We start from the raw sequence: 72,089 nt of genomic DNA on the forward strand, positions 1-72,089 counted from the left end.
AATATTTATCCCTTGTGATGGAAAAATCAATACAGTCAAGCAGGACATGCTTGAGACATGGACCCGAACTGTACGTCATAGGCAGCGACGTGACTGGCAGAGGGTCGTCTTCAGTGACGAGAGCAGGTTCGCTTTGCTCAGGGCTGATAGAAGACAACATGTTTACCGCCGAAGAGAGAACAGAGTTAGAACAACTTTTCATTCCAATTATTTCATTTATATATTTGTAAAGTTTCTTTTGGCCGTTAGTATATATTCTGTAATCTTATTGTCGATTATAAGATGAAGTTGTGAATGTGATGGTTGGGGTGGGGTATAAAATTGAATAAATATAATAGAAATATAACGGAATTGTGACGTCTTCAATTCCAAATTGTATTACCTTTCTTAAAGTTCTCAATCTGTTCTTTGTCCCCGATCCAGTCTCTCCACAGTTCAGCTGTAGCGTTATACAGGAACGCCTGCTGTACCGGGAATTGGTCAGAGGGGTACCAGTCATGGTTGCCCATCGTGCCGTAAACTGGGACACCTGGAAACTCGGACTTTAAGGCGTCTGTTATCTTCTCGATGATCTTCAAGTTTAGGCTTTGGTTGAGAAACTGGTTCTGTATGTGGGCCACGTTATCCCTGATGTAACGTAGCAGAAGAGTATATATATTCTTAACTACCGCACTGACCTTAAAGACCGGGGTTCAAACCTATACACAGGTGGGGTGTGGCCTCCTTGCCTTGTCAAAGCTGTCTTTCAATGCAAAGCAATGCAGTATTCATGTACATTCCATGAAATACCACAATATTCACACACCGGTTCATGATGAAATTAAACTATGGTGTAAAGAAGCATGTCATGAACGCTGACTGTAAAATATACGCTTACAAAACATCCATTTTGAAAATGTATTTCTCTTAGTTAAATCTAGATTTGAATTTCCCACATATCAGTCAGGTCAGGAAGAGGTTTCCACAGAAACTAACCAGTGAGTGGGTTCAAAGTTTCAATCAGGGTTTCATATTTCAGGCAGGCTGTGAAAATGACCCCTCCTCACTCCCCTGACCCCATGTTGTGCAGGGTTAGGGCTGTGCACGTATTTGATGCTGATATAACCAATTTATGTTCAGTAAATATGTAAAATTTGAAATTTTATATTTGCTAATCAAATGAATAATATGTAGCGAAAGGGTTGTTGGACATGGACACATATTAATTCAAGTCGTACATTCCAAGGTTAACTTTTGACATCGCCAGGCTCTTGCCAGGCACCCATAGCCGTTACAGTCCTGTCACTCATGGCCAGATAATATCTACACTGCTGAGGAGTAGCCAATGGGAGAGTAACGGAAACCCGTGGGGTTGCTCTCCTGCCTCTACAGTATTCAACTTAAAGGCCGGAGTGAAAACCTAAACAAAACTCCATGGGTTTCCAATTACTCTCCCATTGGCTACTCCTCAGCAGTGTAGATATTATCTGCCCAAGAGTGAAACTTATATCCCACTCACAGGTTTGTTTCTATGGAAAAGCACCTCCTCTGGCCACCTGACTGATACAGTGTGGATATTTTCCGCCCATGAGTGACAGGATTTTTTTGGACTCTCGTCATAGCATAACTTTTTTACACTATGGCTTAATATCATCATGAACCGGTAAGTCGGTTTTGTGATATTTCATGGAATGTACATGAATACTGCTTTGTTTTGCACCGAAAGACAGCTTTGACTACGCGTGATAGTTTGCAAGTATTGAGACTACATTTGTACCAAATACACAATCACGTGTTTTCTTCTGACGTAAATGGACAGAATAGGATACGAGAGTTACAAGTTTGTCACGCTGATATACTCCATATCTCCAATAGCCACACAGACATGGTTTCAACGTGTAAGGATTGTGTTTCTTATTTTCGACTAATACGAAGTTAACAGCCGACTTAAAGTTTCACAAGACCGCCAACCCGTGGTGTCCAGTGGATTCACACATTCACGCGCACACACGCACATGTACATGCACATACACATGCATGTTCAAAGAGCTTGATTGATCTGGGGGCGTATAAATTGAAATTTCAGTTTCCCATTGCATATTTGTGTACATCCTTCGGGAGCAATCTGAATTTGAACCTCCTATCAAATTAAATGTGTTTATACAATCATGTACTGTTTCGGTGTCTTCCCAATGCTTTTTCAAACATCTATATTACGCTGAAAATATCAAGATTGCACACCGGAATTTACCGAGGGAAGGCGTCTTTCAATAAATCATGCCTACATGCATGAATGGCAATCTTTTTTAAACGTCAATATTCAAAGTTGCACGAATGTTATGGAAATCAAGAAATGTAGTATTCGACTGTTTGACCAGCCAGACAAGATCGTCTCCTTATGTTCACATGCACGATATTAGCACATGCGTTTCAGTAGTTTGAAGTATGATCCTCATGCAATTCATCTGCATAAGGTTTGCAGTTGTTATGTTTGTTCTGCCTCATAGAACATGTCCCAATCCGTACACGCAAAACATCCTTGTAGGGTATCAATACATTCTTTGTTCCATGATTTGACAGTCTTAACAAGATCCACTGTCACAATGTCACTTTGTGTGTTTGCACTGAAAAATGAACGATGTCAAAGCGTCGTTCAAACTCGTGTGAACGAGCGAGTTTACGAGCGAGTTAACACGAGAGTTTGGACAACGCTTTGACATCGTCTGACCCGGGTTTAAGAACTGGGTACTCCGCATAGACAAATTCATAGCATGTTTCATAGAAGATGCAGATGCTGCTATATCCGGGAAGAGACAGTTCTGCTTGCATCGTCTCCATGGCACAGATGGCCGACTATGTACTACTTCCCATTATGATCGTACAAGTTATTGCACTTAAGTAAAATATCAGAGCATGACTTGAAGCATGTTATGTTTTTTTTCTAAAATGGCATTTTCTTCAGAAATCGATAGAAACTTTAAGAAAAACATGTTCTTAGAAAAAGAAAGAGGATATTTTTTGTGTTTAATCTTTTTTTATTGACATTTTGATGTTTTTGGTCCACCCTCTAGATCTTATTTTTCATCTAACGTCTTAAATATCATTCACACAAATTTCAGTTATATATCATTGTAAAGCTCGTTTTATTGTCTTTCATTTGATATATAATATGATTATGTACAATTTATGACTAAAGATTTTCTTAAATCGTGTTGGCGGCCATTTTGTTTTTTGTCCAATATGGCGGCCACAGGGGGCGGTCATCTTGGCGCCCATCAGAAATCAACTAAGTATGTCTTAAGCTTCCTCTGTTCCAAATTGGGGGGGTTTGGAAGAATCTGAACCAAAATATCCCTTTGCCCCCCTGACGTTTGTAATAGTTATGCTAATGTATAAATGCTAGAATATACATATTGTACTAAAAGTAGTATGAGACCATTTTAGATGATAAATTATTATTCAACAACCCAAATAAACATCAGGTTCCAGATCGCCTGATAGTTAGACCACGATACTGGATAAATAGGGACAATGAAATCACAAATACACTACAACTAAAGTGATTTGAATGATGTGGTCTTACATATCCTCTCAGAGTAATATAGCTATTCTGCAAGAGAGACCCGTGAAGGTCCGGGTTAGAATACAGAATATTGATCTTCAGTAACCCATGCTTGTCGGAAGAGGCGACTAACGGGATCGTATGGTCAGGCTCGCTGACTTGGTTGACACGTCATCGGTTCCCACTTGCGCAGATCGATGCTCATGCTGTTGATCACTGGATTTTCTGGTCCAGACTCGATTATTTACAGACCGTCTGCGTATAGCTGGAATATTGCAGAGTGCAGCGTAAAACTAAACTCACTCACTCACTCTGCAAGAGGACACACTTGTGAAGAAGTTCCCTAGTGGACAAGAAATGATAGCAGACAACTTGCAAATGTATTAGCGCAAGTCAGTAAATAAATTGTTGAGAAATATGCATACCAAATAAGAACTATGTTTGAAATATGAATGTGTGTTGTCTTGGCATCGTATTTACTTAAACAGTCATTTAGTATGCACAGAATGTATATATTGTACTTGCACATGACTGTCAGTGATAGATATAGTAAGTATATTACTTAGCTACTGTCAGTATTTGTGCATCCTCCTTCGCAGGGGCAGAGGACTGTACATTGTATACCAGCACAGTTGAATTTACACCTTCCTACACGGCCCTTTTTGCAACCACAGCGTAGGAAAATGGAACATGCTGCTGAAGCATCACTGATGGTGGTCCATAGGGGTTGCGAGTTATTGCTGTCGTCTTTCTGCCAACCCCAATCACTGAAGTCTGGGATTTCCTGGTAGGCAATGGTTGCCTGCTCCAAACAGAAACTCGTCTGCAGAATAGATCGTTTCACATGTTGAAACAACGCAGCTTGAGTAGGCGGGAGTGTTTCCAAGGACCTGCTTCAAGTAGTGAAAAGGCGATGGCTTGCTTCATTCACGCGCCCTACTCCACAACTTCTGCTGCACATCAGTACAACAAATCTTTCAGTCTGTTGCATGTGTCTCAACTCAATCACGAAGTGTTCAGGATCCTGTGTGAGAGCCACTAGTGTGTCTGTCAGGTCAGGTAGGCTTGTCCAGGTTGTCCATGCAGTCTTCATTCCACATCCAAGAATATGTGAAGTTGTGTCACAGCCAGTAAGACTATGGAAGAGGGGTAATGCTAAGGACTTTGATGGACCAAGATAAGAGTACATATCATTGATTGGCATGTCTCTGTACTTTTACCAGTACCAAATCCGATCCAGAGCTCTGTTAGACCTGAGGTCTCAAAAAACCTTATTGCCAAAATCACAACATCGCTGTCAACAATGCGAACATAGGCTGATGTGTGGACGTGCTCTGCAGCATGTCGGAGATGTAGATTGATTCTTGTGTCAGCCTCAGTGTGGTTGCATGGCTGCAGTGTACCCAGGTCACACTGTTGATTTGAAAGAACACTTTCACAGTGGGTACTCAGAAGAAGCTTTCCATCCATGTCAGTTTTAGAGATCTGACCGCTGATGAATGAGAACAATTCCCTTTTGTTCTCCTCATTCTTGAGGAAACCACTGTTCCATTCATGTTTTGGCATCAGGGTGCTGCCATCACCAACTCTTGTTCTTGAACCAATCCCACGGCGGTGATGAGTGAGGCCTTTAAGATTATTACTGTCTAGGTAGTTATCCCAAACCGCATCAATCCGTTGGACTCCATTCTTCATCTGGGCCTCAAGATATGGAATGACTTGAAGAGACACATAGTCAGAGAACGTTTTTGCTACTGTTGGGCGCAGCATGTGGATGACTGCTGCCATGTCCAAAACCATGAATGTTGCTAGTTTTGGAGCAGTTGTACGGCCAGTTGATGCCTTGATACAGCTCAGTATGTCTGACTTTGTTCTAAATCTCAATGATCCTCTGTCAGCTAGGCTTGGTGGTTCCTTTTGATTTTTATACTTGAAAAAGTCGACTAAGTCTGCATCTGGGCGGGACTGCAAAGAAAGGAAGAGCTGTGTCACCAATATCATGTTTTGTTTCCTGGAGGGATTTGTTGGACTGTTCATGGGCTTGGTCCTTGGCCATAAGACTGAACTTCTTGGATGATTTCTGAACGACGAAATTGGCCTTCATTAATTCATCATGTATCTCAGGCAAGCATGGGTTGCTGAAGACCTATTCTACCCCGGATCTTTACGGGTCGTGCAAAAGGTAGCTTGACAGAACAAAACATCAGGTGCAAAATGGTACAAGGGCGGGAGATTTTATGATACAGTAAGCTACGGTTATAACAAACTCGAAGGAACCAGCGATTTAAGTTCGTTATAATCTTAGTTTATCAGTGCATTTCGGCTACATTCTGCAAGTGGCGGGACCCAATAAGAGTTTGTTTTTCCGAGAGTTTGTTGTATTCGTGTTCCTTATAAAGGTATGGGCGGTGGGGTAGCCTAGTGGTGAAAGAGTTCGCTCGTCACGCTGAAGGTCCGGTTTCGATTTCCCACATTGGTACTAATGTGTGATGCCAATTGTTCGTGTCCCCCGCCGTGATATCGCTAAAAGCGGCGTTAAAACCATATTCACTCACTCCTAATAAAGGTAATTTGTGTTCCAATGTTCATCGCGTCATCGGTGACACCCTTGCGCTACAAGAGTAGAACAGAGTCGGGTGCCCCACACAACCCAGCCATCAGACTGGTGAAATACAATCAGCAAACTGGCGAGGCCCTACACTATATTCAGTATTACATGAATCTAACAGAGAGCAACGAGGTCAACGCGTCGACGTGGAAGGTTGCATACGACGCCAGCACAACCTACCGCGTCAGCGACCTCGCCTCTGCATCTGTCAGCAGGGTTGTGAAGCAAATGAGCACAGACAGAAACCTTCTGTACAATTACATCCGATTCAATACCGTCCTTGCTAATGGTAATTCAACAGTCGATGAATGTGATACAACTTGTAGAGCTGAGTATATTTGAGATTATATTCTAGAATGTGTGTAAACATTTCCTAAAGACTACATCTATGTCTGTTCAAGGGGCAATCTTTGGGTGTTTTTAGGAAAGCAGATGCAACGGAAACAACAAATGCCATATTTTAACGTGTTTAGGTATGATGCCACCGAGGACTGAACCACGAAATTTCAATCAAATGTATCTAAGGAATGAAGGCAACGTGTTTGTTGAACAACACGGCGACAGTCCCAGAGACAGTTAACATTCAATAACACGCGTGGCTTTGGTTTCTGGGCAGTACGAATTAGTCCCCTTATCCATTCCCTATGCACGGTAGGTTTAGTGTTATTCCACGACGGGGTCACACGTGGGAACTCAAATAGATAGAAGCCAAACAAAACTTTCCACATCCATAAGAAATCTCAGAGTCGATTGTATACTCCCCATCAAACGTTTAGACTCACTAGTGTAAATGTAGCCTTTTACTTCAGTCAACTGTCCTGAACTAGATTTTATAAAATAATCCATCCAGTTTCAAGCTACTGTTTTTACATGAGCTGATGTACTGTAAAACAAAGTCGAGACGTTGAACAGTTTATTGTCATGTGTTCAATAAATGATGAAACTCGGTGAAAAATGGCGATTTTTTAATCAAAACTTTACACCCAAACGCAGCTGTTCACATGCACGATATTTGTACATGCTTTCCAGCAATTTGATGCAGGATCCTCGTGCAATTAATCTGCATAAGGTTTGTAAACAATAGAATCTGGCACAGACAATCCAGTGATGGTCACCAGAGCATGCGTGTTTGTGATTCACTATCACGTTAGTGATGTTACCAGCTGTTCGCAAACCCTGTCTTCAACCTGACGAGCGAACGCTTTAACCACTGAGCCATCCCACCACCAAGAGTTAAGAGAATTCTCTTGAAGCAGAACACTACGTTTGTGTGAAGAAACTTGTGCACCAATGCTGTCGAGGAGTAACTTATCTTCCACGCAGGTACTAGTTTGTCGTTTGATAAAGACTAGTACCAATTATCGACGCTATCAGCACTGGATGTGGAACAGTTCTGTTCCAAGAGGACAGTAACGGCTGAGTTGCTATCCTCAATCCGTCACAAAAGACAACCCTGATATCACACATTTCTGAGGGCGATGGGGTAGCCTAGTTGTTAAAGCGTTCACTCGTTACGCCGAATATCCGGGTCCGATTCTAAAGCATACGATACAGTTTGCGATACCATTATGGTGTCCCCCGCAGTTTAAATCAGCGTAAAACAATACATACACAAAGTTTGCAGATCATCCTTGAATTTTCTCAAAAAAGGTTAATATTTATTCAATAATTTTATAACAACACAGTTTCACATTATATCTGCAGTGGGTTACAAAGAACCTCTTTCATGAAACACCCGAAACCGTGCTTCATGATTGGATGGCTGCTTTGTTGTGCAGAGATATTCCAGTTATATGGAGAACGCCTGTAAATAATCGAATCTGGACCAGAAAATCCAGTGATCAACACCATGAGCATCGACCTACTCAATTAGGATACGATGACATGTATCAGCGAGCCTGACGAGACTAACATGGGGTGCTGCTGAAGATCAATTCTAACCCGGATTTTCAGGGGTCATGTTCTTTATGAAAGGATGTTATTGTGCGTATAATCTGATTAACTAATCATTGAAAGAATTGTTCTTAAAACAGTCAATAATCCACATCATACGTTGATCCCAGTGTTTGAGATCTTTCTCCCAACCATGCCGAAGAAGACATCAACGTCATGATATTCCTTTTCGGGTCGCGAACACTCTTCCCAGGAAATGACCTCAATTCCAACCTTCTTCCATGTGGACATTAAATCATCTTTCGACATCCCAAAACTGCTGAATCGCTTTGATCCCACTGTGTAGAAAGTTCCTCCCAAACATCCAAATATGACCAAGTGACCACCAGGATTCAACATACCGACCATATTCCCAGCACATTGTTCATAGGAGGCCAGATTCGTTGCAACTGCTTCCAGACACAGGGATGATGTGATGATGTCGACCTTCGGAAGGAAGTTGTTCGAAAAGGGGTTCTTGTCCCTAATGTCGCAGTGTAGAATCCCAACTATCTTGTCTCTTATACTTGCCTCTCTCTCGGGGATATCAGTTTTGCTGTTCATTAAAAAATGTCACACAAAAGTATTATTTGACATGATACCGGGTGTTCCCAAGTACATGTACGTGTTCTTCATGTAGCAGTTATTAAAAGAGATGCCAGTTTGTTCATGTTAATGTACATTCCGTAATTCCTAATAACACATGGGTGCCTAATGTAGTTAGATGTACAAGCACCATGGTTTTTAACTGAAACAAACACTGCAATATTGGGTGTACGTTAAGTGGGAAATTGCATGGGACATAATTTATATTATTGATATGCAAGTGAGGGATATGCTTACCATCAAACTTAGTCACTGGTTGTTGTTACCCTTATCACACTAAGATAACACGCGATTATAACTCACAAAAACCTCAGTCTTTAGCCAAATATTCTGCGCCTTCAGGGCGGTTCTGCTGTGTATAAACAGAGGAACCCTCGGCTAAATTGTATTGGGAATAATACCATTCTTTCCCGTTTAATGGGGTCTTATTGTGCACGTGTCATTCAAATATAGTGTCAGCGAGTACGAGTTGGTATCACATGTGTCCTAATTAAACTGTTACACATATGAATCTGAATACATCCATGCCTCTCACTCGCATAAATACAGGCAGTTGAGCTGCTCTGATCCTTATTGACATCGACGGACATAGTCAACCGATACACTATGTTTCATGTTAATGTACATTCCCTAATTCCTAATAAAACATGGGTGCCTAATGTAATTAGATCTACAAGCACCATGGTTTTAAACTCGTCTACAACGAGAACAACCGAACTTGCAATAATATCTTCAGTCACTGAAGATTTTGATTTGCCTGTTTTTCCACAGATATTATACAGATTTACATTCACCTTTTTTTCATCCTAGTGTTATTTTAATAAAGTGCCATGGTTACAATGTGTGCAGCCCATTTCTGTCCCCCACCGTGATATTGCTGGAATATTGCTAGAAGCGGCGTAAAACTCAACTCACTCATTGATATAATAAAATAAATATTATTTAGTTCTTGAGCTAAACATGTAACAGCAAAATATCCCCAGATTCCAAATCAATAAAAACAAATTATGTACTTGCCTTTTCCCTTCTAGTTTGAGTACAATTTCAAAGACTTCATCAAAACTGGACTTCAAAGATCCGTCGTACCATTGCTTTAAGAAGTCCCTGTTACTCTGGCAGAACTCTGCCAAGAAGATGTTGTCACAGTGTTGAGCTGCGCTGATAATGGTATGTATTGTGGGGCCTGTCCCAATATCCAAGAGCGTCTTTCCTTTGATAGTACCTGCAATTCAGTATTCCAATAGGTAATTGTGACCTTAAATGATCCATGATCCCCTACACGTTCCTGTCACCACCAATAACGATTCTCAGCTCATATTGTGGCGGTGGGGTAGCCAAGTGGTTAAAGAGTTCGCTCGTCACGCCGAAGATCTGGGTTCAATTCCCCACATGGCTACAACGTGTGAACCCCGTTTATGGTGTCCCGATAACACACACACACACACACCGCTGAACTAACGGATTATGTTCTGTCATTGCTTGAGCAGGGGCGGAAGATACAGCTTTTGAGAAAGAGGGGGGGTCAACATTTAACAAATTGAGAAAGGAGGGGTGCACACTTCATTTTTACCTGAGTTGCAATGGTCATTTAACAAACTTTCAGACATATGAAGGGGATTGGGGGTCTTTTCTAGGGACATTGGGTTGTGGTAATCTGCAAGCCTATAAACTTTGGATCCAACGTGTATGTCCTGCCTATGTTGAGACATTGGTTTGGTAATCTGACAAGCATATAAACTGTATACATATCATCATAAACGTGTATGTCCTGTCTTGAGACATTTGTTTCGTAATTGACAAGCATACATTGGTTATGGTAATCTGATGCATATAAACTGTTTGGTAATATATCACAAGCATAAATGTGTATGTATCGGTCATTGTATGTTGAGGCATTGAGGCATTGGTGGTTAAACTGACAAGCATACAAACTGTACATAGATGACAAAACTTTATGGATATTTAACTTCTTTATTTTAACAAAACCGGCGTTTCGGTATAGGTTCTTATACCGTTTTCAAGCATATGGTAAAAGAACCTATAACGAAACGTCGCTATTGTTAAAATAAAGAAGTTGAATATCCATAAGGTTTTGTCATCTCTATACCAGCAACTTCTAGAATGCCACTCAAACAAAAAAACTGTACATATATCATCATAAACGTATATCTCATGTTATTGCTTGAGGTGTTGTTATGGTATTCTGACAAGCGTATTTATAAAGTGTATATCCCCATAAACATTTTTACCTGAGTCAAATGCGTTGTGACATTTGGTCAACATGGAAGACAATGGGCTCTCAAAGCCGGGCTGGGGCTTTATAGCTACCATTTGATGTAGGTACGAGAGTGGCTCGAAATGTGTAGTGTAGTCGTCGCAGCTGAACATTTCTATATCTGCCATTTTTCGATCTTCTTACTTGTTTGCAGGTACTTCTAACTGAAATATCAAGGCAAATTAGTACTAGACGTTGACGTATAAAATGTCCATTAATGACTGTTGAAGTAAATCAGATGCCAAGACAACACAAATTCATATTTCAAACATAGTTTTTATTTTGCATGAATATTTCTCAACAATTTGGTTATTTACTGACTTGCGCTAATACATTTGCAAGTTGTCTGCTATCATTTCCTGTCCACCAGGGAACTCATACACAAGTGTGTTCTCTTGCAGAGTGAGTGAGTTTCGTCTTACGCTGCACTCAGCAATATTCCAGCTAGATCTGTCTGGCGGCGGTCTGTAAATAATCGAGTCTGGACCAGAAAATCCAGTGATCAACAGCATGAGCATCGATCTGCGCAAGTGGGAACCGATGACGCGTCAACCAAGTCAGTGAGCCTGACCACCCGATCCCGTTAGTCGCCTCTTACGACAAGCATGGGTTACTGAAGATCAGTATTCTGTATCCTAACCCGGACCTTCACGGGTCTCTCTTGCAGAATAGCTATATTACTCTGAGAGGATATGTAAGACCACATCATTCAAATCACTTTAGTTGTAGTGTATTTGTGATTTCATTGTCTCTTTTTATCCAGTATCGTGGTCTAACTATCAGGCGATCTGGAGCCTTATTTTTAATTGTTTTGTTGAATAGCAATTTATCATCTAAAATGGTTTCATACTACGTTTAGTACAATATGTATATTCTAGCATTTATACATTGGCATAACTATTACAAACGTGACGTCAAATTTCAACTCACTCATTCCCGCAAACTATCGTTCAAATCGCGAGGTATTGAGAAGTACGTGAGTTGAACTACTCCGTTTTGTATGTTGTTGGCGAATAAAGTTTGTCAATGTATAGACTGTCTGCATAGGCCTCACCTATACCATACGAAAATAATTCAAAAGCTTTTTGTACAATTTACGTGCGTTCAACGTGAAATAAACTTTATAAGATACCGTTTAACCATTTGTCCAGTCAAAAAATGTATATTCTTTCAGTCAGCAGATTCTCATTTCAAATATCGACTTGACGTCATCAATACATTATTTTCATTTCTACAAATCGAATAAGTGATTTGAATAAAATACTTACCAAGAATTCAAGCAAAGATATTCAACCAGAACCCTTGATATACGGCTGTATCAATACTATTCACAATGCCTCACCTCTCGGGACCCTGAAAGTAAATTGCATACACGATATCCTTCAATATATATATATCACAAAAATATCCAAATTAATGAATTTCAAATAGCCAGTCTGCAACATGACTCGATATTTACTCCATTTTATGAGTGACAAATTAAACACGAGCAACCATTACCGTAGAATGGGCTATGTTTACGTACATTAATAAAACCATCTTTGTACGGTCTAGTGAACTTAAGTCCACACCTACTGGTCAATGTCCAGCGGTCTGCTTCTGAGTTTTAACCTTTCGACCTTGTTTTTAGGTATGAAGCATTTGGTGATAGTTGGTAGCAAGGTAAGCGATATTGTAAATGGCTGTTCAAGCATTTAAATTAGGAAACAGCCGGTGACCCGACCCTTGTTTGAGTCGAGAACCTGGGTCGCCTATTTTCTGGACATATATTTCACAATAAATAAATAAACAAACAAATAAATAAATAAATAAATAAATAAACAGTTGCAGATTTAATTTAATACATGTTGTTGCTGTGGTTTAAAAAGGACTCCCAAACAACACTTGAAACTTGATATTTAATTACATCACAGGTGAATTCACCGGTTTGTCTCAAACCAGAGAACTTGTGAGTAGAAAATGAAGAGTAGCCTTCCTTGCATCACCTGGCACGACAAGCCGCATTTACATATAAATGTACATTGTACAAGATATTTACAACTCTTTGTCTCTCCCTATGTGTATATTGATATATGCTAGTGAGTATAGAGTAATACAGAAATAAATGCAATATTCGTAAACTTCTGGTTAACGACAACCTTTGAGTCTTCTTCAGATAGAAACATCTCAGCACGTGTATTTCATCACAGAATGAACTCAAATCCCGAACACTTGTAGCTGTGGTATAATATAACCGTCCAAGATGCAACATGATGACGTAAGGATAGTTTATGTTCATATACAGTTTCTTTTTAAGAAATAATTTCAAAACAGCTGTCCAAAAGAAAGAGCATACATTATCTGTGACAGCGAGTTAAACGTAAACGTAAAGCATTGAACCTACCCAATTTAAAATATTCCAGAGGGACTGAAAAAAACTATGTTCCGATACTAAGGAACTATTTGCTAAGTTGTTTCAGTCATTGTTTCATATCTATTTCATTATATCAATGAGTGAGTCGAGTTTTACGCCGCTTCTAGCAATATTCTAGCAATATCACGGCGGGGGACACCAGAAATGGGCTTCACACATTGTAACCATGGCACTTTATTAAAATAACACTAGTGTGAAAACTAGGTGACTGTAAATCTGTATAATATCTATGGAAAAACAGGCAAATCAATATTTTCAGTGACTGGAGATATTATTGCAAGTTCGGTTGTTCTCGTTGCACACGAGTTTAAAACCATGGTGCTTGTAGATATAACTACAATAGGCACCCATGTTTTATTAGGAATTACGGAATGTAACATGATCAAATTGGCATCTCTTTTAATAACTGCTACATGAAGAACACGTACTTGGGAACACCCGGTATCATGTCAAATTATACTTTTGTGTGACATTTTTTAACGAACAGCAAAACTGATATCCCCGAGAGAGAGGCAAGTATAAGAGACAAGATAGTTGGGATTCTACACTGCGACATTAGGGACAAGAACCCCTTTTCAACCAACTTCCTTCCGAAGGTCGACATCATCACATCATCCCTGTGTCTGGAAGCAGTTGCCACGGATCTGGCCTCCTATGAAGAATGTGCCGGGAATATGGTCGGGATGCTGAATCCTTGTGGTCACTTGGTCATCTTTGGATGTTTGGGAGGAACTATCTACACAGTGGGGTCAAAGCGGTTCAGCAGTTTTGGGATGTCGAAAGATGATTTGATGTCCACATGGAAGAAGGTTGGTATTGAGATCATGTCCTGGAACGAGTGTTCGCAACCCAAGCAGGATTATAATGACATTGATGTCTTCTTCGGCATGGTTGGGAGGAAGATGCCAAACACTGGGATCAACGTGTGATGTGGATTTTTGACTGTTTTAAGAACAATTCTTTCAATGATTAGTTAATCAGATTATACGCACAATTACATCCTTTCATAAAGAACAGGACCCCTGAAACTCCGGGATAGAATTGATCCTCAGCAGCACCCCACGTTAGTCGCAAAATGCGACTAACTGGATCGGCTCGTCAGGCTCGCTGATACATGTCATCGTATCCTAATTGAGTAGGTCGATGCTCATGGTGTTGATCACTGGATTCTCTGGTCCAGATTCGATTATTTACATGCGTTCTCCATATAACTGGAATATCTCTGCACAACAAAGCAACCAACCAGTCATGAAGCACGGTTTCGGGTGTTTAATTGAAAGAGGTTCTATGTAACTCACTGCAAATATAATGTGAAACTGTGTTGTTATAAAATTACTGAATAAATATTAACTTTTTTGAGAAAATTCAAGGATGATCTGCAAACTTTGTGTCTGTATGGTTTTACGCTGATTTAAACTGCCGGGGACACCATAACGGATTCGCAAACTGCATCGTATGCTTTAGAATCGGACCCGGGTATTCGGCGTTACGAGTGAACGCCTTAACAACTAGGCTACCCCATCGCCCTCAGAAATGTGTGATCTCAGGGTTGTCTTCCTGATGCAAGAAGCTCAATCGTTACACGCTGATAAAGAGATTTCCTGATAAGGAGATTTCACGCAGTAACAAATCCAGTGTTGATAGCGTCGATAATTGGTATTATGGCGTTAACAGACGACAAACTAGTACTTGTTTGGAAGATAGGTTATAAGAGCATTCTCTTAACTCTGGGCGGTGGGATGGCTTAGTGGTTAAAGCGTTCCCTCGTCAGGTTGAAGACAAGGGTTTGGGAACAGCTGGTATCATCACTAACGTGATAGTGATTTACAAACATGCATGCTCTGTCGTCGTTTCGAATGGTGACCATCACTGGATTGTCTGGGCCAGATTCTGTTCTTTACAAACAACATCGTACAGCTGTAATACTGCAGATACAAATACACACTCATGATAAAGTAAACATTGTAAATACAATCGACTCTGAGATTTCTTATGGATGTGGACAAGGTTTTGTTGCTTCTATCTATTTGAGTCCCCTCGTGTGCCCCGTCGTGGAATAATACTAAACCTAGCGTGCATAGGGAATGGATAAGGGGACTAATTAGTACTGCCCAGAAACCAAAGCAACTTTTCCATCAGAAGTGTCTCTTGCGTGTTATTGAATGTTGACTGTTTCTGGGACTGGTCGCCATGTTGTTCAACAAACACGTTGCCTTCATTCCTTAGGTACATTTGATTGAAATTTCGTGGTTCAGTCCCTGGTGGCATACCTAAACACGTTAAAATATGTCATTTGTTGTTTCCATGGCATCTGCTTTCCTAAAGAAAAACAAAGATTGTCCCTTGAACAGAGATAGTTGTAGTCTTTAGGAAATATTTACACACATTCTGGAACAAATCTCTTTTTGTAACGATTACGTGGTATCATCACTATTTGATTCGTAAACATATGTTCATGATATAGAAGGTATTACACTACCGAGATTTCTTATGTAAGTGGAAAGAATTTTACCTCTTGTGTAAAGTTGATAAATGCAGCACATGATAACAAAACATGGTTCTTTATTTGCAACGTACCAAAACATGGTTCTTCATAAGCAACGTACCATAAACCGTTCATTCGAATAAACCTATTGACATGAGTTCGTTCAAGACATCAATTTGAAACAAATCCATCTTAAATGAAAGGACAAAGTAAGCCGATCAACACACCCTTCCTTTGAATGATGACACAAATATTAAACTGATCAAGGGTATGTTGAGTGAAACTACAAATATACTCAGCTCTACAAGTTGCATCACATTCATCGACTGTTGAATTACCATTAGCAAGGACGGTATTGAATCGGATGTAATTATACAGAAGGTTTCTGTCTGTGCTCATCTGCTGGACAACCCTGCTGACAGATGCAGCTGTGAGGTCGCTGACGTGGTAGGTCGTGCTGGCGTCGTATGCAACCTTCCACATCGACGCGTTGACCTCGTTGCTCTCTGTAGTACTGAATATAGTCTAGGGCCTCGCCAGTTTGCTGGTTGCTGGTTGTATTTCACCAGTCTGATGGCTGGGTTGTGTGGGGCACCCGACTCTGTTCTACTCTTGTAGCGCCAGGGTGTCAATGATGGCGCGATGAACATTGGAACACCCGGTGTCCCTGGAAGAAAAATATACTTACATTACCTTTAATAGGAGTGAGTGAATATGGTTTTAACGCCGCTCCCGGTGTCCCTGGAAGAAAAATATACCTACATTACCTTTAATAGGAGTGAGTGAATATGGTTTTAACGCCGCTTTTAGCAATATTCAAATTTGATAAATATTCACGAAGAAACGTGAGCTCAACAGGGTAAAGCTATGCACATTGTAAAATTTTAACCACTTTTATTTTAATTACAATTCCGGTGTCTTTCTTGCATATCATTGCAGCATTAGTTATAAAAAAAATTAATTAGAAAAAAACCGGGGGAAATACCCTTAAAATTGGTGATTACTTTAAAAATGTATATATTTTTATTATAATCATAATTTGTTCATCATAATCCTCCTATAACTGACAGTGGATTTAGTTTCCAATTCCCAACACTAATAACTGAACCTGCCTATCATTTATAGCTATTCACATATATGGTTAGATGCATATCTACATAAAATCGTGTCAAAACTTCGTCAATATGAATATTTAGAGCAGGTTCAGAAGGAAATGATTGCTGTAGAAACGTTTGTAGCAGCTGCTTTTAGTAACAAAGTCAAAATCTAATTACCAAAGGTCATTCCATATATTTCAGTTTGTGACTCACGAAAATTCTTTGGGGTCGAGATGCACCCATTTATTTTGTTCAACCCCTACAATACATACTCACAATGATCAGGCTGCTTTTAGATCATGATCAGATTCGGAAAAATGTAACTTTATCTGACTTGTCCTGAAGTCAGGTCTAAATATTTGTAACAGTGCCCATGGTAGTGTTTTCACTGATCACATTTAACTTATTATCTTAAATCAGCTTCATGCTGGAAATCATGGTAATGTCCGCTCTTCCAAGGGTACGTTTGTACAGGAAGGTACCCCATCATTACCCATATTGGCATGTAACATTGTCTGCCATACCTGTGACAATGACTGAAACAACTTAGCAAACAGTTCCTTAGTATCGGAACATAGTTTTTTTCAGTCCCTTCACATTGGTTCTGGAATATTTTAAATTGGGTAGGTTCAATGCTTTACGTTTACGTTTAACTCGCTGTCACAGATAATGTATGCTCTTTCTTTTGGACAGCTGTTTTGAAATTTATTTCTTACAAAGAAACGGTATATGAACATAAACTATCCTGACGTCATCATGTTGCATCTTGGACGGTTATATTATACCACAGCTACAAGTGTTCGGGATTTGAGTTCATTCTGTGATGAAATACACGTGCTGAGAAGTAGACTCAAAGGTTGTCGTTAACCGGAAGTTTACGAATATTGCTTTTATTTCTGTATTATTCTTTATTCACTAGCATATATCAATATACACATAGGGAGAGACACAGAGTTGTAAATTTCATGTACAATGTACATTTATATGTAAATGCGGCATGTCGTACCAGGTGATGCAAGGGAGGCTACTCTTCATATTCTATTCACAAGTTTTCTGGTTTGAGACAAACCGGTGAATTCACCTGTGATGTAATTAAATATCAAGTTTCAAGTGTTGTTTGGGAGTCCTTTTTAAACCACAGCCACAACATGTATTATATTAAATCTGCAACTGTTTATTTATTTTTTTATTTATTTTGCTGTCAATTTAATTTTGTCAACAGTCTTTTAAAGCACATACAATCACTGATCAATGCACAATGTAAACAGACAGACAGTTCACAGAGAAAATATGGTGAAATATATGTCCAGAAAATAGGCGACCCAGGTTCTCGACTCAAACAAGGGTCGGGTTACCGGCTGTTTCCTAATTTAAATGCTTGAGCAGCCATTTACAATATCGCTTACCTTGCTACCAACTATCACCAAATGCTTCATACCTAAAAACAAGGTCGAAAGGTTAAAACTCAGAAGCAGACCGCTGGACATTGACCAGCAGGTGTGGACTTAAGTTCACTAGACCGTACAAAGATGGTTTTATTAATGTACGTAAACAATGCCCATTCTACAGCAATGGTTGCTCGTGTTTAATTTGTCACTCATTAAATGGAGTAAATATCGAGACATGTTGCAGACTGGCTATTTGAAATTCATTAATTTGGATATTTTTGTGATATATATATATTGAAGGATATCGTGTAAGCAATTTACTTTCAGGGTCCCGAGAGGTGAGGCATTGTGAATAGTATTGATACAGCCGTATATCAAGGGTTCTATCTGAATATCTTTGCTTGAATTCTTGGTAAGTTTATTTATTCAAATCACTTATTCGATTTGTAGAAATGAAAATAATGTATTGATGACGTCAAGTCGATATTTGAAATGAGAATCTGCTGACTGAGAGAATATACATTTTTTGACAGGACAAATGGTTAAACGGTATCTTATAAAGTTTGAACGCACGTAAATTGTACAAAAAGCTTTTGAATTAATTTCGTATGGTATAGGTGAGGCCTATGCAGACAGTCTATACATTGACATAACTTTATTCGCCAACAACATACAAAACGGAGTAGTTCAACTCACGTACTTCTCAATACCTCGCGATTTGAACGATAGTTTGCGGGAATGAGTGAGTTGAAATTTGACGTCACGTTTGTAATAGTTATGCCACTGCATAAATGCTAGAATATACATATTGTACTAAAAGCAGTATGAGACCATTTTAGATGATAAATTATTATTCAACAACACAATTAAACATCAGGTTCCAGATCGCCTGATAGTTAGACCACGATACTGGATAAATAGAGACAATGAAATCACAAATACACTACAACTAAAGTGATTTGAATGATGTGGTCTTACATATCCTCTCAGAGTAATATAGCTATTCTGCAAGAGAGACCCGTGAAGGTCCGGGTTAGGATACAGAATACTGATCTTCAGTAACCCATGCTTGTCGTAAGAGGCGACTAACGGGATCGGGTGGTCAGGCTCGCTGACTTGGTTGACACGTCATCGGTTCCCACTTGCGCAGATCGATGCTCATGCTGTTGATCACTGGATTTTCTGGTCCAGACTCGATTATTTACAGACCGCCGCCAGACAGATCTAGCTGGAATATTGCTGAGTGTAGCGTAAGACTAAACTCACTCACTCTGCAAGAGAACACACTTGTGTATGAGTTCCCTGGTGGACAGGAAATGATAGCAGACATCTTGCAAATGTATTAGCGCAAGTCAGTAAATAACCAAATTGTTGAGAAATATGCATACCAAATAAAAACTATGTTTGAAATATGAATTTGTGTTGTCTTGGCATCGGATTTACTTCAACAGTCATTAATGGACATTTTATACGTCAACGACTAGTACTAATTTGCCTTGATATTTCAGTTAGAAGTACCTGCAAACAAGTAAGAAGATCGAAAAATGGCAGATATAGAAATGTTCAGCTGCGACGACTACACTACACATTTCGAGCCACTCTCGTACCTACATCAAATGGTAGCTATAAAGCCCCAGCCCGGCTTTGAGAGCCCATTGTCTTCCATGTTGACCAAATGTCACAACGCATTTGACTCAGGTAAAAATGTTTATGGGGATATACACTTTATAAATACGCTTGTCAGAATACCATAACAACGCCTCAAGCAATAACATGAGATATCCGTTTATGATGATATATGTACAGTTTTTGTTTTGTTTGAGTGGCATTCTAGAAGTTGCTGGTATAGAGATGACAAAACCTTATGGATATTCAACTTCTTTATTTTAACAATAGCGACGTTTCGTTATAGGGTTTTATACCATATGCTTGAAAGCGGTATAAGAACCTATACCGAAACGCCGCTATTGTTAAAATAAAGTAGTTAAATATCCATAAAGTTTTGTCATCTATGTACAGTTTGTATGCTTGTCAGATTACTAAACCAATGCCTCAAGCAATGACATGACATACACGTTTATGATCATATGTATACAGTTTATATGCTTGTCAGATTACTAAACCAATGCCTCAAGCAATGACATGACATACACATTTATGATGATATATATATACAATTTATATGCTTGTCAGATTACCAAACCAATGTCTCAAGCAATGACAGGACATACACATTTATGATGATGATATATATACAATTTATATGCTTGTCAGATTACCAAACCAATGTCTCAAGCAATGACAGGACATACACGTTTATGATGATATATATATACAATTTATATGCTTGTCAGATTACCAAACCAATGTCTCAAGCAATGACAGGACATACACGTTTATGATGATATGTATACAGATTATATGCTTGTCAGATTACCAAACCAATGTCTCAAGCAAAGACAGGAAATGCACGTTTATGATCATATACAGTTTATATGCTTGTCAGAATACCAAACCAATGCCTCAACATAGGCGGATCCAGAAGGGGTGTGCGCAACCCCCACCCCCATCCCCTTTGGTCTGAAAGTTTGTTAAATGGTCATTGCAACTCAGGTGAAATGAAGTGTGCACCCCTCCTTTCTCAATAGTGTGACCCCCCTCTTTCTCAAAAAGCTGTATCCGCCCCTGCTCAAGCAATGACAGAACATAATCCGTTAGTTCAGAGGTGTGTGTGTGTGTGTTATCGGGACACCATAAATGGGCTTCACACATTGTACCCATGTGGGGAATTGAACCCGGATCTTCGGCGTGACGAGCGAACTCTGTAACCACTTGGCTACCCCACCGCTTCAATATGGGCTGAGAATCGTTACTGGTGGTGACAGTAACGTGTAGGGGATCATGGATCATTTAAGGTCACAATTACCTATTGGAATACTGAATTGCAGGTACTATCAAAGGAAAGACGCTCTTGGATATTGGGACAGGCCCCACAATACATACCATTATCAGCGCAGCTCAACACTGTGACAACATCTTCTTGGCAAAGTTCTGCCAGAGTAACAGGGACTTCTTAAAGCAATGGTACGACGGATCTTTGAAGTCCAGTTTTGATGAAGTCTTTGAAATTGTACTCAAACTAGAAGGGAAAAGGCAAGTACATAATTTGTTTTTATTAATTTAGAATTTGGGGATATTTTGCTGTTACATGTTGAGCTCAAGAACTAAAAAATAATATTTATTTTATTATATCAATGAGTGAGTTGGCACTTCATTAATATAACACTAGGATGAATTAAAGGTGACTGTAAAACTGTATAATATCTGTGGAAAAACAGGCAAATCAAAATCTTCAGTGACTGAAGATATTATTGCAAGTTCGGTTGTTCTCGTTGTAGACGAGTTTAAAACCATGGTGCTTGTAGATCTAATTACATCAGGCACCCATGTTTTATTAGGAATTAGGAAATGTACATTAACATGAAACATAGCGTATCGGTTGACTATGTCCGTCGATGTCATTAAGGATCAGAGCAGCTCAACTGCCTGTATTTATGCGAGTGAGAGGCATGGATGTATTCAGATTCATATGTGTAACAGTTTTATTAGGACACATGTGATACCAACCCGTACTCGCTGACACTATATTTGAATGACACGTGCACAATAAGACCCCATTAAACGGGAAAGAATGGTATTATTCCCAATACAATTTAGCCGGGGGTTCCTCTGTTTATACACAGCAGAACCGCTCTGAAGGCGCAGAATATTTGGCTAAACACTGAGAGGTTTCTCTGTGAGTTATAATCGCGTGTTATCTTTGTGGGGATAAGGGTAACAACAGCCAGTGACTAAGTTTGATGGTAAGCATATCCCACTCTTGCATATCAATAATATAAATTATGTCCCATGCAATTTCCCACTTAACGTAGACCCAATATTGCAGTGTTTGTTTCAGTGATCAAATTGGCATCTCTTTTAATAACTGTTACATGAAGAACACGTACTTGGGAACACCCGGTATACTTTTGTGTGACCTTTTTTAATGAACAGCAAAACTGATATACCCGAGAGAGAGGCAAGTATAAGAGACAAGATAGTTAGGATTCTACACTGCGACATTAGGGACAAGAACACCTTTTCGACCAACTTCCTTCCGAAGGTCGACATCATCACATCATCCCTGTGTCTGGAAGCAGCTGCCACAGATCTGGCCTCCTATGAAGAATACGCCGGGAATATGGTCGGTATGTTGAATCCTGGTGGTCACTTGGTCATATTTGGATGTTTGGGAGGAACTTTCTACACAGTGGGATCAAAGCGGTTCAGCAGTTTTGGGATGTCGAAAGATGATTTGATGTCCACATGGAAGAAGGTTGGAATTGAGGTCATTTCCTGGGAAGAGTGTTCGCGACCCGAAAAGGAATATCATGACGTTGATGTCTTCTTCGGCATGGTTGGTTGGGAGAAAGATCCCAAACACTGGGATCAACGTATGATGTGGATTATTGACTGTTTTAAGAACAATTCTTTCAATGATTAGTTAATGAGATTATACGCACAATTACATCCTTTCATAAAGAACGGGACCCCTGAAAATCCGGGTTAGAATTGATCTTCAGCAGCACCCAATGTTAGTCTCGTCAGGCTCGCTGATACATGTCATCGTATCCTAATTGAGTAGGTCGATGCTCATGGTGTTGATCACTGGATTCTCTGGTCCAGATTCGATTATTTACAGGCGTTCTCCATATAACTGGAATATCTCTGCACAAAAAGCAACCAACCAGTCATGAAGAACGGTTTCGGGTGTTTCATGAAAGAGGTTCTTTGTAACCCACTGCACATATAATGTGAAACTGTGTTGTTATAAAATTACTGAATAAATATTAACCTTTTTTGAGAAAATTCAAGGATGATCTGCAAACTTTGTGTCTGTATGGTTTTACGCCGATTTAAACTGTGGGGGACACCATAATGGATTCGGAAACTGTATCGTATGCTTTAGAATCGGACCCGGATATTCGGCGTTACGAGTGAACGCCTTAACAACTAGGCTACCCCATCGCCCTCAGAAATGTGTGATCTCAGGGTTGTCTTCCTCACGCAAGAAGCTCAATCGTTACGCGCTGATAAGGAGATTTCACGCATTATATGAAGGACGTTACGCTGGTGACGGTTAAACGTTTGAGGATAGCAACTCAGCCGTTACTGTCCTCTTGGAACAGAACTGTTCCACATCCAGTGTTGATAGCGTAGATAATTGGTATTATGTCTTTATCAAACGACAAACTAGTACTTGCGTGGAAGATAGGTTACTCCTCGACAGCATTGGTGCACAAGTTTCTTCACACAAACGTAGTGTTCTGCTTCAAGAGCATTCTCTTAACTCTGGGCGGTGGGATGTCTCAGTGGTTAAAGCGTTCGCTCGTCTGGTTGAAGACAGGGTTTTGCGAACAGCTGGTAACTTCACTAACGTGATAGTGATTCACAAACACGCATGCTCTGTCATCGTATCGAATGGTGACCATCACTGCCTGTTTGTGCCAGATTCTATTGTTTACAAACAACATCGTACTGCTATAATACCGTAGCTACAAATACACACTCATGATGATACAGTCAGAATTGTATATATACTACCCATCAAAATTTAGACTCGCTTAAATCAATCACTATATGTTATGTATGTACATATGGTTACAACGAAGATACATTTCTCCACTAACTTGGGGGAAACATCTGCAAACCTTATGCAGATTAATTGCACGAGGATCCTGCATCAAATTGCTGGAAAGCATGTACAAATATCGTGCATGTGAACAGCTGCGATTGGGTGTAAAGTTTTGATAAAAAAGACGCCATTTTTCACCAAGTTTCATCATTTATTGAACACATGACAATAAACTGTTCAACGTCTCGAATTTGTTTTACAGTACATCAGCTCATGTAAAAACAGTAGCTTGAAACTGTATGGATTATTTTATCAAATCTAGTTCAGGACAGTTGACTGAAGTAAAAGGCTACATTTACACTAGTGAGTCTAAACTTTTGATGGGGAGTATACAATCGACTCTGAGATTTCTTATGGATGTGGAAAGGTTTTTTTTGCTTCTATCTATTTGAGTCCCCACGTGTGCCCCCGTCGTGGAATAATACTAAACTTACCGTGCACAGGGAATGGATAAAGGGACTAATTCGTACTGCCCAGAAACCAAATCCACGCGTGTTATTGAATGTTGACTGTCTCTGGGACTGTCGCCATGTTGTTCAACAAACACGTTGCCTTCATTCCTTAGATACATTTGATTGAAATTTCGTGGTTCAGTCCTCGGCGGCATCATACCTAAACACGTTAAAATATGGCATTTGTTGTTTCCGTGGCATCTGCTTTCCTAAAAAACCCCAAAGGTTGCCCCTTGAACAGACATAGATGTAGTCTTTAGGAAATGTTTACACACACTCTGGAATATAATCTCTTTTTGTAACGATTACGTGGTATCATCACTATTTGATTCGTAAACACGTTCATGAAGGTATTACACTACCGAGATTTCTTATGTATGTGGAAAGAATTTTGTCACTTGTGTATAGTTGATAAATGCAGCACATGATAACAAAACATGGTTCTTTATTTTTTTAATCTTCATAAACAACGTACCATAAACCGTTTATTCGAATAAATCTCTTGACATGCTTTGGTCCATCTTAATGAAAGGACAAAGTTAGCCGATCAACACACCCTTCATTTGAATGGTGACACAAATATTAAACTGATCACGGGTATGTTGAGTGAAACTACAAATATACTCAGCTCTACAAGGTTGCATCACATTCATCGACTGTTGAATTACCATTAGCAAGAACGGTATTGAATCGGATGTAATTGTTCAGAAGGTTTCTGTCTGTGCTCATCTGCTGGACAACCCTGCTGACAGATGCAGCTGCTAGGTCGCTGACGCGGTAGGTTGTGCTGGCGTCGTATGCGACCTTCCACGTCGACGCGTTGACCTCGTTGCTCTCTGTTAGATTCATGTAGTACTGAATATAATCTAGGGCCTCGCCAGTTTGCTGATTGTATTTCACCAGTCTGATGGCTGGGTTGTGTGGGGCACCCGACTCTGTTCTGCTCTTGTAGCGCCAGGGTGTCACCGATGGTGCGATGAACATTGGAACACCCGGTGTCCCTGGAAAGAAAATGAACACAAATTACCTTTATTAGGAGTGAGTGAATATGGTTTTTACGCCGCTTTTAGCAATATTCAGCAATATCACGGCGGGGGACACCAGAAATTGGCATCACACATTAGTACCAATGTGGGAAATCGAAACCGGACCTTCAGCGTGACGAGCGAACTCTTTCACCACTAGGCTACCCCACCGCCCATACCTTTATAAGGAACACGAATACAACAAACTCTCTGAAAAACAACTCTTATTGGGTCCCGCCACTTGCATAATGTAGCCGAAATGCATTGATAAACTAAGATTATAACGAACTTAAATCGCTGGTTCCTTTGGGTTTGTTATAACCGTAGCTTACTGTGTCATAAAATCTCCCGCCCTTGTACCATTTTGCACCTGATGTTTTGTTCTGTCAAGCTACCTTTTGCACGACCCGTAAAGATCCGGGGTAGAATAGGTCTTCAGCAACCCATGCTTGCCACAAAAGGCGACTATGCTTGTCGTAAGAGGCGACTAACGGGATGGGGTGGTCAGGCTCGCTGACTTGGTTGACATATGTCATTGTATCCTAACCGATCGATGCTTATGCTGTTGACGATCTGATCCAGACTCGATTATTTAGAGACCGCCACATGTCATCAGTTCCCACTTGCGCAGATTGATGCTCATGATGTTGATCACTGGACTGTCTGGTCCAGACTCGATTATTTACAGACCGCCGCCATATAGCTGGAATATTGCTGCATGCGTTGTAAAACTAAAACTCACTCACTCACCCACTCACCTTTTGCAGATTACAGTTGCAGCTATAAAGTGTAACAAATGGCTGTCGGTTACAATTTAACGTCCGTCAGCTTTATTTCAGACATATTGCCACGAAAACATGTTAACACATTCAGATAAATCCAATACACAAAATCACACTCGAAAGTAAAGTCACTTTTATGTACACATTTTAACATAATAGTAATTTTTCCAATTACATATTGGCAAGAGACTGTTCCAGATTAGATTATTTACAGACTGGCGTCATATGCCTAGAATATTGCCGAGTGCCGTTTTTAACAACAATCGAACAAACGCAAAGTGCAAAATGGCATGGAGATATATCATTATATACTGAGGGAAACAAATAAGGGAACAGCACTTCATGGCAGTGTTCTTATATTTATTCTCAGGGTTTCTCCCACAACGTTATTCAAAGCTGGTGATGAAAACTGAAATTGTTTAAAGGAACACTTGAATTTTCCTGTGTTCCTTTATTTGTTTCTCTTAGTATATCACACAATGTCAGGGGCGTTGGAGTAGCCATAGTGATCAATGCTTTTGTCGAAGCCGCGGGTTCGCTGCCCCACATGTGAACAATGTGAAAAAAACACTGCTGGTGTCCCCCGCCGTGATATTGCTCGAATATCGCTAACAGCGGCGTAAAACTAAACTCACTCACAAGATGTCCATTTTCTAAAGGTCACAGACCACAAGGCATAGTTTCAAACTGCATTACAGCATTTGCTAGGGATTCTGTTCCTCATAGAATATTTAAGGGACCTACCATCCTTCTTCAGTACCAGCTTGAGACCATCAGCATGGTCATGTCCGAAGTACATCGCAGGGATGACGTCCGAGTATTTCTGGACAAGGTCAAGCAATCTGGTGTTGAATTGCTCGTAGAACCACAGAACCTTACCCGGGACCTTAATACCAGGGGGGCACGTGGGCAGTCAGCATGACCTGCAGGAAGAGACGAAAACTATTTGAAAACGATATATCAATATCTTACTAACTAACATGATCCTGAACATCTTTTGAAGAAACTTTATTATGTCACCAGTCGTGATGTAGCTGGAACATTGCTAAAAGAATCGTAACATAATACTCTCACGAACTCTTCACAAAACGATCTAAAAATCCCCATGAATACAGTTATAGAGACAGCAACAATACAGGTGCTAACACAAACAAAAAGACGAGTGCACATAACGCTTTGATTTTTGTTTTACTGTTACATTATCACTGTTACATTATTGACATGAGTGGAAAGTTTCAATGATAAGTGATAAGCACAACTGTTACCTACAGGAGCAGGAAGCCGAACAGGCACTCAATATAGATACGATAGGAGAATAAAAAAGTCATGTTAGCAAAATCTCCAAATTTGTGACAGCAACAAGAAACACAGTTCTTGTTACGACGTGCATGAAAAGGTTAACTGGAACCTTAAAGGCACTATCTCTAAAAATAAAGCCCCCGGGAAAGCTACCATACTTTATTCATTCCAAAATTACGTATGCAGATTACAGTACTAAATTAAAAAGTTCGAAAGAATTAATGCAACGTTGCATTAAATCATCGTCTCTCCCGCCCTCTACTAGCCGAACATTTTCAAACGAATCCCATAGAGTTATATCCCTTTACGAATATCCTACACACAACTTGTGATTGAAAACCAGTTCGGCAAACACCGACAACACCGCGTGCGACATTTTTCGATGTACGGAGCAATTGTTTACATACCATATATGGTAAGTGTTCTCTGGTTCGAAGCTATTCGCCTCGAAGTTTTCAACTATCGATTTCAGGCAAGTCGTAAGGGATAATAGATCTTCTATTGCATCAACTGGAAGCATATGCCTCAAAGATATAAAATATAGGCCAAAATATTGTCGAAACAGCGTGACATTGTGCCTTTGAATATGACACGCCAGGAGGCAGAAGCAAGCAACAATGTGAACTCTAAATTATTATGAACCCAGTCTTTGTGCACTTGAAACACATTCTCAGCTCTTCTTGGAGTAAACAGTCCAAGATGCCACCTCAGAAGGCGCACTTGGTGGACAGGTCATCGTATCTCAACTGCGTCGATCGTTGCTCATGCTGTTGATCACTGGTTAGTCGGATACAGACCACCACCATATAACTGGAATATTGTTTGCTGCGGCGTTAAACAACCCACAAACAAATCAGATCTAGAAGGACCTAAAATGTTCTGTTCACCCTTGTTCACACTGTTTATCCTACCCAGCAATATACCCAGTCTCTTTTGGGTGAGCAGAGGATTGTTTAGGACATGCCTCGCCACATGTAATTTATACTTAAAAGTTGGGTACGACCCAAGTCTCAGAAACCGTTAAGAGACAGCTTGAAGCCTTTTGAGAACGGCCATCCATGCACCTGTTCTCCGGTGCTTAATGTCGCCTGATATCTGGCATTATGCCAACATATCACCGCGACACACTGTTCCTCATTGCATATCAATATTGTTTCCGCGTGTGACACATAATTCGTATCAAAGGCAAATTGATCATAATCAGTCATGCATGAAATCAACCGAATCCACAAGATTTATGAAGAAATTGGCCAGCATAGCATACGCCCATCTGGTACTAAAGTGATGGCGTACATCCAGCTGCAGGAGTATCATGCAAGAACAGAGGTACCGTAAGTCCATATGATCCCCAGAGAGGTGTCGTAGCTTTGGTTGCTGTTTGCTTATAACAGGTTGCTTTAACAATAATGGCTGCAATGTCTGAATATGTATAACAAATTTTCTTTTAGATATTGCGTTGGATTTGTGTTTCATTTATAAAAATGTACAGTCTTAGTTGCGTCCCAATATACGTGAATTATATTTAGTTAAATTGTCATTCACTCACTGATAACTAGACGACAAATAGCAGGTATACCTTCTCCCCGGCATTCGTGGCGTTCTGAAAAACTTCCTCCAACCAGGCGAACTGTCCAGCAGGGTCTGTCAATTTTGGGGTCAGTTTATCTGCGGTATAGTAGAGGACAGTGTTCAGACCTACGATCCTAAGGCCTTTGGTTGTCTTTATTGTGTAGAAGCCGCCTAGAACAATACAATAGTGTGAGTCAGTACATGTACACGTGAGAACGAGGAATATAAAACATCAGTACAAAAGAATACCAAGTCTTGATTCTACTTTATATTCCCTTTGGTGAAACGGTCGGAATAGCTGTGGAAGACATATGAACGGACCATTGAAATCAGTGATGACACCAGGTGTTCTGAACTAACGTTTTGTTTGTAGAGTTTTGTATCTGACCGTGAAAATACATTTTATTATGAGATGGTTAGCCTAAATATACTAACGGCCAAAAGAAACTTTACAAATTTAAAAATGAAATAATTGGAATGAAAAGTAGTTTGTAGGTCCGCAAACCAATGAAAACACATCGCTAGAACACAGCAACCCTCGATACAACATGTGAAGCACATGTTTTGCATGTAAAGCTGTAAAACTGCGAAAAGATCAAAATCACGTGACTCGTTCAGTATGAAAACTGCACGTGCATGGTGGGTATAAAAAGGGGTTTGAAGGCTTGCCCATCATTCACTGCAATAGACAAATACAAAGAAATGCCACGCCTTACAGCTGCAGAGCGAGACCGAGCCATCGGAATGGTCAAGATCGGGGCCACCCACGCCCACATTGCAAGGATCTTCAGTTGCTCACTTGTTGCTGTAACCAAGTTGATGCAACGTTTCCGACAGACTGGGCAGATCTCAGACAGACCAAGATCAGATAGACCCAGAGTTACTACCCCTAACGAAGACCGGTATCTAAGCACCTTACACCTCCTATTCCTCACAGTGACGTCATCAGCGACGAAAACCTTAGATCCATTGACTGTCAGCAGGCAACTCCGGGCTCATGGTATTAGAGAATGTCGACCACTACGAGGACAGTTACTGACCGCTGAACATCGTCGTCGGAGACTGACATGGGCCCGAGTGAGTGAGTAAATATTTAACGTCACATCGGCAATATCTCAGCCATATCGTGACGAAAACAATTCGTACAATAAAACATGAAAACATTTTGAAGAGTAAAACCTGTCAACGATGGACAGTAAAAACACTAGAGTATCACAGATATGCATATAAAACTTGCATGTAAAACTAAAACATTTTAACTAAAGAAGACAATACAATATAAAACAGCTGAGGTAGATCACCATACTAGGAACCATGGGGACTTACATTACTTTCACTACCTGCATGGACCCTAGCTGGATTGACACCATTCCTTCAGCCGTTGGCAATGGTAGGAAGATATAGCCAAAATTTAAAATAACAAAAATACTACGATTAAAAAGTATGGTTGAGCGAAATTGACGTTGAAAGTTTTGGGACTTACCTACCCTCTCAGGAGGACAATAATTTTACGATGCTTTAACCCCCTTTACGGATACAGCCACTAACAATCGCAGTTAATTTATACTACCAATGTAGTAACATTTATCTATTTACAAAACTTATTGTTCAAAATTTATCCTATAATTCTATTTCTTTTTAAAAACCAATTATTAAAGGATAATTTACACTATTAAAAAGATCCTTAATTGTTTTGACACTAAAATATTTATCTCTTGTGATGGAAAAATCAATACAGTCAAGCAGGACATGCTTTAGACATGGGCCCAAACTGTACGTCATTGGCAGCGACGTGACTGGCAGAGGGTCGTCTTCAGTAACGAGAGCAGGTTCACCTTGTTCAGGGCTGATAGAAGACAACACGTTTACCGCCGAAGAGAGAGAACAGAGCTAGAACAACTTTTCATTCCAATTATTTCATTTATATATTTGTAAAGTTTCTTTTGGCCGTAAGTATATATTCTGTAATCTTATTGTCGATTATAAGATGAAGTTGTGAATGTTTTGGTTGGGGTGGGGTATAAAATTGAAAAAATAAAACAGAAATATAATAGAATTGTGACGTCTTCGATTCCAAATTGTATTACCTTTCTTAAAGTTCTCGATCTGTTCCTTGTCCCCGATCCAGTCTCTCCACAGTTCAGCTGTAGCGTTATACAGGAACGCCTGCTGTACCGGGAATTGGTCAGCGGGGTACCAGTCATGGTTGCCCATCGTGCCGTAAACTGGGACACCTGGAAACTCGGACTTTAAGGCGTCTGTTATCTTCTCGATGATCTTCAAGTTTAGGCTTTGGTTGAGAAACTGGTTCTGTATGTGGGCCACGTTATCCCTGATGTAACGTAGCAGAAGAATATATATATTCTTAACTACCGCACTGACCTTAAAGACCGCGGTTCAAACCTATACACAGGTGGGGGGTGACCTCCTTGCCTTGTCAAAGCTGTCTTTCGAGGCAAAGCAATGCAGTATTCAAGTACATTCCATGAAATACCACAATATTCACACACCGGTTCATGATGAAATTAAACTATAATGTAAAGAAGCATGTCATGAACGCTGACTGTAAAACGTACGCGTACAAAACATCCATTTTGAAAATGTATTTCTCTTATTTAAATCTAGATTTGAATTACCCACATATCAGTCAGGTGACCAGAAGAGGTTTCCATAGAAACTAACCAGTGAGTGGGTTCAAAGTTTCAATCAGGGTTTCATATTTCAGGCAGGCTGTGAAAATGACCCCTCCCCACTCCCCTGACCCCATGCTGTGCAGGGTTAGGGTTGTGCACGTAGTTGATGCTGATATCACCATTTTATTTTCAGTAAATATGTAAAATTTGAAATTTTATATTTGTTAATCAAATGAATAATATGTAGCGAAAGGGTTGTTGGACATGGACACATATTAATTCAAGTCGTACATTCCAAGGTTAACTTTTGATATCGCCAGGCTCTTGCCAGGCACCCATAGCTGTTACAGTCCTGTCACTCATGGGCAGATAATATCTACACTGCTGAGGAGTAGCCAATGGGGGAGTAACGGAAACCCGTGGGGTTGCTCTCCTGCCTCTACAGTATTCAACTTAAAGGCCGGAGTGAAAACCTAAAGAAAACTCCATGGGTTTCCAATTACTCTCCCATTGGCTACTCCTCAGCAGTGTAGATATTATCTGCCCAAGAGTGAAACTTATATCCCACTCACAGGTTTGTTTCTATGGAAAAGCACCTCCTCTGGCCACCTGACTGATACAGTGTGGATATTTTCTGCCCTTGAGTGACAGGACTTTTTTGGACTCTCGTCATAGCATAACTTCTTTACTCTATGGCTTAATATCATCATGAACCGGTAAGTCAATTTTGTGATATTTCATGGAATGTACATGACTACTGCTTTGTTTTGCACCGAAAGACAGCTTTGACTACGCGTGATAGTTTGCAAGTATTGAGACTACATATGTACCAAATACACAATCAGGTATTTTCTGCTCACGTAAATGGACAGAATAGGATACGAGAGTTACAAGTTTGTCACGCTGATATACTCCATATCTCCAATAGACACACAGACATGGTTTCAACGTGTAAGGATTGTGTTTCTTATTTTCGACTTATACGAGAGTTGACAGCCGACTTAAAGTTTCACAAGACCGCCAACCCATGGTGTCCAGTGGATTCACACAATCACGCGCACACACGCACATGTACATGCACATACACATGCATGTTCAAAGAGCTTGATTGATCTGGGGGCGTATTAATTGAAATTTCATTTTGTATTATTGCATATTTGTGTACATCCTTCGGGTGCAGTCTGAATTTGAACCTCCTATTAAATTAAATGTGTTTATACAATCATGTACTGTTTCGGTGTCTTCCCAATGCTTTTTCAAACGTCTATATTACGCTGAAAATATCAAGATTGCACACCGGAATTTACCGAGGGAAGGCGTCTTTCAATAAATCATGCCTACTTGCATGAATGGCAGTCTTTTCAAACGTCATTATTCAAAGTTGCACGAATGTTTGGGAAATCAAGAAGTGTAGTATTCCACTGTTTGACCAGCCAGACAAGATCGTCCCCTTATGTTGAATGTACTCCGTAAAAGATTAAAATCTGATCCTTTTATCAGTAGAGAATTCCATGGAATACCAGAAAGGCGAAGTCATCCTCTACCGTCAAAATCAGCTCTATGCAGACCACCTCGAAGCAAGGCGTCCTGTGAAGAATGTGACCATAACAAATGACCTTATCTTGTGTCGCACATAAATGTCGTTTTCTGATTGGCTGAGCGCTCTATTATTTTCAATGTACCCTGCTTACAAGCGAGTAACATTTTCTATGTACCCCGCTGGGAATGCCGAAATCATTTGGTACTTCATAGTAGTGACTCTTTATATCGAATTACATTGAATCACGTATGATGTACGGAAATTGCCGATATTTTGCGAATGCAAATCGTCTTGTTTCTTGTCGTCTGGTACTCCATACTATGATCCGATACCCGTGCTTCAAACAGTTCAAAGTTAGCATTGAGGTCTTTGGTAAGATAAATACGTTGTTCACTGGTCTCGAGGGGGACATGGGCTGATGTACCCTCGATGATTGTTTATGTTCCCTGAGCCCGATTACGATTGGAGTAGGATACGCAACACCAGTGACATGTTGTTTGCCATGGCGTTTCAGCATGTTAATAGGTCATTTATGGTTTTGCCTACGATCCACAGATGGCAGAAAACGTCTTTGGCAACGTAGGGGCGAACAGTATGCAAGAGCAACACTGTTTTACCACGATGGGACAGTCACGGCTTCGTGCATTTCGGTTTTCATGCATTTGCTGAAATATCAGCATAGATTTTGAAATGCAAATATGACAAATCCAGACCAAGTCATTACTTGCGACAAGAAGCCACAATGACATTGCACTAGCCATTGCACTCCTAAGACATGAGAGGTTATCTTGTGGAAATTGAAAACCAGAGACCCAGTCCCTACCAACGTGGCCCAGATACGATTTGGGCTCTATGACTCACGATACGAAAGAGCAGCGGTATGTCATAAAGTTCTCGTGCATGTATCGCCCAACATGGTGGAAATACTAGGTAGTGATCAACAAGCCGGAAATGTATTTTACCATTATTGTCATTACAGCATCATGTCATCAGTTCCTTTGTTTTTGTCGGAAGTATATAGATAGAACATCACACAGTAAAACAAAATAAAGACAATGACAAGAAAATAGGTAAAAAGAATTAGTGAGTGAGTGAGTTTAGTTTTACGCCGCACTCAGCAATATTCCAGCTATATGGCGGCGGTCTGTAAATAATCGAGTCTGGACCAGACAATCCAGTGATCAACAGCATGAGCAGCGGTCTTCGCATTTGGAAACCGATGACATGTGTCAACCAAATCAGCGAGCCTGTCCACCCGATCCCGTTAGTCGCATCTTACGACAAGCATGGGTTACTGAAGGCACATTTTAACCCGGACCTTCACGGGTCATGTGAAAAAGAAGAAACATACCCTGTCCAGACGATGAAATCGACGTCACGTTTAACGTTGGCCATTGCGGCGACGCTGTCGTTGACGAGGCGCCATGGAGAGTCGCACCAGTAGTCGCCGTAGATACCACGTACCGGAACCTTGTCATTACAGGACCGCATTTCAGACCAGTATGTTGGGTCGAAATGATGGTCCGTGATGTGCCAGAATTGCCCTTTTGAAATTAATGTGTCTTTGTTACTGATCGAAGTAAGGAAGCATACAATGTCGCTGACTTGGTTGACACATCGTATCCCAGTCGCGTAGATCGATGCTCATGCTGTTTATCACTGGATTGTCTGGTCCAGGCTCGTTTATTTATAGCTATATTTATAGGCATATCGCTTGAATATTTCTTAACAACAAACAAACAAAATCAAAACAGGCTCAGGGACGGTGGGGTAGCCTAGTAGTTAAATCGTTCGTTCGTCACGCTGAAGATCCGGGTTCGATTCCAAACATGGGCACAATGTGTGAAGCCCATTTCTGGTGTACCCCGCCGTGATATTGCTGGAATATTGCGGCGTAAAACTAAACTCACTCACTCAAAACAGGCTCAGAATTGCATATGCAAGCGCACTGAGGAACACAAAGGTTTGTAAAGGCTTAATGTAGCTACTTACATACCCTGAATGGGTTCAGGCTACCACAGCAAAACGGCACCTGGTGAAACCGGAACCATTTGGACATAACGGAACCTCGACTTGGCGAAAACGGCTACACATCTTATGGCGAAAACGGCACCAAATAAAATCTTAATTATTGGGAAAATCTTATTTGTCATTAGTTAATCTGAATACAGAATTTTCCGACATGTCTGACATCAATACTTCCACAGCGTCATTGCCACCACAAGACGATCATGATTTCCACCATTCTTCGGAACGATCCATGTTAGACAGCACCCTCCTCGACCCCCCTACTGCTGATATCCCGGACAACGTGTTCACAATCGTGGAGATTGGTTCTCAGAAAGGAAAAAAGAAGCTCGCCGATTCATATGGATTCACATATGTCATTCGGGTAAGTACAGATGACACTTTTTCCTAAATATATAACTTCATAAATGTTATATATAATAAATAATGTATAAGTAATAAATGCATAATATATAAATAAGTTGAATGTCATCACGGTTACAGAAATCAACGACTGCTCGAACGTACCGGCGCTGCAGTGTCAGGAACAAGACGACCACGTGGCCTGCATCTGTTATTCAGTTTGGGGCTTCATTTGAACACCACCATTGCCATCCACCCCAACCAGGCCATTTGACAGCACCCGAGTGAGAGTGGAGGTATTTATCGTGTTTGTTTAATAATTTAGTAGATTGTTAACTGGCCTTTAATTGAGCAGTGTGTTAATCGGCCTGTGTAATGGTGTAATTGTTATATATTCTGCAGGTGAAGGAAAATGCTGTGGGTAACATCTACAAGTCAGGCGCCAACAGAAACATATCAACCCTGACAAGCCTGGTGGACGACAAAACCAAGCTACCCTAGTACGGATGGCCAACCGTACGAGGGAGCTCCTTCGGCCGAAGGAACCTAGGTCCTTGGACTTTGAGGTTTGTGATATTGTTATGTAAAATCCAGTGTAGTAATTATTTAAGTATATTTTAATATATTTCAAATAAACACTATTGTGTAATACATGTGTAATGGTTCTGTTTTCTACTTTCAGTTAGTTGAAACCTTCCTGCCGGATGATTTCTTTCGGTGTGACGGAGGAAACAAAGGCGAGAGGCATCTAGTGTTTGCCACTGACCGACAATTACAGCACTTAAGTACGAGTAGGCAGTGGTTCATGGACGGTACCTTAAAGATTATTAGTGAGTGAGTGAGTTAATACTTAACGTCACATCGGCAATATTTCAGCCATATCGTGACGAGAACATTTGATATTGAAATGAAACACATGTACATTATAAAAACCTGTCGACGAAGGACAGTAAAACAACTAGTTTATCACAAATAGAATTAAAACTAGTGTGGAAAGTTTAAAACTAATAGCACTATTGGGACAATACAATATAAAATCAGGCTATAGATCGCCAACAACAGAATGTAGATCACCATACTAGGGTCCATGGGGACTTACAGTACCTTTGCTACCTGCATGGACCCTAGTTGGATTTTACACCATCCCTTCAGCTGCTGGCGATTGGAAGAAATGTTAGCCAAAATTAAAATGACAAAAATGCTACGTTTAAAAATCCTGGCAAGTTTAAATAGACTTTGAACATTTGGGGACTTACGTACCCTCTCAGGAGGACAATAATTTTACAATACTTCAACCCCCTTTGAGGGTACAGCCACTAACAATCTCAGTTACTAATATAAACTACCAACAATAAAATATTTAGCTATTTACAGATCTGTCAACAAATCTAATTCTTTTAAAAATTCAACTATTAAATGATAATTAACATTATAAAAAAGATCCTTCAGTGTTTTGACATTAAATATTTATCCCTTTGTGATGGAATATTCAACGCAGTCAAGCAGGACATGCTTGACTGTGATTCTTTCATCACAAGGGATACAAAACGGAGGATCTTCGCCTTTCAATAAATATTCGTGAGTATATCTGGTATGGCCAATGCGACATCGTCGCATAATGACCTCCTCAAATCTGGACTGACAACCCAAGTAGGTGTAACCAATGTAGGGTTTTATTGCATGTAATTTATTAATACCTACTTGGGTGTCCCACTTCTTCTGCATCAGATCGCGGATGTATGTTCTAATGCTGGCTTTATAATCAGAGTATGGAATTAGAAGTGGTGTCACAGATTTGTTGAGTGCTGCCTTAGCAGCAAGATCGGCCATTGTATTCCCAGAAATGCCAACGTGGCTGGGTAACCAACAAAAGACGATGTCGCATTGGCCAGTAGCAAGTTCACTGTACAATTCAATAATTTCTAATAAAAGTGGATGTTTGCAAGAAAGATTTTTAATCGCCTGAAGACACGAAAGAGAATCTGAAAAGATGATATATTGTTTAAATTTACGGTGTTTATTAATATATTTAAGAGCTGTTAAGATGGCGTTAGCTTCTGCTGTAAATATAGAGCTGTTATCCGGTATTCTAGAAGATATTGTTCGGGATCCAATGACAGTGGCACATGCCACTGCGCCACCATCCTTGGACCCATCTGTAAATAAGGATTTGTATGTGTTATATTTATTTCTTAATTGACTAAATTCTTGTTTATACTGTAACTCGTTTGTTTCTGATTTTTTAAATGTAGTTAATGTTAGATCAACTTGTGGCCTAACCAACTGCCAAGGCGGAGAAGAAAGAAAACGGGAAGGAGCTATATGTTCTAGCTCAATCCCAGCAGCAGAAAGGAAAGGTTTCACTCTTATACCAAGAGGCGGAACAAGAGAAGGCTTCTTGTTATACAGATCTTCATATAGTGGAGTAAAGACACAGTTATATGCAGGGTTTGACTCATTGGAATAAAGTTTTGTAATATACTGTAAAGTTAATTTTATACGGCGTTGTGTAAGAGATGGCTCATCAGCCTCGACGTAAAGGCTGTCAACAGGTGAAGTTCTAAAGGAACCAAGACATAGTCTGAGACCTTGGTGGTGGACAGAATCTAAAAGTTTTAGATTTATTGCAGGCTCCACCATAAACGATGGAGCCATAATCAAGTTTGGAACGTACCAATGATCGATATAGTTGGAGGAGGGTAGTTTGATCCCTCCCACTTAGAATTGGAAACGACTTTCAACAAGTCAAGTGCCTTCAAGCATTTAGTCTTTAGGGACTTGATATGGGGAAGAAAAGTTAGATGCGAGTCAAAAATTAAACCCAAGAACTTGGCCTCCTTTACAACTTTGATGGGAGTGCCATTGAGGAACAGTTCCGGGTCTTTATGCGGTTTATATTTTCTACAAAAATGTATACAATTAGTTTTGGATTTAGAAAATTTAAAGCCGTTTTCAAGACACCAGTTATGTATTTTATTTTAAACACAGCTGCATTTGCCGTTCAATAGTATGCATATTCTTACCGCGACAAGAAATATTAAAATCATCCACAAAAGTGATCCATCAATTGAATCAGTTAAAACCTTTGATAAACTGTTAATCTTGATGCTAAAGAGTGTTACAGACAAAATACTGCCTTGCGGGACTCCCTGATCCTGATTATAATGGTCAGACAGGGTTGAACCCACTCGGACCTGAAATTGCCTGTTATTTAAAAAAGTTGGATATAAATTGAGGCAAACGGCCTCGTAATCCAAAGTCATGTAAATCTTTTTAAAATCCCATGTTTCCATGTTGTGTCGTATGCTTTTTCTAAATCGAAAAAGATCGACACTGCATGTTGTTTATTAATTATGGCATTTTTCACAAAAGATTCTAAGCGCACTAAATGATCGATGGTACTACGGTTTTTACGGAAACCACATTGTATATTAGTTATAAGGTTATTTGTTTCCAAGTACCAAACAAGTCGATTATTTATCATGCGTTCCATGGTCTTGCAAACACAGCTAGTTAATGAAATTGGCCTATAACTGGAAGGATCAGTATGATCACGTCCAGGTTTAGGGATGGGCACAATAATAGCATCACGCCACGACGAAGGAAATTGACCAGATGTCCAAATGTCATCAAAAATAGATAGGAGCGTCTCTAAACATGATTCAGGCAGAAGTGCTTCAGGAGTTGATAATGTATACCATCAGCCCCTGAAGCAGTATCGTGAGCTTGGTCAAGAGCAGTATGAAGCTCATGTATCGAAAAGGTTTCATTGTAGTCTTCCCCATTGTCTGAATTGAAATTAATAGATTTCTTTTCCTGCTGTTTTGATATGTTTGGAATGCAGGTACATAATTAGATGAGGAAGAATGTTTGGCTAAAGTCTCACCAAGCTTGTTGGCACATCTGATTTATTAGTCAATAATTGATTCCCATCTTCAGATGGTGAATGCTAGATTTAGAACCCTTACCTTTGATTTTCTGGATCATGTTCCATACCTTTGACATTGGCGTGCGTGAATGTATTTTTGAAACATAATTTTGCCAAGACTGACGTTTGTTTTGTTTAAAAGTACGCCTTGCTTTTAGCGTTTAAAATTTTGAACTTATTTAAATTGTGGACCATAGGATGGCGACGGAAATACTGTTCAGCTTTCTTCCGGGCCTTCCTAGCTTGTTTGCAGTCAGCGTTAAACCATGGTTTACGTATGTGTGGATTGGAAGAGGACTTCGGAACACATTCATCAGCTATTTTAAGAAGTTCGTTAGAGAAGAGTGTTACAGGGTCGGGAACATCAAGAAAAGCACCAGGTGTTAGTTTAGTAGAACAACGAAGTTCATACAAATCCCAGTTGGTTTTAGCAAAGTTCCATCGTGATGATGGAGGAACATCAGAAGGTGTCACAGATTTCAATATGGTAGGAAAATGGTCACTTCCACAGAGGTCATCGTGAACTGACCATTCAAATTCACTCAGTAAATTAGAGTCAACAATGCATAAATCCAGACAAGAGTAAGTTCCAGTCCCTGGATGTAGATATGTATGAGAACCATCATTAAATATGCACAAATCATTGTTTGAGAAAAACTCCTCCCAGATTTTACCCTTTGTATTGATGTTATTACTACCCCAAAGCGGGTTATGGCCATTTAAATCTCCCATGATGACACAGGGCTTTGGTAGCTGGTCATATAATGCTTGAAGATCAACCTGTCGGAGACAGAACGAAGGTGGAACATATAAAGAACACAGGGTAAAAACGATATTTAGGGTTACTCGCACAGCAACAGCCTGGAGAGGGGTATTAAGAGGAACAGGACTGTGAATGACGCCCTGCCTCACCATAACAGAAGATCCTCCAGGAAGCTTTATCACCCGGAGGAGAGAAGTGATGATATGAGTTGTAATATCTCAAGTCAAAATTATCTGTAACTTTAAGGAAAGTTTCCTGTAAGCAAAAGGCTGATGGTTTTAGATCTTGTAATAATAGCTGAAGATCATTAAAGTTATTACGAAGTCCTCTACAATTCCATTGAAGTAAATTAGTGGAGGAAGTCATGGTGGTTCAATGGGAGATCGAGCACGGGGAGAAGGACCTCTTCGCTGATCTGGCAGCGATGGAGTGACCTCCATGTCCAGAGGTTCAAAGGTGTTGTGAACCTCTACAGGGACGGATAAAGGGGGCAGCCACTTCCAAGTGTTTAAGTGCCCTAATTTCTTTTTTTTTTTTTAAGTTGTTTCCGTTCTTTGTTCGTGAGACGTTTAGGTTTGGTTACTGGTGCTGTCTGGGTTTCAGGGTCTGAAAGAATTTGAGGTGCTGGCAAATTCTTGGAGTCTGATGGAGTGGCAGACAATGCTGGAAGCGGAAGGTCTGCTTCAATATCAGTATCTGTCTGAGTGGCAGCACCATTGCCGGTACCAGAAACAATGTACAAAACAGTTTGTTCGTCTGAGACCCAGGTGATGGCAGTTTGACAGCCCTGATCAAACTTTGGGCAAGGAGTAGAAACAGCTGCCGCGTACGTTTTGGTAGAAGACAAGCGACTATTAGCTGGTAATAATTTCTTTGCTTCATTGAAGGATATATTGTTGGTATGCTTCAATTTCAAAATTTGTGTTTGCCTGTCATATGCTGGACATAATTTGGAAAATGACACATGGTCACCGTGGCAGTTTGCACATTTGATTTCATTTGTGCAGTTGACGTTTTCATGCGTTCCACCACAACGGGAACAAACTGGGGAGCTGCGGCATGATTTAGCTCCGTGTCCAAACGCTTGACATTTGAAACATCGAAGCGGATTTGGGATATACACTTCCACATCGATGTTAAAATATCCCGCTTTTTATTGATTTTGGTAGTGACGTGAGACAGAAGGTAAACAGGTAGGTATTGGTGTTAATGATATCATCACCGTTTTTCCTAGTGAATCTCTTGACAGAGGTGACACCTTGGGCCTTCAGTTCAGAAGCAATTTCGTCCTCTGACATGTCAGCGAGACATTTAGCTCGATCACGGATTATGCCTCTGCAGGAATTAAGTGTTTTATGGATTGACACAGTAACCCCAGTATTCGCAAATTGACGAGCTTCGAGCAAATTGACAGATTGGTGTCTCTTTGCACATTCAACTAATAGAGAACCTGTCCTGAGACGTGTGACATTTTTCACTTCACCACATATTCCAGCAATGGCCTTTGATATGGCAAAGGGGTTAAGCTTTAAAGGTTGTCCATCAATTCCCTCCACAACCAGAAAGCGTGGCCAGGAATCAATACTGACTGCAGCAGAATCATCATCAGAAGACGATAAAGCATCTGTTTCAACATGTCGCCTTTTATTTTTTGATCGAGAACCAGGTAGAATTTGGGTAGCCATAATAAGAAACGGATATTCGACAACCCTGCTCCCCACCCACCATGGAGTGTCAACAAGAACGGTGTCGAAGTGGGAAACCGACTCCGAAACACCAGGGCTACAGGGTTGCTATACTCGAGCAATACAGACACAGGTAGCTAAAATTGTCAAACAGAATAAAGGTCAGGCTGGTTCCGCCCATGGCGATTATCTGAAGACACTTAGAACCCGGAGGTCAGTAATGCCAGATTGGCCCATGAGCCACCGCCTTCTGGCATAGGACTCTAGGCAGAGTAACAATTTACCAACGTAAGAGTATCACAACAGCATTTCAAGGAAAAGATACAAAGATATACATAATGTGAAGTTGACCATGCACAGGGCATGACATGACCAGCCGATTGGTAGAACCGGGCCCATTCTACCACCCGTCTAGGTGAAGTCAGGGTCGAAGTGGTGTGTTGGGCAAAGGAACGCTGTTCCTGGAACCCTTGCCCTCAACCACCAGAATCCCGTCCTCCACCGACACAGGGGCGCAACCCACGGCAAACGGGTTGGTGGACCAAAATATCCCCCCCGGGTCCACAACGGGGGGTTGAAAGGCGCTTAGCGTGACCCAGCACCCACCACGAGGAGGTGGCCTTTCATGGGTGCCTAAAGATAATTAAAAAGCCGTCCCATTAACTACTTACTATTTATGCTTTTGTGCGTGCCGGGAGGGACTTTAAGCTTGTGTCTCTCGTCTTTGTGATTATGTCCAGGCGAAGGACATCGGACTATGTGAAGGTGGTCAAGCGGCCACTAGAGGCTCTCCCCAAACAACCGCAAGTCGAGACTGTCATCCTTGACTTCGAGCAGGCTGCCTGGAAGGCCCTGAAGAAGTCTTTGCCTGACGTCCGTGTCCGTGGATGCCTATTCCACCTGACTCAAGCAGTTTGGCGAAAATGTCAAGAGCTGGGCCTACAGGTACGTTCAATACTTTGAATTATTCAATCATTGAGAGTTATTTTGATATTATATAATTTTTTCATATAATTAATTTATTATATTATTTCATATAAATTCACATGTGTATGTACTATTTCAGGTAGCTTACATGGAGAACGATGACATTCACAAGTTCGTGAGAAAGTTGATGTCTCTGCCATTTCTTCCGGCCGCTGATGTCACCAGGTTATTCCACAAGATTTCGGATCGGGTTCCAACTCATGGCAAGCTGCGACAGCTGACAGACTATTTTGAGAGTCAGTGGATGTCCAATTCTATATTCACCCCCCGCACCTGGTCAGTCTTCAACATCGCAGTCAGGACGAACAACTTTGTTGAAGGTATACATTTCTTAATAAAATAAAGATTAATAACTTAAATAAATTATTACTGAATATCATACTTTTTTTGCATTGTCAGGTTTCAATTTTTATAATGTTACGTAAAAATATGTATTCTTCTTTTCAGGCTGGCACAGGCGAATTAATAACAAGGTGGGAGAACAGTCACTATGCTCTACAGGCTCATCCCAGAGCTCCATCGTGAGGCCAGCCTCCTACCCCTCCAAACAAGGCTTATACAACATTGGATGGTGACCTGTCTCTGTCACAAGTACTGTCAAGATATGCGATTATCCACGGACTAATCGTTTAGTGAATTGCTGCAATTCATGAAAAGACATTCATGGGATATACAAGCATCCGGCCAAATATGGACTTTGACGTAGATTCACCGTTGTATAAGAACATGTGTTATGTTGACGGTGCTTTTGTTATCGTCTTGATAATCTTGTTACTTTAATGCAATGGGTGAGTGAGTGAGTTATGGTTTTACGTCGCTTTTAGCAATATTCCAGCTATATCACGTGTTATAATCTTGCTAATGCTATGAAATGAAATAAAAATCATAAGTCAACGTCATACTGTGTTTTATATATGTTGATATAAGCTTGCTAATGTTATAATGAAACGAACTAAAACATAAAAGTCAACATCATACTGTGTTTTATATATGGTGCCGTTTTAGCTCAGAAATCAGTAGCCGTTTTCGCCAATACGGTGCCGTTTTCGCCAAACGATTTTGGTGCCGTTCTGCTGTGGTGCCGTTTTAGCTATAACCCCCCTGAATTATGGTGACTGCTGCTATGACTGTAAATAATATGAACTATAACTACAACTCATCGCCTCTGTGGACATCAACACTTATATTAATGGTGGGTGTCCAAAGCACAAAACTGGAGTTTCAAGGATCAATTGTTTCCCGAAGTGACATCAAATTGTAACGAATCGTCGCTAACCTTCAAGTCATTCGGAAATCATCCTTTCCACGTTACTGTCACATGAACACATGCTCTACTTCCCACAACAACCTTCCACAATTTTCCATCCATCTCGGCGATCTGTCATATTGTTATTTATATGAAATCAATGCACTCGCGATTAATATGGTACTTTGGCTACATTCCGGTTTAAGTTTATAAATAAAAATGACCTCCGTGGAATTGGAACCAATATATGAAGGACTCATCGTTATAAATTGTAACGAGTCATATGTATTTGTGGCCTTCAAGATAAGTCTGCCACCTGAGGTGCGAATGACGGACTGTACGAATGGTATTGAAATGTACAGATTGACTGCCCTTTTGATAGCTCTGCGTACAACTGATACACCTGTTCCCCCTTGTTGGTGCCTCGTGGTTCAGTGGTTATTACACGAATTTTGTGGGAATATGAACAAACCCCACATATGGCCATATAACGTTGGTGCACACACCGAAATCGTGAAATATATCGGCATGCTGAAGGCATGAGAACGTGCCAAACCACACTAAAGAAAAGAAAATGAAAATACACAATTTCATTTTAGAAAGTGGTCAAATGTAACATCTGTTATATTTGGGATTACACGTTCTAGAGTGTGGGTTCGCATCCCGGATGGGACTCAACCCAACAGGGACTCGGAATGCGAGAATGTCAACAGAACGTGTAAATCCCAAATTGTTGTCGGATAATAGATGATTAGACACTAAAGAATCATCAATGATAAGCAAAATATTTTCTTGAGAAATGTCCGTAAATACCCATGATCAACCATTGTTTACGGCCTTGGTCACATGAGAAACATTGAAACTCGTGAATACTCTAACGTTCCCTCAGAAAGTGAATCTTCGAGCTCCTTCTTCTTCTACGTCATACTGATTAGATTACTCCGTTTGCTTGTTTGACCTGAGACTTTGGTCTGCGTCTAGTGCTAATATAATGCTCGGATCTGAAGCTCTCACAACGTTATCAGTGGTGTATAGGATAAAGGACGAGACAAGATAAGGCATTCCTTCAAGAACTTGACATGTGATATTTTAAAGCTATGGGAAACTTTCAAATGTTGCATTGACAGTTTCTCTGTTTCACACTTGAAAGTTGTGTTCGTTTGTTGTATAATGACATACTCAGCAATATTCCAACTGTATGGCGGCAAGCTGTAAATAATCGAGTCTGGAGATGACAATCCAGTGATCAACATCATGAGGATCAATCTATGTAATTGGGATATGATGACATGTCAACCAAGTTTGACCACCCGACCCCCCTCCTCTTTAGTCGCCTCCTACGACAAGCATAGGTGGCTGAAGATCAGTGCTTACCAGGACCCTAAAGGCTCTGCAAGTTTTCAATTACTGGCATGATAAACATGATAAAGTAGTATTATATTTGCAAATCGGCGAATTATTTCTTGATTTGGAATAACCTTAAAATAAAATAGCATAAAATATTTACCTTCCTCCGGAGTAGCCATATCCAAGGCCACGCCAAGAGTTAGACACAGTAGTAGGTAACGTGACATCGTCGTTGATGTCGTTGACTTGATGTGTACTGCTTCCAACGACGTACAAGTTATATCAGCTGGGATCCCTGTAAGAATACAGACAGGAGGTTGAGAGTTCAGTTGCGACGCTTGTGAAGAACTGCCTGACCCAATAACGTGACTCTGATAACGCTTTGTCAGGGTAAACTGTCGGTTCGTAAAGTATGAAGCTCAAGTAAGGCCACCTGATACGCTGAGCGATAGTCATATAAGTGTAAGTTGGGCCCCGTTGAGTTTAACTTGGCTATTTCGAGTGAGGGAGTATGGTTACCGCCGCTTTTAGCAATATTCCAGCAATATCACTTCGGGGAACACCAGAAATGGGCTTCACACATTCCCAGATGGCATTCGGAAGTTGTCCCAACGTTGGCGCTGTTGGCAAAACCATTGCCAGCGTTGGGCCAGCGTCTGAAATGCTATCTGGGTTGTACCCATGTGGAGAATCGAACCCGGGTCTTCAGCGTGACGAGCGTACGCTTTAACCACTAGACTATCTCATTACACAAACCATTAAATGTGATCGCCCTCACCTCAGCACGGATATGATCATATGATCACGTCGTTTCCATTTGCCAATATAATAAGGATCAAGATATATTTGGATGATTCTCTTTGTCGTTATTCTTTGGCACACTGGCTTTATCAAATTTAGATCTAAAAATAAAGAAGTGTTTCCATTAACGAGTTTTAGACTGCTATAATTGAATAATCACTGGCTATGTTTTAAGAAGATTCGATAACATGCTCACTATCAGTGTAAATCATCATTTGGAAATGATACGATTATTTTCACAAATGAAACAAATCACAACTTACTGTTTTCTTACAGCAGATAAAGTGAATAGATCCATTTCCTGTGGATTCATATACAGATGCTAAAGTTTGATATCACAAAGACCCCTCAAGGGAATCGTTATCGTTTCTTTGAGCTTTGGAAGACCTTTCTCTCCACAAGGTTTCATAAGCAGATGTCACTTCACCCAACTCTCTCGTCATTACCAGACCAGCTGTGTGGCTCTAAAGTGACCCATGTGGTTCCTTACAAAGGGTCACTAACTGTTGTTATATAGCAGCACACCAGCAGGAACACTGATGCAGTAGTTGTTCTTAAATTCTACAAATTACAAAGGGCACTGGAACCAAAGATGGCTTTTCATTATGCCATTTCTGTCCTCACATTCGGATGTATTCCATTCATGTTATCTTCATTGAAGCCACATGCTGGCCCATCTCTCAATCGATTCAGGAATGCGAATATGCCTACGAGGAGAGTCAGACAAGATGTGATCGAGTTGAAGATTACAAGAAGCACCATCCATTGCCTGAATGAATGCAGTCTCATGGAGAAGTGCTTGGTAGTCAAAATTGTGAATGTGAATGGTTCATACTCCTGTCTACTATTGGCGAAGACATCTTATCATTGGAGAAGCGACGGGAATGTGTTTGCAATCAAGAAACACTGTAATCCAGGAATAACTAAAAATGATTTTGTAGTGAAACACTCCAGCTATTCTTCTGAGAAGGTGACAACATCCACCAATAGAGGTAAAACAGTGTCAGCCCAGCTTAGACGTGTTAAAAGATCAATACCCATTGGCTCGAATTTCCATTCGAATACCCTCGATCAAATCTCAATGTTATATACACGATCGTGTTTGTAAAAATGTTCCAACGACCAGAAAACGAGGCAGATCTCTTTGATATTGTATTTGTCTCGACTAAAGACTGTGTGATGCTCTACAGCGGTTGGACCTTAAAAGACCAGGCATTCAGTCAATGTGCTTGGATGACACGAAGAGAAAAGTAATTTCTGACAGTCCAGCTACTGCAGTTGCATTTGACAGACTGCGTCTTGTTGTTGTGTATCCTGGAAGCTCTGTAAGTGGGGCGAAACTTCTGCAGATCAGTCGAGTCAATCTAAATAAATGGCACTAAAGAAAGGAAGGAATGATCTATACAATGTAACACAATTTCTGCTGACAATAATAAAAAGCATGTCTATGACCGTGGATTATGTTGACTAAATTCCTAGATCAAAGGTAATCAAAGTTTCAGTTGTTATAATCGCATTTCGTTAAACGCGTTTCAATTACACTGTGAACCGGAGCTCATGCTGTTGATCACCGGAGTGTCGGTCCAGATTCGATTATTTACACATCGCGGCCATATACCTGGAATAATGCGGAGTGCGGCGTAAAACTAAACTCATTCACTATGAACTGGAGTGACTGAGTGAATTTAGGTTGACACCGCACTCAGCAATATTCCAGCTATATGGCGGCGGTATGTAAAAGGCGAGTCTGGACAAGCAATCCAGTGTTCAACATCATGAACATCGATCTACGCAATTGAGACACAATGACATGTATCAAGCAAGTCAGCGAGCCTGACCACACGATCCCGTTTTTCGCCTCTTACGACAAGCATGGGTTGCTGAAGATCAGTGCTTACCCGGATCTTCATGGGTACATAAATTTGAAGCCAAAACAGTTAGCTTTAATAGGGTTTATTCTACACATAGTTTACTGTACGGTAAAATAGCACAAAATACCTTTTCATCAACTGGTTCGGCCGAGTAGCCAAGATGCCAAAGCGTTCGCTCATCACGACAAATATTCACTTCAATTCACCTACATTATGGAATATATTAAACCCATTTCTAGTGACCCCTGTCATCATATTGATAGTTTTATTGGTAAAAATGAACCGAAAAATCGTGCATGATAATCTGAATCCTGCTAGAGATAGGTATCAATAACCAAGCACAATGTCAATATCAGGTGTAACCTCTGCCAACTGAACCTCCTCCTCATTGATTGTATCTGTCGTTTAGGTATTGTGTTCCTTTTCGTATGTAGGGCTTGTTCCAATACATTAAGGTTTGGTACTGGAAGAGCTCATAGGTATAATGCGATCCATTATATCCCAAACATACTCAATGGGATTGAGATCTGGACTCCTGTCAGGTCAAGGTAGAGTTGCTTCCGCCTCTTGAAGAAGTAAGAAATCGCCAATGGCATGTGAACGAAGTGGCCAAGCATTGTCATCCATGAAGACTGGCCTTTGTTTTAGGTATGTAGGCAGATCTAACGTTTCTCACATCGCACATTACATCTAAAGTTGCAAGAAGAACAGCAATAGTGTGGAGATCATCCTCACCCTGGATACTCAGCCTATCATACTTGAGTATCCAGGGTAAGAATCTTTGTTGCTATAATCACTGGTTTTGTATTATACTGCATTTGAATTGGTATTGCCACCCGATTGTTTACTGTCACTGTACAATTGTAGTGATTTATAAACGTGGTTAGTTTTAGAATATAATTTCAATAATATCACATTTCTCTGCTGCTTTTTGGTGAGTGAGTGAGTGAGTGAGTGAATATTTAACGTCACATCGGCAATATTTCAGCCATATCGTGACGAGAACATATTTGACATTGAAATAGAATATATGTATATTATAAAAACCTGTCGACGACGGACAGTAAAACAACTAGAATATCACAATCACAACTAAAACTAGTGTGGAAAGTTAAAACTGATAGCACTATTTGGTCAATACAATATAAAAACAGGCTTTAGATCGCCAACAACTGAATGTAGATCACCATACTAGGGATCATGGGGACATACAGTACCTTTGCTACCTGCATGGACCCTAGTTGGATTTATACCATCCCTTTAGACGCTGGCGATTGTAGGAAATATGTAGCCAACTTTAAATGAACAAAAATACTACGTTTTAAAAAAAGTTAAAAGTTTAAATTTAGCTTTGAAAGTGTTTGGACTTACGCACCTGCTGTTTGTTGATTGAGTTCTCTTACGGACCTCTTTTTGGTTAGAATCAACTTGGGTATCAAAACCTAATAGAAATTGGAGGCTACCCAAGGATAGAAATCTAATATATCACTGAATTATTTGTAAAAAATCGGATTAAAATTACATAGCTGAAACTGTTTGAAACCAACAATCACTTTGATGTTGAGTGTAGAGAAGTTCGCGAGCGAACATTCGACCAAACAAGTTTCTTTGCTCAAAAAAGCCTGAACTTAAAGAAATAGAAGCCGAGAAAGAAAAGAGAGAGAGTTTTGAATGAAAGAATTCCATCTGAGACGGACTGATTTACAAAAGAATGTCTCTCGGTACCTCAACAGGTGATATATCGTTTGATATTTCAAGGCAGATTAAACATGATCCTCCTTTTTTCTGAACATGATTTTTTTTTCTTCCATTTTGGAAAAAAAATGGCTAACGTTTTCGCATAGCCTGAGAATCAGTGGGCCATGTTGTTGCAATGTGTATTTAGAGGAAAAACACAGGAAGTTTAGTCTGCCTTAGTCTGATTATTAGACTGCTAAGGCTGAAGTTCAAGAGTCCTGAGATCTGCTCATGAAAGGGATGGTTGTACTTTTGCTGAGTATGCTCGGGAGAAACAAACTTTGTTTGATAGGTGGTGTACATTAAAATATATCAGTGGTGATTTTGAGGCAGCTGGTTTTACGTGATGATTTTGTTTCAGGAGACATTTAGTGTCATCTTGATGAGCAGAGAGTTGATAAGTTGCTAGTTTGGACGATAATTATTCACTTAACTCATAGAGTTAGCTTCAGGCACTCAAGGTTTTCAGACAGGATTTCAGAGCGTTGTAAAGGAAAAGATAGTTTAACCTGCATTGGTATAATGCGATCCATTATATCCCAAACATACTCAATGGGATTGATATTCGGACTCCTGTCAGGTCAAGGTAGAGTTGCTACCGCCTCTTGAAGAAGTAAGAAATCGCTCATGGCATGTGAACGATGTGGCCAAGCATTGTCATCTTGATGAGCAGAGAATTGATAAGTTGCTAGGCTGCTAGTTTGGACGATAATTATTCACTTAACTCATAGGGTTAGCTTCAGGCACTCAGTGTTTTCAGACGGGATTTCAGAGCGTTGTGAAAGAAAAGATAGTTTAACCTGCGTTCAAGTCTAGTTCTGAGTTTGTCAAGTTCTACACCAATTGGTTGTGAAGGTTGTGAAGTGATATTGGAGTAAGGTCAATTTTGAGAGTAGAAAATTCACTTTGAAAAACAGTTATTCTTCACACAATGCTTTTGTGAATGGCAAGTTATAACCTTGTCGTGGTTTGGGTAATGATGCGTTTGCTTTTGTAGACCAGTCATCAAAGTTTGTGAGAGAGGTGTAATTACCTTATTAGTAAAGGTTTTGTGTCAACTCAAGGTGGCATTTCCAATGTTAAGCCCATTACCGTTTTGAGTGATACCGTGGCTCTTTAAACTGTCATTTTGCATGGTATTTTGTAACTTTCTGAAGAGTCACCAGCCCTCTCTGATGTGAATTTGAGTGTCTTGGTTGGTTTAGGCGAGTGTTGTGTTAACTGTCACTGTCAAAGGTGAGGCATTGCTCATTGGGAATGATTTGGCAGGTTGAAAATGTTTAGCTGATCCTGTTGTCATCAACCTATCACTTCAGAAAGTACACAAACACCTTTGTAAAAGTCCAGTATTTTTCCTTCCTGTGTGATTCTGAGAATTATTCCAGTTTCTATCTAGCTTCATGGATCATTTTCGTCACCTGTCTAAATTTTCAAGACTTCTGATAATTTTGCTGTTCTGGCCAGGGTCAAGTGGTTAGGTTAAAGTGAGAAGTCACATAACTCAGTGTTGAAACACCTTTGGAAGCTCATTTGGGTGTGAATAAAAGTTGTGGGTCATGTATGTCAAATGGGAGGAAAACCATGAAGCCAAGCTGACTTAGGATTGGCAAAGTGTGAATTTGCTCAGGCTCGTGTTGGGACATGCCATAGGCATAATTCAGGCACAGTTGATTAATGCAGAGAAGGGGTATATTTGTATATTTCCAGTTCCCTAACGAAAAAAGAACACAAGAGATTTCAGGGAATAGCTGGTTACTACTATATTTTGTCAACTATTCTCACTTGTGGCAGCCCCCTTGCTAATTTGCTTGGTGGAGGAGTGACATTTGTTTGGGACAGATGATGTTTCTTGAATTCTCCTGCTCCCCAAGCACCAAATTCTGCGAAACCTTTGAAACTGGTCATGCACGCTAGTAACATTGGTGCTTGGGCATTTTTGTTACAGAAAGATGCATGGGCTGTTTTGTTGCAGGAAGATGCATCAGCCTCTGATCATCCTGACAAATTTAAGATACATTATTCCACCATTGACAAACAATTCTAGCTTTGTTGTTAGCTCTGCAACAATTTGTAGTGTACTTGTTACATTCCGATGTCTCTTTACTTTGATCATTCCTGTTGGAACCTGTCCAACTTTGATAATGTTGAAACTGCTGGTATTCAGTAGTGGCAAACCAACGAGAAACGCCACTGATCATCGATTTCGCTCTTTCAGTGGTGTTTCAATTTCATTTAAAACCCCATGTTCTCGTTCCGCCGCGAGGTAAAAAGCATGACTACTTCCAAGGCGTGATCAAAGAGCTTCAAAGTGACTTTTAAGTAAACATGAACACGTTTTGGTCACTTAAGAATCAACTGTGAAAATGTTAGTTTTGGGGTGAAATATTCGTTTAATGATATACACTTTTTTGCATAGGGGATGTTTGTTTTGAAACTGAATAAATACCGGAACATGAATCAAGACATTTGTATACTCATCAGAAGCGTGGCTCAAAGAAATCATGCCTGTCTGGCCAACGGCTGTGGTCTTGTTGCGAAATGCAAATAACGAATGAAATCCCCTCCTCTTTAGTAACCCAGTGTGCCACCATCTCATTATACAAACCATTACATCTTATCGCCTTCGACCGAGCAGAAATATGATCACATCAATCCCATTCGCCAATCCAATAAGGATCAAGGAATATCTTGATGAATCTCCAATGTCCTTCTTTTTGGGGCACAATATCGTTATCACATTTGGATCTCATAATAATATAAAAGTGTTCCCATTAATTTTAAGAGTCTTAAACTGCTAAATCGAATAAAAATTAATCATGTTTTAAGAAGATATGACAACGTGCTCACTATCAGTATAAATCATCATTTGCAAATGACACTATTAGCTTCACAAATGGATCACATTACTGCAGAAACGTGAATCCATTTTATTTTGATCCATGTACACATACTAAAATTGAATCATAAAGAGCAGGCAAAGGAAGACCCCTTAAGAGACTTATTATTGTATTTGAACTGATTTCTTTAGCAGGAGTTACTTCACCCATCTCTCTCCTGGCACAAGCGGACCAACTGTGTGTTGCTAATGCAACCCTATTGGGTTATTGTATGCAAAGGGACAATAGCTGTTATTATACAGCAGTACACCAACAAGCTGGAACATCGATAATAGTCGTTCTTAAATTCTCCCACTTACAAAGGGTACTGGAACCAACGATAGCATTTCATTATGTCATTTCTATCCTCACATTCAGTTATCTTTCAATACAGTTACGTTCAGTACCTTTGTCAAGTCACGGCCCACCTTTCTTCGCACAATCGAGTATGGGTGTACCTACGAGGAAAGTCAGTCCACAACCAGTCAGTCAAAAGCAAGATGTCATCCAGTTGAAGATTACAAGAAGCACCATCCATTGCCTGACTGCATGTAGCCTCGTGGAGAAGTGCTTGGCAGTCCGAATTGTGAATGTGAATGGTTCATACTCCTGTTTACTATTGGCACGGAAATCCACTCATCGGAAAAGGGACGGGATTGTGTATGGAATTAACAGATATTGTAATCCAGGAATGCCAGAAGAAAACGGTATAGAAGTGAAGCACTTCCGATACTCTTCTGAGAAGGTAACAACATCCATCAATAGAGGTACAACAGTATCATCCCAGCGCAGACGTGTTAAAAAATCAAAAGTCAGTGGCTCGAATTTCCTTTCGAATATCCTCGATCAAATACCGATGTAATATCTAACCAAAATAATCGTGTATGTGAATATGTTCCAAAGATCGGAAAACGAGGTAGTGTCGTTTGTTGTTTGGGTTGAAAATCAAAGGAACTTCATTTACAGGTATTTGTTCGAGTCTTTGTTCCAAGCTCCCAGTTTCTAGTTGTCTCGTCTAAAGACTGCGTGATGCTCCTCAGCGGTTGGACCCCAAAAGACCAGGGTGTACAGTCAATGTGCATGGATGGCCAGCTGCTGCAGCTGTCTTTTACAGTTCGCGTTGTGTTGTTGTGCACGGACGGAACGACATATACACGTGGAAAAAAGTATTGCAACACCGAATACCTTTTCTCTCAATATCTTAGAAATTGCTTATAACAACACTATGAAATTAAATGATGCATGTGCTGCAGGTAACACGTGTGGAGGTTATGGAACACTTGGACCCCTCCTGTCATGAAAATACAGTTTCAATTATCATTCACTTTTGTTAGAAAACTGAACTAAAACACATACTTATGGTCTTAATCCACTCTATGGGACCCCCTCAACTAACGTCAGACAAAAGATATAGCTATGCAAGTCAGCAAGTTATAGGTATGGTTAATGCTGTTGTCCATGAGACACATTGCGAGGCAATTAGGTCACCACCCCTCAATAATCAGTCGATTATTGAGGAAATATCACCAAACAAACGATGTAAAGGAGCTGCAAGACCATGCAACAAATCAGCTAGACGTATTATACGCACCCTACTTAGACTTGTACGGCGATTTCCCTTTGCACCAAGTCCAATGTCAAAATCGCTTCCACATAATCAACTGTCCTTAAACTGATAGAAATCGACTGAAAACAGCCGATGAGTATAAGGTCAGAATACCTGTCCGACGACCTTTGACATGTGCCCACATGGATGCAAGATTACGGTGGTGCCGTGACCGGCATCGGTGGAACCTGGCTTCTGGGAGGAAGATCCGTTTTTCATAATTTCAGTTTTATTACAGGACCCATCTTTTATCAAATTATACCATTCAGATTTTTTATTGTTGGCTTTTGTGTTAATGCAAAGTCTTCGTAGCACTTTGCCTACAAAATAATTCCTTGGGAAGACGCACATGACATATAAACTGTGATTAAATATAGGTCCTGTCATAAAACTTGGGTGTTGCGATACTTGTTTTCCATCTGTATATAACCAGTCCATGTTACAATAGCTGTTGCCCATATTGAAAAGCTTGTCTGTCACCATATGTTGGAATCTATAATTTGTTCCACTAATTATGCTGACCAAGTTTCAAGACCAAAGTTAGTCAAATCGACCACTAGTTTCAGTTCGCTATACACGAGACCAGTGAAGATCCGGGGTAGAATAGGTCTTCAGCAACCCATGTTTGCCACAAAAGGCGACTATGCTTGTCGTAAGAGGCGACTAACGGGATCGCGTGGTCAGGCTCGCTGACTTGGTTGACACATTGCGCAGATCGATGCTCATGCTGTTGATCACTGGCTTGTCTGGTCCAGACTCGATTATTTGCAGACCGCCGTCATATAGTTGGAATATTGCTTAGTGCGGCGTAAAACTAAACTCACTCACACACTCGTTATACACGTTCTAAGTAGAATATGCATGTGACCTGGGCACAGTTCAAAACAATTCATACTAAGTGTAGTCTACAGTACGGTAAAATAATACAAATTCCCTTTCATTTAAATGGGGCGGCGAGGTAGCCAAGATGCCAAAGCATTCGCACATCACTTCCTTTCCCTGTCGGCATATCATTTTTTGTTATTGATAAACTATCTGGTGTAACCTATGCCAACCTCGATAGCACTCCTGACCCTCTTCCTCAGAAACTGTATCGGTATTGCGTTCCTTTCTTGATGGAGGGCCTGTTTCTGTTCATCAAGATATTGTGTTTGTAACTCATAATATCCCAAACATGCTCTATGTGATTGTGATCTGGACTCCTAGCGGGTCAAAGTAGAGCTGATATTGCCTCTTGACTTAACAAATCACCAACAGGACGTGTGAGGTGTGGCCAAGCATGGTCGTTCAAGAAGACTGGCCTTGCGTTCAGAGGGTGGGGATCGAAAAGTGAAACAGCAACCCTGTCAGTGATGTAACGTAGCCCAGAATTTGTCAGATCGTTTCAGTGTCAAGTTTACAGGCGTGTGAGAGTCCCCACACCATGAACCCCCGCCAGACGATACGTGCTCTAAGGTATTCAGTTGCGCATATGCAACAGGAGGTCGGCCATAAGTCACGAACAAAAGAAATCATCTTTCATCCGACCAATGGACCCTTACCCGTAAGTCCGTAAAAGAACTCAACCAGGAGATTTCAGTGACATCGACACCAAGGTAGTCGTAATGATTTGAGCTCCAGGAATAACAACGGCCGATAGGTCGTCTGGCTCTACACCTGAACTACTTGAAGCAATTTAGGACCAGTCTTTTGGACAAGTGACGATGTTGAAGCCACTCTCTTTTAATACGCCACTTGGTATGAACAGATTAAGGTTTGTGATTCTCAGAAGGGCTGTAAGTCACCTGGTCGATCTGACGCTAACCGTCCTTAAAGTCATTTGTTAACTGATGTTTTCTGGCCAGTCGGCTGATAGTCGATGGATGACATCCAACATCTCCTGCAATAGTCCTCAATGACATGACAGCATTTCGCATACCAATAACTGCCATCTTTCAGAAGTTATCGGTTGAGGAGGACCCATATTTGCTTATCAACAACAAAATCAATTGACTTAAACGTTTTCGAGCTGTAAGAACAGATCACTGAAACTTGATATTTGCTCAATGACGTAGCACATGCATATCTAAAATCCATGTCAAAATATTCTCACAAACAATGATAATCATGAATATAAATGCTTTATGACTCTAGGTGTTGTGATACTTTTTTCCATGCATATACATTGTACCATGTGTTCAGGAATTACCATTCAATAGCTGCGATAACACAATCGAAAATTAAAGATAAGTGAAATTGTGTAGTAGTGAGTTTAAATTTAACATCTCATCAGAGTGATTTCCGCCATTTAACGACAATATGTTTGTGGTAATGTTGGGTGATGATATGTTGATATACCCCATATATAAATACATGTATATATATGAACCGGTGTAGATGTCAGTCAAAATATACAGATTCCACTGTATATAATAAAGTAAATAGTAGTTGTGCATTATTTAATGTTATGTCATTTTTAATGCAAAAAGATGGTAACATGATTTGTGGTGTCTTCCTTAACCCCTGTCTCACTGTTGACAGGATAATATATGTATGATTTGACACCAGGCATCGTGACACACCCTTAAAGAGATGTGGTGTCAAAATTTATTTCACAGATTCAGTATCGTGTCCACCTTTGGCGTTGAGTCAGGCTTGACGACGCATAGGCGACACTAAGCGATTGAAGAAAGCTTGGGAAATGTTGTTCCATGTCTGAGCCAACGCTTGTCCCAATTCAGTGACTGATTCTGGGCTTGACGTAAACGTCGCTCCACTTCATCCGAAGCGTACTCGATGGAGTCCGGAGAACCAGCTGGCCAGGACAGTACCGAAATGAGCTGCTGTGTCAGGAAATCACAACACGAGTGACACGGGCATTATCTTGCTGAAGCGAGAAGTTATTTCTCTGTACGGCTGCACATTATGCCTCATTATCGCGGACCTGTCAGATTGCACGATACGTGACATCAAATATCATGCAAAGTGCTGTGCTACGTGTTTATTTAGGTCTAGTTTTATAACTTTACAAATAACCTATATTTTACGCACATTTATGTTATGCACAGTTAATTTTCTCAGTTAGTATATATAAATATAGATATAGGTGATATAAGAATAAGGGGTAAAAGGGATGAGTATCAACGTAGCGTCATGTGTATGATGTTTCATATTTTCAGTCAAGGGAAACAAGCCAAGAGAAGGAATTTCATACGACAATCTTTTAGTTAATTTCAAGAAAAAATGATAGCTTTCCTGGTTCAGGAAGACATTTGAGATGATGATGCTTTGACTGTCTGTCTTAATTGAGAAGAATAGTTTGCTCTGAAGGAATAAGTGCAGAGATATTAGTCTTAAAGAAATAGAGTAAGTGAGTGAGTTTAGTTTTACGCCACATTCAGCAATATTCCAGCTATGTGGCGGCGGTCTGTAAATAATCGAGTCTGGAACAGACAATCCAGTGATCAACAGCATGAGCATCGATCTGCGCAATTGGGAACCGATGACATGTGTCAACCAAGTCAGCGAGCCTGACCACCCGATCCCGTTAGTCGCCTCTTACGACAATCATGGGTTGCTGAAGATCAATTCTAACCCGGACCTTCACGGGTCCTTAAAGAAATAGAAGATGAGAAAGAAAAAAGTGATAGTTTGCAATGAAGAGCGATTTGTGTGACAGAATAAGATAATAAAGCTGAGATATTATGTCTCTCTCGGTATTTCAAGGCAGATTAGACTTGTTCTGCCTTTTTCAGAACATGTTGTTTTTCTTACATTTCGAACAACTTAGAATCAATGGGCCATGTTGTTGTTAGTGTATTTAGGGGGAAAACTTAGGTAGTATATTCTGCCTTACCAGTTGGCAGGAGTTCTGATTATCAGATGGTAAATGTGTCAGTTTTGAAGACATGAATTATTCAGCTCAGAAACCTGATGGTAGTACTTTTGTTGCGTATGCTAGGGAGAAAGCAAGTTTGTTTGATCGGTGATGTACATCAAAAGATGTCAGTGGTGATTTTCAGTGTTTTCTTTCCTGTCTTCTTGTTCCTCGTGCTAAATGTCTTCACTGAATAATTGAATTTCCCGTTTCTATTTCTATCTCTTACCTTTATGGGTCTAAATCTTCGAGACAGGCACAAAATTCCGACAATTTTGCTGTTTCGGAAACAAGTCCAACATGTTTTCCAGTTTGGCACATGATAAAAGGTATACTATGGAAACCCATTCCAGCTTTGAAGGATTCATTATTAATTGTGTTGTTCCTTGCCTTAGGTTTCAGTCCTTTGACCGTGTCCTTTGCCATACTGTTCACAGACCTTTAGAGCACCTAAAGGGGTAACGGCTTACTGATACATTTGTAGGTCCGAAATGCGTTTGTTGGACTATATGTCATCATTGCGCATTTGCTTGGGATAATATGAAAGGACCCTGGGTCAAGATGAAAGTAGATAATGACAAGAGACAAAGTTCAGTCATCAGATAAAGTGTTAACGCAAATCTGGGTCCATGAAGGTAGCAAAAGTAATGTAAGTCCCCATGGTTCCTAGTATGGTGATCTACCTTCAGTTGTTGGCGATCTATAGCCCGTGTTTTAGACTGTATCGTCTTCTTGACTTTGACTGTTTTAGCTTTGATCGCTAGTTTTATATTATATCTGTGATTTTCTAGTATATTTACTGTCCATCGGCGACAGGTTTTAATCTTCAAAATGTTTTCACGTTTTATTGTATAAATTGTTTTCGTCACGATATGGCTGAGATAGTGCCGATGTGACGTTAAATATTAACTCACTCACTCAATGTTAACGCAAATCCCTAGTCAACCATATTACGTCTTAGGTATAGATGACCAACAGAAATGGTCAAGTCAAGAGCGTTAGCTTTTGTGACTTCATAAGGGCTTTATGAAAACAAAGTTCTCATTTGGGCTCATTACCGGCAATCTTGTGGGAACTGAAGCCTGAATCATTCCATAGATGTGGAGTAACACCTGACAAGGGTTCGTGACGTCTTCAAAAGATTCACTGAAATCAAGCTGACTGTGGATTTAGCAAAGCGTGAATTTGTACGGGCTAATGTTCAGTTTTAGGGTATGTCATAGGCCAAATTCAGGTACAGTTTCTTTAAGCAAAGACGGGGTATAGTTTGATATTATTCTGTTCCCCAAGAAGGAACATAACATATTCCTGGGAATAACTGGTAACTATTTTTCATTTGGTTTAAAACATATCTTATTGTCCAAAAGACAACGGAATTAGGCACAAGTGCACCACTTATGGTCGTCTTCTCCCTTCACTTGTGGCAACCCCTCTTACTACTTTGCTTGATAGAAGAATGCAAATTATTTGGGACAGCAATTGTCAGGCTCCTGGAACCAAATTCTGCAAAACCATGCTAGTGATCGTGGAATTTGGGCGCCCTATTGCAGGAAAAATGCATCAGCCTTTGATCATCCTGTTTGTTACTTTCAAGGAAATGAGACAAAGATTGGAGAAATTATTCCATCACTGAAAACGAAATATAGCCTCTTAGCTCTGCAACATTTTGTAGTGTGCTTTTCTTTCCAGCTTTTATCAGGAAATCAAAATGTGACAGCACTGATTCACTTTACTTGTCATTTGAAAGAACGGTATCAGTGGTTCAAGGCCTATGTATCTTTCGATTTCCTCTACAATTAACTTAGCATAAACTGAAGAAGCTACCTTAATTACTTTCGAGCCATGCTCCGCCACCGACCCTTAGACATTGAAACGTTACAGTCATTTGTAAATACAAGGAGATCACTGAACATTTGTAGTTATTCTTTCAAATTTAACTTAACTGATAAATGAATCCACAAGGGTTGACCGATGAGTTATATGCCTAACATGCGGGAACATTTGTAACAAATTGGTTCATTGTAAAGTCAGTAAACCGTGCAGGGATTTGTGCCCTTTGTAAAACGGAGGTGAGGTGAGGTGAATTGAAATTGGATTTAACGTCGTGCTTGAGAATATTTCGCTCATATGACGACATGCGTGCGTGTGTATGTCTATGTGCGGCTGCTTGTACTAGCCCAGACTGATGCTGGTTTTATAGTGCTAGCCCACTGACATACCATGCCGCAGTGAAGCATGAATACCCCACTCAGACACATTATACTGACTCCGAGCCGACCAGTCCTTGTTGTACCCATTAATGCCGAGCGCCAGGCAGGGACCAACAAGTACCATAATTTAACGTCTTTTGGTATGACGCGGTCGGGGATCGAGCCTGCGACCTTCCGCTCTCCGGGCGGACGCTCTAACCACTACACCACGGAGGCGGTCTTGTAAAACGGAGAGACTTTATGGGATATTACTCCTGAAAGTCAATAGCAATTACACTAACAACCCTAAAAGTTTCGATAGTTGGATACCCCAACCATGGCGTTTGTGAATTTGTGGTATCTGACAAATACGGTCAGACTTTTAAAAAAAGTATCTAACGAAATGTAAGCAATGGGTACCATACCCTACATGTAAAACATACAGATTAATATCTAAGTATCTAAAATATTTTTCATGAACTTACATTTCGTAGGAAACGTATACTTACAGGCAAAACTTAGGGTAATCGACGCATTTGTTTAAATAAATGACAAACATTTTATAACGCATTTTGATATTCTTTATAATACACTTAATCCATAACCCAAACAGGTCCCTGTCGGTAGTTATTGTTTTGCATGCGTTTTTCGTGCTTTCAAGACGTCCGTGGAAAAAAAGGCATAAAACGTTCCCTTTAAGAAGTGTAGCTCTTAAGCTCGAACCATTGCCACCAAAGTCGTTGCTTAGAAGTCGACCCGTCCGAAAAACACAAATTTGGAAGAATCCGCTTGCATTTCTCTATGTAATAGCTAACTGAAAATGAACGGTGGTGAGCCATGGGAATGCTTGAAGTCGGAGTACCCACAACGCACAGCAGTTTAATGTGCACAGGGATACCATATGCCACTTGTGGAGACGTCATCAACACAACTACGCCTGCAACCACGTCACGCAACGATCGACGGATTCAAGCCACCCATCTGCGCCAAAGATTCAAATCAGCCACACTGACAGCCCGAACAGTTCCTGGTGTCAACTGGATATTGCCAAGGGTCATACGCCGGCGTCTGGCAGCCTCTACGATTGCAGTGGTGGAGACAACATCTGCGGTGGAGAGCACGTGAGTGGAGACATGTTCTCTTCAGTGACGAGTCCAAATTCCCCTTGCACCGCGCTGATGGCCGAACCCGAGTTTACCGACGACTGTGTCCTTGAGGCCGACCTTTTGGGCGGTGGTGGAGTGTTGGTTTGGGGTGGGATAACGAGTGCTGGACGTACACCTTTGCTTGTCATCAACGGAAATTGGTCTCAGATACAGAGACCAAATTGTTGAACCAGTCGTTATACAATTTTTCCATCAGAATGGTCCAGGAATGATCTTCCAGCAGGACAACGCCAGAACTCATGTCGCCAGGGTGGTTCAGCAGTTCCTGGCGCAGCACAATGTTAACGTCCTTCCCTGGCCCGCTAAATCCCCCTATGTGTTCCTTATCGGACACGTCTGGGACGAAATGGAGAGGAGATTGGGACGCTGGCCAAATCCCCCAGTCACGCTTCAGGAACTCCGCCAGGTGCTTCGATAGATATGGAATGCCATGCCACAAGACTTCTTGCGACGTTTGATTGGCTCTATGAGGCACAGGTGTCAACCATGCATCAATGCTCATGGTGCACATACACGGTATTTTCCCTTTGAATTTCATTTTGACCGTTCTCTCACTGTGACCTCATTAGAATGTGTCCGCCAGAAAAGTTTAAAATGTGCCATTTGCTATCATATTGTGGAATGATTTTCTTGCAATATTAAAACAGTCTCATCATAAAAATATCAGTTGTTAATTCCGTTGCTTAACGTCAAGTCAATCAGAATAACTTTTGCCTTTGAGTATATCATAATTTCATTTTGAAGGGCACAATGTGAATTTTCCAGACATGAAAGACTTGCTGCTTATCGGAAGTTTAGGGGTCAGAGTGGTGAAATATCCGGGAAGTGATGTCCAAACTAACTTTAAACCATTCATTAATGCCCTTTTCCCGTTTAACACCAAATGTGATACTTCTCTTGTTAAATTTAATGATGGCGACATCAATAGTCCAAAGTACGTATATTCTGAAACAAATTCTACAATTTCATTACGATAGTACGATTTTTCACCTTGTTTAGGATTACCACCCCTTATGAAAAATAATTATTTTTGTTTTTAAAAGGTTGACATTTAACTTCCATGTTGAACAGTAGCCATCTAGAATATTCAGTTGCGCTTGTAGTCCACTTGCCCGATCAGACATGAGAATATAATCATCAGCAAACATCAGATTTTACAAGCGTTGACCAATCAGAGGGCTTGCTTCCACCACACACCCGTTGTGTGCGGACATATCGGCATCCATTTGTGTCAAGATCGTTTAGTTGAGGGTCAAAATCGGGCTTCAATCGACTTGAAGAAATAACAATATAGAATTGGTAGTTGTCATGAGTGGTGATCGATAGGCCAATCATTCATGATTATGTTTACATCAATTTTTAATCGATTGCATGCGATAGTAGCGTAGCGATCGGTAAAGCAGGAGGGTAGGGTGCACCGAAGTGTCCGGCCTTGTCATAATATATTTACTGTGAAGCATTTCGAGTCGGGGGTCATCTAAAAAATAAAATTTTGTTTAATCTTTTATCTTCGCAAAGACACGAGGGCCTGTGGTACAGAATAGACGACCCCCTTCTTTTAATATATACTATTAAAAAAAAGAAACGCATAACCCAAAAATCTGTTGGGAAAATGTTGTAGTTTCAAACATGAATAACATGAACTTGTACATCAGTTTAGAAGAAGGAAATGTCTATACAACCAAGTGGATAATTTTAGATAACGGAGACATTGAGCGCATTGGTGACGAAGTAGCACGGTCCCGACGTCGGGTCTCATGGCTCTCAGTCCAATCTCTCTCAACCTGTCCCGAACAGTTTGATCGGATATCCTCCGAAGTCCAGGCACCCTTGCTACTGTGCTCTCACCCATGGCAGTACGATTACGCAAATGTTGTACCCGGATGTACCGATCTTGGGCTGCAGTGGTGACTCGAGGTCTGCCTATATGGGGACGGTTATTTGGTATACCTGTTTGGTTGTAACGAGCTGCAAGCTGTGATATCGTGCTCAGAATAACATTCAGACGCCTGGCAACAGAAGATTGGTAATCTCCAGCGCGTATTCTTTCAATGGCGATGTTCAGTGTCGCAGCGTCAAGACGTGGCGTAGTAATTTGACCTTGAAACTCCTTCAAAACCAATGCCGATTTCCGAAAGTAATCTGGATTTTTATAGCCAGGCAGTGCATGCTCTTTGCTGCACAATTTCATCTGGAGGGTGATTTCTGTTGCGTTGGGGCGATGCCTTTTTAATCCTTGTAAGAAATCTCATTCAAATCAACATTTTCAGGTAAAGTCGATTTTTTACTTGTGCAATTGTATAAAATTATGTTATCAACACTTTTGCTACGTATTTTGACAATTGTTTGAACACAATAGGTCATTGATAGATTATCAAAAATACAAAACGCCCATGCGTTTTCTTTTTGGATAGTATATAATCATGTGTATGTCTTGTATGGCCAATGCCTCGTCGCCCAATAATGACCTTTTAAGATCTGGACTGACAACCCAAGTTGGTTTTATTGCATGTAAATTATTGATACCTGCTTGGGTGTCCCATTTCTTTTCCATCAGATCGCCGATGTTAAGATCTAATCGTGTTTTTTAATAATTGGGATATGATGACGTATGTCAACCAAGTTAGCGAGCCTGACCATCCGATCCTGTTAGTCGCCTCTTACGACAAGCATGAATGCTGAAGACCAATTCTAACCCTTACTGCATGAGAAATCCACTTCTCTCGCTCATTTTCATTACTCACAAAGTAGTGGATGAGTGAAGTGATTTTGTTTTTACGCCGCTTTTCTATCAATATTCCAGAAAAAATTCACGGTGAGGGACAAAATTTGGCTTCACACATAGTACCCATGTGGGGAATCGAACCCGGATCTTCGGTGTAACGAGCCAATGCTTTAACCACCAGGCTACGCCATCGCCCCTTACAGTGTTATAGAAACACTATAAGAGTTTTAGTTTCGAAAATACAACTGAAGTAAATTCAACCTTGTGGTGTAATTGATAGAACAAAATATTGGTACTTTACCGTTTATTGTGAACTAATGATCTTAAATCAGAAACATCCAGACATTTAAACTTGGACAATAGGCCTAAAGACGCCAAACAACATACTAATGGAGCATTATCATAAACAAATTCAGGTAGGGTACGCCACAGTGCACCATTCGAAAGGTTCGCAAACCAGATTTTATGGAAATGTATACATTGTATGAACGTGAAGAAATGTTTTTACGAATGATTAAATAATACCCGAGTTTTTCTAAACGGGCCCATCATACTTATAATGGTCCAAAGTCATAAAATCAATGCAATTGTGGATACGGAAGATTAAGACTTGCCAGAAAACACCATACATTCACAACCAATACAAAATAATCACAATAAACTAAAAATAGGTACAACTTGGAGGTACCAACAAAACGGAAAGACCAAACGTGCTCAATACAAAAAGCAATAGTACAACATGATTAATCTGTATTGTGCTTCCTAAATGTGAATTTTGCTGATGTCCAGCCAGTGCTTGTTTCGTGCAACCAGCTATCAGCAATTATAACGGGGATATGATCTTAACCTGCCAATAAAAAGGGAATCACTGACAACGTTCGAAGAAGATATGACCACGTGCTCAGATTCAGTGTTTATCATCATTGGGAAATGATACGATTAGCTTCACAAATGGAAAAGACATAATAACGTATTGTTTTCTTAAAGCAGATAAAGATAATAGATCCATTTTTAATTGACCCAAGTACAGGTACTAACGTGTAATATCACAGGGAACAGATTAAGGAAAACACGGTAAAAGAACCAGCACAATATATTTGAACTTTAGCGGACCATTCTCTTGACGATGTTTCATTAGCAGACGTCACTTCACTCATCTCTCTCGTCATTACCAGACCAGCTGTGTGGCTCTAAAGTGACCTATGGTTCCTTACAAAGGGGCACTAACTGTTGTTATACTGCAGCACACCAGCAGGAACATTGATACAGTAGTCAGCACAGTATCAGCACAGTATATTTGAACTTTAGCGGACCATTCTCTTGACGATGTTTCATTAGCATAAGTCACTTCATTCATCTGTCTCGTCATTACCGGATCAACTTGTGGCGCTGAAGTCACCGATGTGGTTTCGTACAAAGGGACACTAGCTGTCGTTATACTAGCTCCATGTTACAACTCTTTGTATCACTTGCTTGATAAGGTGTTAGTACCTACACCGAAACGTCGCACCCATTGCAATAAAAAGGACTATCCACAGAACTTGGTTTTCCTTCATCTATACAACTTCTAAAATGCCTCTCAAAGATGTTGTTATATAGTAACACACCAACAGGAACATCGATACAGTAGTCGTTCTTAAATTCTACAAATTACAAAGGGCACTGGAACCAAAGATGGCATTTCATTATGCCATTTCTGTCCTCACAGTCGGATATATTTCAATCGTGTTATCTTCATTAACTTTGTCAATGCCACCTATTGGTCCACCTTTGCACCAAACGGGCGTGAGTATAGCCGAGGATATGGTCAGTCCACAACACGTCAGGGAAAAACAAAATGTGATCGAGTTGAAGATTACAAGAAGCACCATCCACTGCCTGAGTGAATGTAGTCACGTGGAGAAGTGCTTGGCTGTCAAAATTGTGAATGTGAATGGTTCATTTTCCTGTCTACTATTGGCACAGAAATTCTATCACCGGAAAAGGGAAGGGATTGTGTTTGAAATCATCAAATATCGTAATCCAGAAATGACTGATAATGGCATGCTACGGAAACACTTCAAATATTTTTCTGAAAAATCCACCAGTAAGGCTAAAACATTATCACCCAAGAGCAAAAGTATTAAAACATCACACTCAGCGGCTGGTTTAGGACATCCTCGATCCAATCCTGATGGAAGAAACCTCCAAAACGATCGTGTATGTAAAAATGTTCCAAGGATCGGAAAACGAGATGGTTCTAAGATACTATTGTTCGGGTTCCAACCCAAGAGACTTCGTATGCAGCTGTTTGCTCTAGACAACTTCAGGTTTGTACGTCTAAGTTTCACGCTCCCCAGAAGTCTGAAGTTTCTGGTTGTCTCGTCTAAAGACTGTGTGATGCTCTACAGCGGCTGGACCCACAAATACCAGCGTATTCAGTCAATGAGCTTGGATGGTATGAAGAGAAAAGTAATTTCTGTCTGGCCCACTGCTGCAGCTTCATTTGACAGATTGCGTCATGTTGTTGTGTACTCAGCAAGCCCTATACCTGGAGCTAAACCCCTGCAGATCAGACGAGTCAATCTAAATGGCTCTGACGAAAGGAAGGTACGATCTTTAACCAGACCATGTAGAGCATTGGCCGTTGACTCTAATGAAAAACGTGTCTATTACCGTACGTCGGCATCAGTAATTTGTTCAATTAATTACATTGACCAAAATCCATGGCCAAGAAATTACTATGGTGCATTAACTCATTCATCTTCATTTCTTACTTTTGTTACTATTCATAATAAGGGATCATTAGCTTGGTTAAGAGTAGGTATAAAACAACGTGATATCGTAATTTATCCACTAAAAGACTCTAAGAAAATAGATACTATACAGGAATGTCCTCAAGGTAAGCTAAGGCAGATGTGTGGTAGTCATGACATGATATATGCTCTGTGTAATGACTGGCTTTATGCGTATCGTAACGGAAGAGAGATTGGGAAGGGAATTGGAATTCCAGAAGAAGCTAAGGGGGGAGCACCAAAATGGATAGCAATTGGCTAGACTATTTTCTGCTTGATGTGTTGGATACTTAATATAAAGTACACTACGGTTATAACGAGCTCAAAAGGTTCTTGTAAGTTTAGTTCCTCATAACCGCTGTTTCGTTATGCGCAATTCGATGAAAATATGTAAGAGCCCGAGATCCCCCCCAAACCGTTAAATTCGTATTCGTTATAAACGTAGTTTACTGTATATGGTAACATAACATAATCCCCTTTCATTTAAGTATGGTAGCTAAGATGTAAAGCGTTCGCTCGTCACGCCCAAGAACTGAGTGCAATTCCCCAACATTTATTACATTATGTTAAACCCATTTCGGGTGACCCCTGAGGTCATATATGTTGACTGAACAACCTGTAGGTGATGTTTGTCCGTTTGTGTTGTTAAAATTCAAACGTTATGTCATTCAATCTTGAATATTTAATTATTTGTTAAAAAGTTATGTTGGCATACAGGAAAGGGGACTTAATTTCAGATTTGTTGAATAGGTGTTCCCCCACAATGCCTTCCTATATGACAACATAATGATTGAGTGGTGGGTGTTGCCCATTACAGTAGAGTCAGATTGTTGAAGAAAAAGGTGGAATAAAGCCGTCATGGTTTCCAGAAAATCCATCGTTTTTAAAATCCCTTCCACGAAACTCAAACCCTTGCACACATTCACAAAGAAAGCAGATAAACATGTTGATACTTCCCCGCACCATTTTATGGTCGAATAGATTCAAATTTCATATTTCTCATCGTAGCTGCGCAATAATACACAACACAACGTTTATGAATGAGTGACGTCACTTGGCTTCCTAATCACTACTCATCCCCAAGGTGACCCCCCACAAAAACGTTTCTGCCACATCTTCGCGTCATCAAGGCAAAAGTGATAATGCAAACTAGATAAGATCACAGACAATTAATTAAACACTCTAAAACGATGATGTTACCATGTAAATGTTGATGATTTCAATTCTTGCAAGCTTAAAATATTTGAGTGAGTGACGTCATCGTTATCGTTTGTTAGCTGTCGTCATCGGAAGATTGTTTTGGATATATCTCTGCACATTGGGGATCTGTACTTGTGTACCAGTTTACGTCCAATGTTCTCCCATCGAGAACTATCAATAGGGTACTACTCTTCTTCGCCACAGCCTTCTCGTTTTCCCGAGCCAGAAACTGCTTGTCAGTATGAAATGTGAGTTGATTACATCCTGTATGTTATGAAGACATAAACTTTGCATTATCTTAAGCAATGACTTATGTGTAGATCTAACGTGCTTGTACATTTTCGATTGAATAGAAAGGACGTGTGTCGCCATTTGCGCTCATGAACCCTTGCAAACGTTTCATGCTGTACATTGTTTCAACGAGTGTGTTTTGGTTCTGATTGTCATGAGTGAATTTGATTGATAACATTGGAATCACATATACTACAAACAAAAAATAAGGGAACACCTAAAATTTGATAGTCATATATAAACTGAAACATGGTGAGGTCATTTATACTCTAAGGTAAATGCAAATTTTTGTGTGCTTAATGGGCACTTTAAACGACATGTAAGAACATGCAGTGAAGCAACTGATTCAATATTCGTTGAGTTTGAGTAAAATGAAACATTGTTAAAAACAGCGAAAAACAAGGTTGCTGAAACACACGAACACCATGTTTGATTCAAACGCCCAAACACAACAGCCTAGTCCATGTGGAAGACAGACTTCCAAAGCAGCTTGTGGCAACGTTTCCTTTAAAAGAAGCTACAGACAGTATTGAAGCCTCACATTTTCTTCACCATGCCACAGTGCAAACCGTTAAGCGCCCGCAACAGAAGCAGGGCCATTGCATGGTTACAGGATGGTGAATCCATAAGAAGTGTTGCTCTCCGTCTTCGGGTGTCTCCTTCTGTCATTCACAGACTGAGGGACAGGTTCCAGGGCTCTGGTAGAGTAAAGGACAGACCTAGTTCTGGAATACCCAGAAAAGCATCAAGGGCACATGACCGATATGTTATGGTCCAAGCCCTTCGGAACCGTTTCACAACTGCCTGTGCCCAGTTGCCACAAGCTGGACAGGAAGTCCGTCTTCCACATGCACTAGGCTGTTGTGTTTGGGCGTTTGAATCAAACATGGTGCTTGTGTATTTCAGCATCCTTGTTTTTCGCTGTTTTTAACAATGTTTCATGTCACTCAAACGAATATTGAATCAGTTGCTTCAATGCATGTTCCAACATGTCGTGAAAAGTGCCTATGAAGCACACAAAAAGTTGCATTTACCTTAGAGTATAAATGACCTCACCACGTTTCAGTTTATATACGACTATCAAATTTTAGGGTGCTCAGAGCTGGAAGTGGGTCTTCGTCATGTTTATTAGTGACAAAATGTCATTTTCATCAATTCATCAAAGAAACGAGGCAAATCGATCTCAAAATGGACAGGCACTGACGTTATCGTGTCAGGTACTTTTGCAAGACCTACATGACACTTGTCGCATCTATCCAGTAAAAGTACCAATGTTGTACATGTTGAATATTCGAAGGGAATCCCGGGCTTTATCTCTAACGGCGATTTTCACATAATTGTTTACACAGGTATCACTGATTGTTCGAGCCATTTTGAATTCATGTCTGGAATCAAAAGTTTTAATAAAAGGAATTAGAAAATAAATAAATTCATGTTATATTTATTCTAATTGTGTTTCATTGTATAAATACCGGTTTATGTTGCAAGCGCGAAAATAACAGGTAGGTGTACAGGTTTATTTTGGCATGAGTAACAGGTTTCTGTTCGATTGAAGCACGAGTAACTTATCAATGAATTTTAATCAGGAAAGTAGTCCGTCATAACCTGACCCTAGGTCATCACCATAGAGTAGCCAATCATGGGATTAGAAATCTATCTCACACATATGTATGGTACCAGTTTTCTCACCCACGGGTGTGTAAGAAACAACAAGCCTACACTATCACCATTAACAGTGGGAGTGAGTGAGTTTAGTTTTACGCTGCACTCAGCAATATTCCAGCTATATGGCGGCGGTCTGAAAATAATCGAGTCTGGACCAGACAATCCAGTGATCAACAGCATGAGCATCGATCTGCGCAATTGGGAACCGATGACATGTGTCAACCAAGTCAGCGAGCCTGACAACCCGATCCCGTTAGTCGCCTTTTACGACAAGCATAGTCGCCTTTTATGACAAGAATGGGTTGCTGAAGACCTATTCTACCCCGGATCTTCACGGGTCATTACCAGTGTGAACTACACTGTCATCATCAACAACTCTATTATTCACTGATAATGAATGGAAATGGTATAAAATCAAATTCAGCTGGTCCATCCATTCTGAAGGTATTGCAAGCCTACAGGTACATACAAATAAACGTCATCACCAGACAATGACCTATCCGATTTGACCTGGGCTTAAATGGCTATACAGATGGATAAAGACATAAATAGATCACTAAAAATCACTTATGACACAAGGTCTCTAGGGAACACTCGCCGCTCACACAAGGGAACACTCGCCGCTCACACAACAGCATATGCTTGAAGCTTTACAACTTCAAAATAACTACATTCTTAATATAAAGTCAAGTTTGTTAAGAAAGAAATTACTTCTGTCTCATTGTCACTATTCATATAAATAGTGAATAAATAGTCGAACGTAAAATTTGAAGAGATGTGTTGATTCTATTTAAATGATGTATTTCAATTCAGGAAGTACAATATGATGTCACTGGGTGGTCAAGTGATCACTTTTCGTTCAAAATCTATGTTATATAACCCTATACTGAACTAGTTTATAATACAAACAATACATCTAGAACGTGAGTAAAATACGTCTCATTTTTGCGTAAAACTAAGAGATGTGTTGATTCTATTTTGAACCCTTTCCGGAATATTCAAAGACAGACGACCCATTTAAATATGTCAAAGCTTTAGATAAATTGCCTCAGATTTGTACATTAACTGGACTCATGGAATTACGCATGCAGGGCAATAAGCTTTGAGAACGTAAACACACGTGTCTTGCATTCTAGAAATTTGTTTCTGTAGACGACTTCCCTGGGAGTTCCTGGGACTTTCCTGGGACACTTTTACCAATAGTCCAGGCCCCGATTTCTCGAAACAAACTTAAGTTTTTACTCAAATTTCAAACTGAGTTTGACAATTTGAAACAGCTGAATTTGTAACGCAACTGCATTTTTAAAATTAAAAGCCCAAAGAACTTAAGTAATCTATCCACCAAACTCAAATTGTGTACTGTGTTTGAGTTAAACATTGATTTCAGTCCATTCTGGGAAATGCATTTTCCTCCTTTTTCTCAAATTTGAGTAAAACTCTAACTTAAGTCAAAACTCAGACTTAAGTTTGTTTCGAGAAATCGGGGCCAGGAATACTACTGCGGGGCACATCAGAAATGGACTTCACACACTGCACCCATGTGGGGATTCGAGCCCGGGTCTTCGGCGTGATGAGAAGAGTTAACAAGCAGGCTACCCATATCACTGGGAGGTGAAGTGTTCAGAGC

At 40.3% G+C, this 72,089-nt stretch overlaps 3 protein-coding genes across 3 annotated transcripts; 2 read left to right on the plus strand and 1 right to left on the minus strand.

Annotated features, from left to right (window-relative positions):
- Window positions 1-13,211: 13,211 nt before the first annotated feature.
- Window positions 13,212-14,304, plus strand: LOC124258497 (nicotinamide N-methyltransferase-like). Its single transcript, XM_046692569.1, has 2 exons — window positions 13,212-13,219; window positions 13,863-14,304. The coding sequence occupies exons 1-2, from the start codon at window positions 13,212-13,214 to the stop codon at window positions 14,302-14,304; spliced, it is 450 nt and encodes a 149-aa protein (XP_046548525.1).
- Window positions 14,305-18,732: 4,428 nt separating this feature from the next.
- LOC124258498 (nicotinamide N-methyltransferase-like) lies at window positions 18,733-22,888 on the plus strand. The gene is made up of 4 exons (XM_046692570.1): window positions 18,733-18,757; window positions 19,854-20,043; window positions 21,294-21,498; window positions 22,399-22,888. The coding sequence occupies exons 2-4, from the start codon at window positions 19,890-19,892 to the stop codon at window positions 22,886-22,888; spliced, it is 849 nt and encodes a 282-aa protein (XP_046548526.1). The 5' UTR covers window positions 18,733-18,757; window positions 19,854-19,889.
- Window positions 22,889-24,969: 2,081 nt separating this feature from the next.
- Window positions 24,970-46,053, minus strand: LOC124258511 (acid sphingomyelinase-like phosphodiesterase 3b). The gene is given in 7 exon segments (XM_046692582.1): window positions 24,970-25,532; window positions 27,083-27,239; window positions 27,241-27,261; window positions 29,214-29,377; window positions 31,294-31,538; window positions 34,731-34,923; window positions 45,866-46,053. Coding segments are annotated over 7 exon segments (1,218 nt in total). The 5' UTR covers window positions 45,933-46,053; the 3' UTR covers window positions 24,970-25,161.
- Window positions 46,054-72,089: the final 26,036 nt, after the last annotated feature.

The sequence above is a fragment of the Haliotis rubra genome, unplaced genomic scaffold (genome assembly GCF_003918875.1).
Source record: "Haliotis rubra isolate DU_JTF1 unplaced genomic scaffold, ASM391887v1 Scf695, whole genome shotgun sequence".
Classification (NCBI taxonomy): Eukaryota; Metazoa; Mollusca; class Gastropoda; order Lepetellida; family Haliotidae; genus Haliotis; species Haliotis rubra.

Bases quoted from the DNA above. Each gene is read 5' to 3' on its own strand.
- LOC124258498 (XM_046692570.1), top strand. From the start codon at position 19,890: ATGGCAGATATAGAAATGTTCAGCTGCGACGACTACACTACACATTTC. The intron at 20,044-21,293 runs GTAAAAATGTTT...ACTGAATTGCAG, and splicing joins TCACAACGCATTTGACTCAG to GTACTATCAAAGGAAAGACG. The intron at 21,499-22,398 runs GCAAGTACATAA...TTTAATGAACAG, and splicing joins CTCAAACTAGAAGGGAAAAG to CAAAACTGATATACCCGAGA.